Source organism: Rutidosis leptorrhynchoides, chromosome 4, assembly GCF_046630445.1.
Source record: "Rutidosis leptorrhynchoides isolate AG116_Rl617_1_P2 chromosome 4, CSIRO_AGI_Rlap_v1, whole genome shotgun sequence".
Classification (NCBI taxonomy): domain Eukaryota; kingdom Viridiplantae; phylum Streptophyta; class Magnoliopsida; order Asterales; family Asteraceae; genus Rutidosis; species Rutidosis leptorrhynchoides.
This window is the reverse complement of record NC_092336.1, coordinates 207,698,034-207,770,122: the sequence shown is the minus strand read 5'-3', so window position 1 is coordinate 207,770,122 and position 72,089 is coordinate 207,698,034. Positions and strand designations below refer to the sequence as shown.

The window sequence follows — 72,089 nt, the reverse complement described above, 5'->3', positions numbered from 1 at the left end:
ATAAGTAATACCTTCACATGTGAATTGTTGTGCATGTTTGAATATCACTATGATACCTTTTTTTTTTATCTAATATTGTATTTAGGTGCATCGAAAATCATGTTGGGGCTACTATCTCACCACTAACTATAAAATGTTGATGCTTTTATAACATCTTTGTTTTATTGTTCGAGTATTTTTAGCCGCTTATTTATTTCTCTAGATTCATAACTTTATTTTTGTTTTTGTTTCTAAATTTCATATTTAATGTGAATATATGAGAGTGTAGTTTCATTTTGATGATATTTAATGACCGCAAAACACATATTTGAAGTCCCTACATTACCCACAAACTCGGGCACATTTTTTTGGAGAATTCTCTGAATGATTTTCTAATGCAGATTAGACCCATTTTCGCAAGATAACTAGAAAACGTCGCTACGAGCAAGACTTCCTTAAGGCTTTCCCCCATTCGAAGCAGTTTCAATTCTGAAAATGATATTTTACTATTTTTTAAAGTTTAATTTTGCACTTTTAGATCTTACGATAAGTAATACCTTCACATGTGAATTATTGTGCCTGTTTAAATACCACTATGATACATTTTATTATTTAATATTGTATTTAGGTACATCGAAATTCATGTTGGGACTACTATCTCACCACAAGCTACAAAACGTTGCTGCTTTTATAACGTCTTTGTTTTATTGTTCGAGTATTTTTAGCCGCTTTTTTATTACTCTTGATTCATAACCTTATTTTTGATTTTATTTCTAAATTTCATATTGAATGTGAATATATGAGAGTGTAGTTTCGTTTTGATGATAATTAATGTCCACAAAGCACATATTTGAAATCACTACATTACCCACAAAATCGGGCAAAATTTTGTGGAGAATTTTTCGAAAAATTTTCAATTATAGATTAAGCCCCTTTTCGCAAGACAACTAGAAAAAGATGCTACGAGCAAGACTTCCTTAAGGCTTTTCCTTGTTTGAAGTAGTTCAGATTCCGAAAAAGATATTTTACTATTTTTAAAGGTGAATTTTTAACTTTTAGATCTTAATATAAGTAATATATTCACTTGTGAATTGTTGTGCCAGTTTAAATACGACTGTTATACTTGTTATTATTTAATATTGTATTTAGGTACATCGATAATCATGTTAGGGCTACTATCTCAACACTAGCTACAAAATGTTGTTGCTTTTATAACGTCTTTGTTTTATTGTTCGAGTATTTTTAGCCGCTTTTTTATTTCTCTAGAAATCAAAACCTTATTTTTGTTTTTGTTTCTAAATTTTATATTGTATGCGAATATATGAGAGTGTAGTTTCATTTTGATGATAATTAATGGTCGCAAAACACATATTTGAAGTACCTACATTCCCCAAAAAATCGGGAAAATTTTTTGGAGAACTTTCTGAAAACCTTTCAATTGCAGATTAGGCCCATTTTAGCGTGATAATTACAAAACGGTGCTACAAGCAAGACTTCCTTATGGCTTTCCCCCGTTCGAAGCACTTTAGATTCTGAAAAAGACATTTTACGATTTTTAAAGGTAAATTTTACACTTTTAGATCTTAGGATAAGTAATACATTTACATTTGAATTGTTGTGCATGTTTAAATACCCCATGATACTTGTTTTTATCTAATATTGTATTTAGGTACATCGAGAATCATGTTGGGGCTACTATCTCACCACTAGCTACAAAACGTTGTTGCTTTTATAACGTCTTTGTTTTATTGTTCGAGTATTTTTAGCTGCTTTTTTATTTCTCTAGTTTCATAACCTTATTTTTGATTTTGTTTTTAAATTTCATACTTAATGTGAATATATGAGAGTGTAATTTCGATTTGATGATAATTAATGGCCGCAAAATACATATTTGAAGTCACTACATTCCTCACAAAATCGGGCAAATTTTTATGGAAATTTTTAGAAAACTTTTCAATTGCAGATTAAGCCCATTTTCGCTAGATAACTAGAAAATGGAGCTACGAACAAGAGTTCCTTAAGGCTTTCCCCAGTTCTAAGCAGTTTAGTTTCTGAAAATGACATTTTACTATTCTTAAAGGTGATTTTTGCACTTTTGGATCTTATGATAAGTAATACCTTCACATGGAAATTCTTGTACTTGTTTAAATACCACTATGATACTTGTCTTTATTTAATATTTTATTTAGGTACATCGAGAATCATGTTGGAGTTACTATCTTACCACTAGTTACAAAACGTTGCTGCTTTTATAACCTCTTTGTTTTATTTTTCGAGTATTTTTAGCCGCTTTTTATTTTTCTAGTTTCATAACCTTATTTTTTTTTTGTTTCTAAATTTCATATTGAATACGAATATATGAGAGTGTAGTTTCATTTTGATGATAATTAATGGCCGCAAAACACATATTTGAAGTACCTACATTCCCCACAAAATCGGGCAAAATTTTTTAGAAAATTTTCTAAAAACTTTTCAATAGCAGATTAGACCTATTTTCGCAAGATAACTAGCAAACGGCGCTACGAGCAAGAATTCCTTATGGCTTTCCCCCGTTCGAAGCACTTTAGATTATGAAAATGACATTTTACGAGTTTTAAAGGTAAATTTTATACTTTTAGATCTTAGGATAAGTAATACATTCACATCTGAATTGTTGTGCTTGTTTAAATACCGCCATGATACTTTTGTTTTTATTTATTATTGTATTTAGGTACATCGAGAATCATGTTAGGGCTACTATCACACCACTAGGTACAAAACGTTATTGCTATTATTACGTATTGGTTTATTGTTCGAGTATTTTTAGACACTTTTTTATTTCTCTAGATTTGTAACCTTATTTTTTTGTTTCTAAATTTCATAGTGAATGCGAATATATGAGAGTGTTATTTCGTTTTTATGATAATTAATGGCCGCAAAACACATATTTGAAGTCACTACATTCCCCACAAAATCCGGCAAAATTTTGTGGAGAATTTTACGAAATTTTAATTGCCTATTAGGCCCATTTTCGCAAGATAACTAGAAAACGGAGCTACGAGTAAGACTTCCTTAAGGCTTTTCCCCGTTCGAAGCTGTTTAGATTCCTAAAATAACATTTTACTTTGCACTATTCGATAAGTAATACCTTCACATGTGAATTATTGTGCCTGTTTAAATACTACTATAATACTTTTTTTAATATTTTATTTTCGTACATCGAGAATCATGTTGGGGCTAGTATCTCACCATTAGGTACAAAACGTTGCTGGTTTTATAACGTCTTGGATTTATTGTTCGAGTATTTTTAGCCGCTTTTTATATCTCTAGATTCATAACCTTATTTTTGTTTTTGTTTCTAAATTTTATATTGAATGCGAATATATGAGAGTGTAGTTTCATTTTGATGATAATTAATGGCCGCAAAACACATATTTGACGTCACTACATTTTCCACAAAATCGGGCAAAATTTTGTGGAGAATTTTTCGATAAATTTTTATTGAATATTAGGCCCATTTTCGCAAGATAACTAGAAAACGGCACTACGATCAAGACTTCCTTAAGGCTTTCCTCCGTTTGAAAGAGTTAAGATGCTGAAAATGACATTTTTTTATTTTTAAAGGTGAATTTTGCACTTTTAGATCTTAGGATAAATAATATTTTCACATCTGAATTATTGTGCATTTTAAAATATCACTATAATACTAGTTTTTATTTAATATTTTATTTAGGTACATCAAGAATCATGTTGGGGCTACTGTCTTACAAAAATAAGACAGTAGCCCCAACATGATTCTTGATGTAACTTCCTTAAGGCTTTCCCCCGTTCGAAGCAGTTTAGATTCTGAAAATGACAGATTACTATTTTTAAAGGTGAATTTTGCACTTTTAGATCTTACGATAAGTAGTATACCACTATGATTCTTGTTTTTATTTAATATTGTATTTTGGTACATCGAGAATCATGTTAGGGCTACTATCTCACAACTAGCCACAAAATCTTGCTGCTTTTATAACGTCTTGGTTTTATTGTTCGAGTATTTTTAGCAGCTTTTTTATTTCTCTATATTCATAACCTATTTTTTTTGTTTCTGAATTTCATATTGAATGTGAATATATGAGATTGTAGTTTCGTTTTGGTGATAATCAATAGCCTCCAAACACATATTTGAAGTCAATACATTCTCCACAAAAATGGGGCAAAATTTGGTGGAGAATTTTCCCAAAAATTTTCAATTGTAGAAAGATTACTAGAAAACGGGGCAAAATTAGAGATTAGGCCCGATTTTGCAAGATTACTAGAAAATGGCGCTACGAGCAAGACTTCCTTGAGGGTTTCCCCCGTTCGAAGCAGGGTAGATTCCGAAAATGACATTTTACTATTTTTAAAGGTGCATTTTGCACTTTTAGATCTTAGGATAAGTAATACCTTCACATGTGAATTGTTGTGCATGTTTAAATACCACTATTATACTTGTTTTCATTTAATATTGTATTTAGGTACATCGAGAATCAAGCTGGGACTACTAGCTACAAAACGTCGCTGGTTTTCGAATGTCTTGGTTTTATGGTTCGAGTATTTTAGCAACTTTTTTATTTCTCTATATTCATAACATTATTTTAGTTTTTGTTTCTAAATTTCATATTGAATGCGAATATATGAGAGTGTAGTTTCGTTTTGATGATAATTAATGGCCGTAAAACACATATTTGAAGTCACTACATTCCCCACAAAAATCCGGCAAAATTTTGTGGAGAATTTTACGAAAAATTTTCAATTGCAGATTAGGCCCGTTTTCGCAAGATAACTAGTAAACGGCGCTACGAGCAAGTTTTCCTTAAGGCTTTCCCCCGTTCGAAGCAGTTTAGATTCCGAAAATAATATTTTATTATTTTTAAAGGTGAAATTTGCACTTTAGATCTTAGGATATGTAATACCTTCACATGTGAATTGTTGTGCATGTTTAAATACCACTATTATACTTGTTTTTATTTAATATTGTATTTAGGTACATCGAGAATCATGTTTGGTCTACTATCTCACCACTACCTACAAAACGTTGCTGCTTTTATACCGTCTTGGTTTTATTGTTCAAGTATTTTTGGCAGCTTTTTTATTTCTCTAGATTCATAACCTTATTTTTGTTTTTGTTTTTAAATTTCATATTGAATGCGAATATATGAGAGTGTAGTTTCCTTTTGATGATAGTTAATATCCGCAATATACATATTTGAAGTCAATACATTCTCCACAAAAATGGGGCAAAATTTTGTGGAGAATTTTCCGAAAAATTTTCAATTGTAGATTATGCTCGTTTTCGCAAGATAACTAGAAAACGGCGCTATGAGCAAGACTTCCTTAAGGCTTTCCCCAATTCTAATCAGTTTAGACTCACAAAAAATATTGTATTTAAGTACATCGAGAATCATGTTGGGGTTACTATCTCACTACTACCTACAAAACGTTGCTACTTTTATAACGTCTTGGTTTTATTGTTCGAGTATTTTTAGCAGCTTTTTTATTTCACTAGATTCATAACCTTATTTTTGTTTTTTTTTTTCTAAATTCCATATTGAATGTGAATATATGAGAGTTTAGTTTTGTTTTGATGATAATTAATGGCTGTAAAACACATATTTGAAGTCAATACATTCCCCACAAAAATTGGACAAAATTTTGTAGAGATTTTTTCGAAAAATTTTCATTAACAGATTAGGCCCGTTTTCGCAAGATAACTAGAAAACAATGCTACGAGCAAGACTTACTTAATGCTTTCCCCCATTCGAAGCAGTTTAGATTCTGAAAATAACATTTTACTATTTTTAAAGGTGAATTGTTGCACTTTTAGATCTTTGGATAAGTAATACCTTCACATATGAAATGTTGTGCATGTTTAAATACCACTATTATACTGGTTTTTTATTTAATATTGTGTTTAGCTACATCGAGAATCATGTTGGGGCTACTTTCTCACCACTAGCTACAAAATGTTGCTGCTTTTATAACGTCTTGGTTTTATTGTTCGAGTATTTTTAGCATCTTTTTTATTTCTCTAGATTCATAATCTTATTTTTGTTTTTGTTTATAAATTTCATATTGAGTGGAATATATGAGAGTGTAGATTCGTTTTGATGATACTTAGTGGCCGCGAAACAAATATATGAAGTCACTACATTCCCGAAAAAATCGTGCAAAATTTTGTGGAGAATTTTCCGAAATATTTTCAATTGCAGTTAGGCTCACTTTCGCAAGATAACTAGAAAGGGGTGCTACGAGTAAGGCTTCCTTAAGACTTTCCCCCGTTTGAAGCAGTTTAGATGCCAAAAATGGCATTTTACATTTTTTTAAGGTGAATTTTGAACTTTTAGATCTTATGATAAGTAGTATACCACTATGATACTTGTTTTTATTTAATATTGTATTTAGGTATATCGAGAATCATGTTGGGGCTACTATCTCACAACTAGCCACAAAACTTTGTTGTTTTTATAACGTCTTGGTTTTATTGTTCAAGTATTTTTAGCAGCTTTTTTATTTCTCTAGATTCATAACCTTATTCTTGTTTTTGTTTCTAAATTTCATATTGAATGCAAATATATGAGAGTTTAGTTACGTTCTGATGATAATTCATGGTCGCGAAACACATATTTGAAGTCACTACATTCCCCACAAAATCGGGCAAAATTTTGTGGAGAATTTTTCGAAAAATTTTCAATTATAGTTAGGCTCATTTTTCGCAAGATAACTAGAAAACAGCGCTATGAGCAAGACTTCCTTAAGGCTTTCCCCCGTTCAAAGCAGGTTAGATGCCAAAAATGATATTTTACTATTTTTAAAGGTGAATTTTGCACTTTTAGATCTTACGATAAGTAGTATACCACTATGATACTTGTTTTATTTAATATTGTATTTAGGTATATCGAGAATCATGTTGGGGCTACTATCTCACAACTAGCCACAAAACCTTGTAGCTTTTATAACGTCTTTGTTTTATTGTTCGAGTATTTTTAGCCGCTTTTTTATTTCTCTAGATTCATAACCTTATTTTTGTTTTTCTTTCTAAATTTCATATTGAATGTGAATATATGAGAGTGTAGTTTCATTTTGATGATAATTAATCGCTGCAAAATACATAATTGAAGTGACTACCTACATTCCCCACAAAATCGGGCAAAATTTTGTGAAGAGTTTTCCGAAAAAGTTTCAGTTGCAGATTAGGCCCATTTTTGCAAGATAACTAGAAAACAGTGCTACGAGCAGGACTTTCTTAAGGCTTTCCCCCATTCGAAGCAATTTAGATGTCGAAAATAACATTTTACAATTTTTAAAAGTGAATTTTTCACTTTTAAATCTTACGATAAGTAATACCTTCACATGTGAATTGTTGTGCATGTTTAAATACCACTATGATACTTATTTTTATTTATTATTGTATTTAGGTACATCGAGAATCATGTCGGGACTACTATCTTACCACTAGCTACAAAACGTTGCTGCTTTAATATATAATTTGTTTTATTGTTCGAGTTTTTTTAGCTGGTTTTTTACTTGTCTAGATTCATAACCTTATTTTTGTTTTTTTTCTAAATTTCATATTGAATGTGAAAATATGAGAGTGTATTTTCGTTTTGATGATGATTTATGGCCGCAAAACACATATTTGAAGTCAATACATTCCCCACAAAAATGGGACAAAATTTTGTGGAGAATTTTGCGAAAAATTATCAATTGCAAATTAGGCATGTTTTCGTAAGATAACTAGAAAACGGCGCTATGAGCAAGACTTCCTTAAGGCTTCCCCCATTCGAAGCAGTTTAGATTCCGAAAATAACATTTTACTATTTTTAAAGGTGAATTTTTGTACTTTTAGATCTTTGGATAAGTAATACCTTCACATATGAATTGTTGTGCATGTTTAAATACCACTATTATACTTGTTTTTATTTAATATTGTGTTTAGCTACATCGAGAATCATGTTGGGGCTACTTTCTCACCACTAGATACAAAACGTTGCTGCTTTTATGACGTCTTGATTTTATTGTTCGAGTATTTTTAGCATCTTTTTTATTTCTCTAGATTCATAACCTTATTTTTATTTTTTGTTTAAAATTTCATATTGAATGCGAATATATGAGAGTGTAGATTCGTTTTGATGATAATTAATTGCCGCGAAACACATATTTGAAGTCACTACATTCCCGAAAAAATCGTGCAAAATTTTGTGGAGAATTTTTCGAAATATTTTCAATTGCAGTTAGGCTCATTTTCACTAGATAACTAGAAAAGGGCGCTACGAGTAAGGCTTCCTTAAGGCTTCCCCCGTTCGAAGGAGTTTAGATGCCAAAAATGGAATTTTACATTTTTTAAAGGTGAATTTTGAACTTTTAGATCTTACGATAAGTAGTATACCACTATGATACTTATTTTTATTTAATATTGTATTTAGGTATATCGAGAATCATGTTGGGGCTACTATCTCACAACTAGTGATAAAACCTTGTTGCTTTTATAACGTCTTGGTTTTATTGTTCAAGTATTTTTAGCAGCTTTTTTATTTCTCTAGATTCATAACCTTATTCTTGTTTTTGTTTATAAATTTAATATTGAATGAGAATATATGAGAGTTTAGTTTAGTTCTGATGATAATTCATGGCCGCGAAACACATATTTGAAGTCACTATATTCCCCACAAAATCAGGCAAAATTTTGTGGAGAATTTTTCGAAAAATTTTCAATTGCAGTTAGGCTAATTTTCGCAAGATAACTAGAAAACGGCGCTATGAGCAAGACTTTCTTAAGGCTGCAAAGACCCGTCCTAATCCATAAGAACGAATACAATAACATATGATTACATTGCGAGGTATCTGACCTCTATATGATACATTTTACAAACATTGCATTCGTTTTAAAAGACAAACTTTCATTACATCGAAAGTTGATAGGCATGCATACCATTTCATAATATCCAACTATAAATGATCTAATCTGTCATTTACTTAATCATAATCTTTACTGAACTCAACGACATGAATGCAACGTCTTTTGAAATATGCCATGAATGACTCCAAGTAATATCTTTAAATTCAGCAAATGCATAGCAGAAGATTTCTTTCAATCCTGAGAATAAACATGCTTTAAAGTGTCAACCAAAAGGTTGGTGAGTTCATTAGTTTATCATAATCGATCATTTCCATAATTTTAATAGACCACAAGATTTTCGTATTTATAAACAGAACCTCTCATCTGCATAAAGATAAAATCATTCATATGAATTGAACACCTGGTAATCGACATTAACTTTAATGCATAGAATATACCTAAACAGAACCTCTCGTCTATATAATAATAATCTCGAACTACTAAAGCCATCCATAACCTGAATGGGGGTTGTTAGGCCCAATAGATCTATCTTTAGGATTCGCGTCAATGAGGAACAGAACCTCTCGTCTGCCTAATTCTTAGGTTACCAAGTTAAAAGAGGTGATATTCGATTTAATAATTCAACCATAGAATGTAGTTTCGATTACTTGTGTCTATTTCGTAAAACATTTATAAAGCAGCGCATGTATTCTCAGGCCCAAAAATATATATTGCAAAAGCATTTAAAAAGGGAGCAAATGAAAACTCACAATACTGTATTGTGTAGTAAAAATGCATATGAAGGCATTGAACAATGCAAGGTTGACCTCGGATTCACGAACCTATATCAAGTATGTATATTAACACATATAATAATATTCAAATAAATATATATACTTTGATATTAGTAATTTACTTGTGATATTAAATTTAATATTAATGATTACTTAAATATTTTTATTTTATATATATTTTATTAAATTATCATAATAATATATTATATACCTTATTAATATATTTTGAATAAATACTTAGCATTAACATTTTTAAATACTCATAATTTTTAATATGATAGTATTTTTAATAAATTCAAGTTATATTAAAATGTAAATGAACAAAAAGTATTTTATTAGTAAAAGTAGTATACTTATTATATATATATATATATATATATACATATATATATATATATATATACATATATATATATATATATATATACATATATATATATATATATATATATATATATATATATATATATATATATATATATATATATATATATATATATACACACTATGTTTTTGAGCCCGTGCATTGCACGGGTGTATAAAAACTGTGTAAAAATGTAATTTATAGTTCATATTGATATAGTATAAGAATTATTTAAGAGCCCGTAGTGTTGACAACTTTAAAAATTTATTTTGAGTTTGAGAGCCCGTGGTGACAAATTATAAAATTTCTTTGGAGTTTAAGAGCCCGTGGTGTTGATGAATTTTAAAAGTTCTTTTAAGTTTAAGAGTCGTGTTGATAAATTTTAAAAGTGGTATTGGTTAGTGTTAGTGGAACCCGTGAGTTTAATTTTGAAAAAGTTGTTAGTCATTTCAGCAAAATAATGGTACTCGGCGGAGGTTTCATATATAATTAATATTATATTGTTATATTTGCGTGTTCATAAATATTTTAAAGACTTAAACTGTAAATTTAAAATCACTTTCATATTTATTGTTAAAAAGAAATCTTCCGTTGATTCGTACCATGAATATTTTTTTAATATCTATTAATTTAAATAAATAATAATAATGATAAAATTTAATAATTAAATGAATAATAATATTATTAATAAAACCCTATGATTTGAAATAGTAAAAAATATGAAAAAAGATTTTGAGTTGAAGGGATCATAAGCTTAGATTATTCTTTGAGGTATAAATACAATGGAAAGAAATTTTGTTAATAAATAAAACCTAAAATATAAGTCAAAAAGATATTCAGTACCAAAACGAATAGTAATGACTTCGTGCAGATGAAAATTTGTATGGCTATGTGTATAAAGGATAAATATACAGTCGCAAAATTTATTCGTTTAGATTTTTTTTATTTTATATTTATATAATAATAATAATTGTAATATATATATATATATATATATATATATATATATATATATATATCCTTAAATAACTTTCAACCACAATCAACAAAAATTTTTTGATTTATATATATGTATAGATATATAATGTTTGAATCTATCTTATGATATCTATCTTTTTAGTTTAAGATCATAAAAAAGAAAAGAAAAACTCCTGCACACATCAATATTTCATCATCATCTAAACATTTTCATCATCATAATCGACCTCATCATCATCGTGAAATCATCTTTTGTAAAGACCCGTCCTAATCCATCTGGACGAATACATTACATTTGGTTACATCGCGAGGTACTTGACCTCTATATGATACATTTTACAAACATTGCATTCATTTTTAAAAGACAAACTTTCATTACATCGAAAGTTGATGGCATGTATACTATTTCATAATATATCCAACTATAATTGACTTAATAATAATCTTGATGAACTCAACGACTCGAATGCAACGTCTTTTGAAATATGTCATTAATGACTCCAAGTAATATCTCTAAAATGAGCAAATACACAGCGGAAGATTTCTTTCATACCTGAGAATAAACATGCTTTCAAGTGTCAACCAAAAGGTTGGTGAGTTCATTAGTTTATCATAAATAATCATTTCATAATTTTAATAGATCACAAGATTTTCATTTCCATTTCTCATAAACATACATCCCATACATAGAGATAAAAATCATTCATATGGTGAACACCTGGTAATCGACTTTAACAAGATGCATATAGAATATCCGCATCATGCCGGGACTCCCTTCGGACATGATAAATTCGAAGTAGTAAAGCAGTTCAAATTCTCTGACTGGGGCATGTTAGTGCCCATAGATCTATCTTTAGGATTCGCGTCAATTAGGGTGTCTGTTCCCTAATTCTTAGATTACCAGACTAAAAGGGGCATATTCAATTTCGGTCATTCAACCATATAATGTAGTTTCGATTACTTGTGTCTATTTCGTAAAACAGTTATAAAAGCGCATGTATTCTCAGTCCCAAAACTATATATTGCAAAAGCATTTAAAAAGGGAGCAAATGAAACTCACAATACGATATTTTGTAGTAAAAATATGCATACGACGGAACTGAACAATGCAGGGTTGGCCTCGGATTCTCGAACCTATATCATTTTTATATATATTAATACATATAATATTAATCAACTAAGTTTATATATATATATATATCTATAATTATATGTAATATTATGATTCTTGTAATAAATACATTCTTATATAGATAATATTCATTTGTTATAATAATAATAATAATATTGTTAATATGAAAAGTAATAATATTAATGATGATAAATTTTAGAGTTATATTATTTTCATAATAATAGTAATGATGATAGTAATGATGATAGTAATAATAATAATATTATAAATGTTGATTTTATAAATGATAATTTTAATAAAGATAATAACTTTACTAATCAAGGTTAATTTTTAACAAAAATTATAGTTTTAATAAAAATGATAACTTTGATAATTGTAAATATAATGATACTTTTAATAGATATGATAATAATAATAATAATAATTCTAATAATAATAAAAATGATAATTTTTGTAAAAGTGATAATAATGATAATACTTTTTAATAATAACAATATTACTAATGATAATCATATTAATAATAGTAATGGTATTATCGATAATAATACTTATGTTAATCATAATAGCAATAGTGATAATAATAACTATAAATATGATAATAATGCTAATATTAATGATATTATTAATGTTAATACTAATACTAAAGTTAGTAATAATAATAATAAAAATAGAAATAGAATAACTACCTCAAAGAATAAGTTCCAAAAATAAGTGCTCTTGCCCGGGCTTGAACCCGCGACGTCCCGCTAACCCGAAAACAACCTTAACCATTCATTTATGTCTGTTTTTCCCTGATAAATATGATACTTATATTTATATAACCCCTTTTCTTCCTGTTTCCCTTTCTTCTTCTTTTTCTAAAAAAAATGCCACAACCGGGGTCGAACCCGCTACCCCTCAGTTATACCCAACACATCACCAACCATTCTTCTATTTTAGTATTTCTGTTTACTACGCCAGATAATAATAATAATACCTTAAATGGATCTTGAAATCCATTACTATAACACTAAAGCCCATGTAGTAATTCATTTAAATGAGACCCAATTGCAACTAGATCAAAAATAAACTAGCCTAATATCCTCATTCAACAAGTCTAAGCCTAATTAACCAATAGATCAAACATAACAGTCCACGTAGCAGTCTTCTATAGCAATCGAATATTATGGCATCAAATACAAGTTCAACTAAATAGGGTTTCGATTTATTATCTAGTTCCTCACCGTATCAAAGTCCAAGAGAGACAAATCCCAAAAGAATTTCGTGGGATATAGTTTGTTAACATGAAACTTCGAATGGCAATAGGAGCAAGAAAAAAATTTGCAGTCTCCTTATTTATACCTCATCTTCACGGTTCATCAAGTAAAGCTTTTACTTTTTAGTCAACAACAATAATCACCAAAAAGGGGTTGGACACCTTCCGCAACACAACAAATTGAGCTCTTTCTTCTTCGTGACTAATCACAGAATTCCCACAAGAGGGGGTCCCGTAGCAAAAGAAAAAAAATATGTGCACCTTTTGTTTCCATCGGTGACAGCATCATCATATCATTTATCTTTTTTTTTAACATTATTTTATTTGATCAACTTGGGCTTCTTCTTGGGACTAGTCTATATCACACTAACTTACTATCACTTTTCGCTGGGTACAGAATAGATGAAAGCAAATAGTAATAGTTGATCTTTGGTTTTTGATGAAACCGGTTGAAGTATAAACAGAAACATTTAGCTTAGCAACAGCAATAATCTTGTTCGATTAATTAGCGGTATGTTCAAAATTTTCTTGAGGGTTTGTGCGAGTTGAACATATAACATGTAACGAAATAGCAGCATTAAATATAATATGCGAATATATGAGAGTGTAGTTTTGTTTTGATGATATTTAATGGCCACAAAGCACATATTTGAAGTCACTACATTACCCACAAAATCGGGAAAAATTTTGTGGAGAATTTTTGTAAAAATATTCAATTGCAGATTAGGTCCATTCTGGAAAGACAACTAGAAAATGACGCTACGAGCAAGACATCCTCAAGGCTTTCCCCCATTCGAAGAAGTTTAGACTTTGAAAATGACATTTTACTATTTTTAAGGGTGAATTTTGCACTTTTAGATCTTAGAATAAGTAATAACTTCACTTGTGAATTGTTGTGCCTGTCTAAATACCACTATTATACATGTTTTTATTTAATATTGTACTTAGATACATCGAGAGTCATGTTGGGGTTACTATCTCACCATTAGCCACAAAACATTGCTTGTTTTATAACGTCTTGGTTAATTATTCGAGTATTTTTAGCCGCTTTTTTATTTCTCTAGATTCATAACTTTATTTTTGATTTTGTTTCTAAATTTCATATTGAATGCGAATATATGAGAGTGTAGTTTCATTTTGATGTTAATTAATGGCCGCAAAGTACATATTTGAAGTCAGTACATTCCCCACAAAATCGGGCAAAATTTTGTGGAGAATTTTTCAAAAAATTTTCCATTGCAGATTAGGACCATTTTTGCAAGAAAACTAGAAAACGGTGCTACGAGCAAGACTTCCTTAAGGCGTTTCCTTGTTCGAAGTAGTTTAGATTCCGAAAATGACATTTTACTATTTTTAAAGGTGAATTTTGAACTTTTAGATCTTAGGATAAGTAATACAATCACTTGTGAATTGTTGTGCCTGTTTAAATGCGACTATGATACTTGTTTTTATTTAATATTGTATTTAGGTACATCGAGAATCATGTTGGGGCTACTGATATCGGCTAAAAAGTCACGTTTTTACCCCCGATATTGAGTTCCAAAAGCATAAAGTTCAAAAATTTGTCAGCAAAATAATCGATTTTGCGGTTAAATTTGTAGATAAAGTAATTACGAAGACGATGCAAAAAGAATCAAGAGAATCGGAGCTAAAACGGAGATTCTAGAGCGAAAACGGTGAAAAACAAGAAATCAAGTCACGCTATTCTGGTCGTGCAGCTTAGCTGGAGTGATTGATATGATCGAGGGTGTTTTGTTGATGAAATGGAATGTAATTCCATATTTGTGTTATTTGTGACTCAAGTTATATCTATTTATACATGTGAGCTTTTCTCCCTTAGTGCCACGTAAGGAGACAAAAGGAAATGCTGGTGCCACGTTGTATTTCTTTGTCCTTTTATTCTAAAAACTGTAAAAGTACTGCAATTTTTTTAATGTTATCGCCTTTATACCCTGATGTCCTTTTCTGGCCGTTATGCCATGTCAGGATTGTACCGTCCTGCCACAGGTATTCTTTCTGCTTTAGTGTCACCATAATACATTTCTAGCCTTGTTCATGCCATTTAGATGGCGCATGTTTAAACTATGCGACCAACGTTGTGGGCATATTGTCAAGGCATAATCAGATTGCACGTAAGCAAGCGCATAAATATAGTTTTATGGGAATGCAAAAGGCGATGCACGCCATTTTAATATTGCACAATAGATGTGCAGCTGTGCGCATCATTAACTTCTACATTGCGCGTGATGTAGAACTTTAATTATGACACATAGTGCGCTAAAGGAGTGCATTTAATGCTAGGGTAGTTTTTACGGCTTGTCAGTCTGTCATGCGTGGGAAAGTGTCAACTCAACCGTCACCCTTACATGATTACTATAGCCTATTAGTTTTTCCTCAGTTAGATTTGCGACATGTGCATTCAAATTTTTCCCCTATAAATACCTCATTAACTTCTTCATGAAATCTTTTACCACCTATACACCTTCTTCTTCTTCCTTCCTTTGTGCAATTGATTTGATGCTTTTCAACTTTCTTCGCTTTCTTCTTTATCGATCATCAGGTTAGAGCTTTCTTTGCCACCATTCTTTCTTAAAAAAGTCATGTCTTCTTCTTCCTCTGTTACTGAAAATAAGAACGTCGAGGAGATGTCTTCTGTGATCACTCGCCAAGATTTAGAGAAGATCGTGGAGGATTATCCTCATCTTCGTTCTTTGAACCCTGTTCCCCCAGTAATAGGCAACGTATCAATGATCTTCCTACCAATAACGTAGTCATATACTTGAAGGAGATGCAAAACGTCAACCTTCGCTATCCACCTACCCCCTTCTTCTTATCTGTTCTTCACCATTTTTTCATTGGCACTAGGCAGCTCCACCCATATAGTGCATGTAAACTATCTCTGTTTGAGATGTGGTGCGGGGCGCGAAACTTTGTCCCTACTGTGTACCTGTTTAGGAACGTCTATTCTTACCAGCCATATGAGAATGGCTGATTCACATTTCGAGAGCACGTGAAGTTTGCTCAGCGGACGAAGGCGGGCATGCATGAAAAGTGGAAGAATTCATTCATCTATGTTGACAATTCTTTTATCCCCAATTCTTGTGCAAATGTGCGTGCATGGCACTCAGGTGTCAACAAGGACTTGAAAGATAAGCCCGCCCTGACACCTGATGAGGAGCGCATATTTAATGTGTGCAAAGGCAAAAAACTCCTCGTGCGCACATACGAGACCGAAATCTTGCGTGTTGGTCAAGTGTGCACTCATCCTGCCATCGCGCCAGTGCTGATATACAAAGGGCAGGGTAAGAGGGATAAAACGTGCTATTTATAATTTATAGTTTACCTTTTCATTTACTGTGCATGCTAACTTTATTTTGTGTCTGTTTTGCAGTGATGCTGATCCTTACTGTGCTCGAGGATGAGAACCTCGACGAGATTACTGCCTTCCATTGAAGGAGAGGAGGTGGAGGGTCCCCAAACTGAGGGAGATGTTATCCCTGCCACCGACGTGAAGGGAAATGTTCCTCCTTCTGGCACCGAGTCTCATGCACCTGTGGCTGGCGCACATTCTGAGGAGGAGGGGGTTCCACACACAGTTGTGGAGTCCAGCGACCGAAATACTAGGGTTCCCGTTCCTCCTGTTGTTGGCCAAGGGGATACGGCCGACCAGGGCGCTTCTTCCCATAAGAAGAAGAAGAAGCGCAAACATGCAGATAAGAGTGGGGAGAAGTCCCACAACAAAAAGAAGAAGTCTGGTACGCGCACCTCTTTGTATGATTTCCATTATCTTTTAGTTTTTTGTATTGCCAACTCTAACGCGCAGTCGCTTATCTTTTTTGTGCAGATGGTGGCGAGGGCGCGCATCTCCCTTCCTAGGATGTGTTTTTGCAGTTTAATAAGCTGGTGGAGTTTCTGGAGGTCCCATCTGGAGCTGCAATGACCCAGCTGAAGTTTTTGATGGATTACACCCCTACGAGTGTGTTGAAACTGTTCAAAAATGAGAATCCAGAGGCAGATCTGTACATGGATGTGCAGACGCCGCTCACCACATTTTATCGAGACCTCTGCAGGATCCAAGACAAGTACGCTAAAGGGGGAGTCTAGCTCGGGGCAGGAGGCCTTAAGGGTGCAGGAGGCGCATGAATGCCTCAACGCGCTTCACGATGAGGTTAAGGCGGCGCAGGATGCACGGGTTAGCGTTGAGGATGCGGCTGCGCAAACGTCTTTTGAAAAGGAGGCGCTTACCAAGGAACTTGATTTGGTCAAGGAGGAGAGGGACCAGCAGAAAATCAACAAAAATGACCTCTTGACCACCAATGCTGACCTCTGTAAAGCTGCAGAGTAGCATTCTGCGCAGCTCAATGAACTGGAGGGGATGCACAACTACGCTTAGGATCACTTTATTACTTTGAAGCTCGGGCTTACCGGGCTAATTACGTGTGATTGCAATTCTCCTGCCATGAATGATGCATACAACAGAGTTGCGCGCGCTATGAAGGCAGATGAGAGGTGCAGGTTCTGGGAGTTTTTGAAGAAACATGTTTAACTCCCCACTGCCCCGCCACCTGCTTTAGCCAAGAAAATGCCTTCAGGTGCTGCTGAGGAGGAAAGCGCCGCTATGCTCGCGCTAGAGCACGTGGAGGTGCCCAATCTCATCGCTATGACACAGAGCGCCCAGGCTACCGCTGAACAGTTGTTGAATGCTCCCTTGTAGTTTTTATGTTTATGTATTGTATGCGTATTGCACTTTTTGTAACAAATACTTTGTGAAATAACACATCTTGTTCTTTTAAGTAATGTCTTTTGCTGCTCGCATTATTACTTTTATTATTTGTATTTAATTATTGTGCATGCATGATACCGGGTATAGACTTGTACTTGTAAATTATGGTGACACCAATTGCGTGTATAGTGACTTTAATGTTTCAAACATGTTATGTGCGTGGCTTAAACAAGTTAAATTTGTTAATTGTATATCATACCCAAGGCATGTCAACGTGTAGTTTATCATATATGTTGTCGTGCACACAACATAGACTTAAACCACGCACCCTAATAGTTGCGCATCGAGAGTCTTCTAAGTGCGCCAACACTTATGATTGAGGTCAAGGGCGACCAACCCTATCGCTTATATTCATGACTTGCATATCTCGTATTCTGCGCGGGTGTGGCTAGGACAAACCAATGTCCGTCACCTTCTGATAATAAAATCTAGCTCGTCGCCAGACAAGCTTGTGTCGCTGATGTGTTGAAAGTGTGTGCAGTAGTGCTTAACTTATTCTTCAACTTTTAAATTTATAAAACCATTTATTAATACACTTTAACACCCTAACGAGCAACAAAACCCGATCAGATGTAGTAATTTAGGTTATCGTCCCAAGAGAGCGTAGATGCGGATAAGAGTTGTTTTATTATTTAATTCTTATTAAAGAATTAAAGATATATTTTTATGTCTTTTTATACGATAGATTCTTATCTCTTAGGAAAGAGATACTTTAAAGATAAACAAAACAATAAAGTAAAGCAAGAAATTGAAGATTCAAAATAAACAAATAAAACTAAAAGTAGTTACATGAACAACCAACTCATACGGGAATCATATTAGGCAAGTTTCATAACTTATATTAACACAAAGCAGAATAACAATCATAGACCAACTATTATTCCTTAATAGGTTAAGCTAAGTTTTGCATATCATTCAATAGGTAGGACTTAAAGCATATGCTAGATATGTGATGTGCATAACTAACATCTTAATTCTTCATGTTCAATTCAATTACATGATACACATTAATCTTGTGATTTAGATCAATATGCAAATAGACTGACAAATCATATAAGCTATTAAACCCCAAGTAGATCAACTCAAGTTACTAGCTGAAAGTCAATTACTACTAAGTTCTCATGCAATCATTAACTAAACAAATCCAAACAAAGGTACTTCGATTAAGCCTAACAATATCAAATTCTTTTATATAAGCGTAATTCCTTTTAAACAAGTTTATCACTATTAAGCTTTTTAACTTAGTTGCATGCAATCCAAATTAACAAGTTTGATGGACTAGATCTAAACAAGTATAATGAATCAAATAATAGATCATCGGATCAAGTACTAATCAATCCTAAAATCATGTTATTTAATCATTAAGCATGGCAAACAAGTGTATTTAAGAAAAACAGATTCGAAACAATTCAAATATTATTACAGAAACTCGACCATACAGATCTGGAAAAGAACCAGGAACTGTACGGATAAAGCACACGAAGCCGGCGGCTTCCTTCCAACCAAGCCGGCGGCTTGGAAGGTGAGGCCGGCGACTTCATCTGATTCCCCGATGAAGTTCAGTTTTCATCCACGTAACTACTATGAACTTTAGTTCATAGCAGAAGATGAACAGAAACAATTATAGTAAATAAAATAGATAAAATAATAAAGTAAGGATAGAATCATATCTTAAAAAGGTAGATGTAAGAAACTTGAATTAAAATCTTGGATGAATCTTGATTATAATGAATAAATCTAACCTAAGGGTTTAGAGAAAACCCTAAAAAGAAAAACAAACTAAATCGAATTATTGAATTCTGAAAACTACATATGAAAACTGAGACCACAGGACTTTATTTATAATGTTCAGGGACGGTGGCCAAGCCGGCGGCTTCAGTGGGAAGCCAGCGGCTTGCCTTAGGTCGGTGACTCCTTCAGCAAGTTTAACTTAATCCGCAAGCTCAAATCTTAGTCGGCGGCTTCAGGGAAGGCCGGCAGCTTCAAAGATCCGCCAAATCTTCTTGATTTTGTTTCCATTTTTACTTGAACTTAGTCGACAAGTTAAGAAACCATGTTCATTAGACCAGCGGCTTCAGGATGAAGCCGGCGGCTTCCTTTGCCTTTTACTTGATCAACAAGTTCTTTCAATTTTACAGAGATTCTTGAGACGACCCGTCCTAATCCATAAGGACGAATACAATAACATATGGTTACATTGCGAGGTATTTGACCTCTATATGATACATTTACAAATATTGCATTCGTTTTTAAAAGACAAACTTTCATTTCATCGGAATTTGACAAGCATGCATACCATTTCATAATATCCAAACTATAAATGACCTAATCTGTCATTTATTTATTAATAATCTTTATTGAACTCAACGACTTGAATGCAACGTCTTTTAAAATATGCCATGAATGACTCCAAGTAATATCTTTAAAATGAGCAAATACACAGCGAAAGATTTCTTTAATACCTGAAAATAAACATGCTTACAAGTGTCAACCAAAAGGTTGGTGAGTTCATTAGTTTATCATAAACAATCATTTCCATTATTTTAATAGACTACAAGATTTTCATGTCCATAATCATACATCTCATATCAGGTATTTCACAAACTGCATAGAGATAAAAATCATTCATATGGTGAACACCTGGTAACCGACATTAACAAGATACATATAGAATATCCCCATCATTCCGGGACTCCCATCGGACATGATAAAATCGAAGTACTAAAGCAGTTCAAATTCTTTGACTAGGGCTTGTTAGTACCCATAGATCTATCTTTAGGATTCACGTCAATTAGGGGCCAATTCCCTAATTTTTAGGCTACCAAGCTAAAAAGGGGCATATTCGATTCGATAATCCAACCATAGAATGTAGTTTCGATTACTTGTGGCTATTTTGTAAAACATTTATAAAATAAGCGCATGTATTCTAAGTCCCAAAAATATATATTGCAAAAGCATTTAAAAAGGGAGCAAATGAAACTCACAATACTGTATTTCGTAGCAATAATGGAAATGACGGCACTGAACAAGTGCAGGGTTGGCCTCGGATTCACGAACCTATATTAAGTATATATATTTATATATTGGTCAATATCTGTCTAACAATTTAGGTCAAGTCATAGTGTATCACAATCCTAATGCTCGAGATTATCATGCAAAAGTCATCTAATCCAGAAATGATTTTCAAAATCTATACATGTTTAATATATAACTTAAATATAGTCATTTTATATATTTTAATATGTTCATTAGATTTTATTAGAATAAATAATGCAAGTCATTTATTAATAAATAGAAATTTATATTAAAATTTATGAAATAAATATACTTTTATATATCTCAAGTAATAAAATTTATAAAGTTCACTTATTATCATAAAATTAATGTAATTTTATTACGTGTGGTAAAAATATCTTTGTATTACATATTTATTTGCTAAAATAATATTGATAATAATAATAATAATAAGTAAAAGTTGTATTATTTTGTAATAATAATAATAATAATAATAATTATTCTACTAATAATAATTACAATGTTTATATTTACTAATGATGATATTAATTATGATAAAATAATAATTCTAATCTTGATAATAATAACGATACTTTTTAATATTAACTATAATAATAATAATAATATTTTATAAGAATAATGGTTCTATTCAAATGATAAGAATAATAATACTAAAATGATAATAATAATGATACTTTATAATAACAATGATATTTCTATTAAAAATTATAATTTTAATAAAATGATAGTTTTAATATTAATGATATTTTTAATAATAATAATAATAATGAAACGAATATTTTTATCTAAATAAATATCTTAGAATATTTTAATTTCATCATGATACTTATACTCATTATTTTCTAATCGATTTGTTTAATAGCTTTTAGTACTCTTTTATATCGCATTTATAATAATGATAATAATAGTAATCATAATAATTAGATGATACTAATATTAGTTTTAATGATAATGATACTAATAATAATATTTATAATAATACTAATGATAATACTAATAATAATAATAATAATAATAATAATAATAATAATAATAATAATAATAATAATAATAATAATAATAATATTGGTAATATTAATAATAATCTTAACTATAATAACGATAGTAATAATAATAACAATAACAATTTTAATGATAATACTTATATTATTAACGATAATGATAATGATAATGATAATAATAATAATAATAATAATAATAATAATAATAATAATAATAATAATAATAATAATAATAATAATAATAATAATAATAATAATAATTATTATTATTATTATTATTATTATTATTATTATTATTATTATTATTATTATTATTATTATTATTATTATTATTATTATTAGATAATAATAATAACGACGATAATAACGACGATAGTAGTAATAATAATCATTTTAATAATAATACTAAAATTAAAGATAATTCAGTTGACTATATCTTCTAATCTGTACATAGAAACCATACGCTTTCTAAATGAAATGTTATTAATTTTTCGCCAGCTTTTCAATGACATGCATATCATATACCTTATCTCAGCAGCATACGTATTAAATTAGTGATTTATCATACACTATTTAACGACGAAACTAAACATACAAGCATGCATAATCATATATACTCGAGCACTAGTCAGAGATATACTATTAATATATAAAAGATAGGGTAGGAATGCTCACGTATCAATATTGTGATTCAATATTGCAGGAAAGTACGTAGACGCAATGGAGATGATAAACACTAGGTTGACCTCATGAGTTATACCCCCGAATCATACCCATAACCTCCATAGCTATAACCCATAATTTTCTTAGCTCTATTCCTCTCGAAAAACCTATTTTGAAAACATGCGAGCAGAACCTCGTCGTAGTATTTTTTGTATAAATAATAATAATACTAATACTACTAATAATAAGATTAATAATAATATTAATCCTAATAATAATAATCTAAATAGTAATATAAATAATAATACAGTGGGTGTAATATATGTGGAGTAATATGTGTGTATGTGTGTGTGTCGAAGTAAAAAATGCTCGAGCTTTATAGAACCTGACCTCCTCCCTCCTGCCATACGATTGCATGGTTTTAAGGGCATTTGTCCATGCGATCGCATGGCCTAGCTGTCCAGCACTCCATCGTATGTTTGCACTCTGCCGACGATTTTTATTATAATTTATATATAATATATTTAATTTATATAATTATTTATATATTATATAATCTTTACATGCATAGTTAATTTGTAATTTTTGTTCCGATGACTCGTACGTTGTAACTCGACTTATGTCCCGGTTCCGGTTTCTCGATCGCATTTTCGTACTCTTAGAAAACTAGTAGTTTACCTTTCGTGACTTGTACCTTTATTAATAATTAGACTTGATTCACCAATAACTATATCACTCGAAGTGTAACTTAATCATTTAAGTGTTTTGGTCATTTGCTTTTATAAATCGTCTTCTCGGTATTTATGGCATATCACCCACAAACTGATGGTCAAAGGGAGAGAACCATCCAAACACTAGAAGACATGTTGAGGGCATGTGTTATCGATTTCGAAAATAGATCGGATAGACATTTACCGTTAGCAGAATTCTCCTATAACAATAGCTATCACGCTAGTATAAAGGCAGCGCCTTTTGAAGCACTTTATGGCAGAAAGTGTAGATCACCCATATGTTAGACTGAGTTTGGAGATAGTCAATTGACTGGTCCTGAGATCATACACGAAACAACTGAGAAGATCGTGCAGATATGTAACAACCCAACCCGTATTAAAACCGGTCCATAAAAAATTTTCCTTTTAATACGCTTTAAATAACACTTTAGGTCCCAATTGTGTTTCCATAAACATCTTTAATACAATAGAAGGTTTAATAAACCTTAAAACATTTAATACATTGATTAATTGTCCAAACGGACATACACGACCCGACTAGTTTAGTTTCCAACAAAACCGAGCATGGTGATTTGGGACTACGCTACACAAATCCTAATCGAGTACAAAAGCAAGATCTTCTAAGCAACCTAGCCAAGATCTCTAATTCCCAAGCTTACCCGAGCCGCCAAGCATGCGAACCTATAAAGATATCAACAACGAGAGGGTAAGCTAACGCTTAGTGAGTGAGAATATACTACATACATATATATGCATAAAATGGACACGCCACACAAATAACCAAATACCGCATACCGGAGCATCCAAGCATAAAGGCAAGCTAGTCTAAGCATACCGTAAGATCACTAAGCAACGAGCTAAAGATACATCAACAAAATATAAGTTCACCAACGACGATGTGAACAATGCCAATAAGCTACACCCAGAGGGTTAGCTACATCACGACAATACAACATTATACGTATACAATATATATATATATATATATATATATATATATATATATATATATATATATATATATATATATATATATATATATATCTATATCTCGAATAACATAAATTTGCTTACGCTTACAACACAATAACCATGGTTAACCAATAGTACAAGGAATGGTACTTCGAATTTCCCATTGGTGTTCCCAACAACCGTTAGTGCACAACAAATTATAACACTAACCCCGGAGTGGTATCGATCACCCGAATTTTAAACCCACCCGTTACGTGTAATGTGGTATCGAACGCCCGAACTTTAAACCCACACTACATGCCCACACACATATATGACATGGCATCGAACGCCCGAACTTAAACCCATATCATATATTGACCCGATGTGGTATCGACTGCCTGAACTTAAACCCACATCGAATCTCGTACAAGTAAATACATTATATACACATATGCATAATCATTCCACTCACAATATTAACCCTTCGCCATTGGGGTTATATAATCCACATCACACACCCATGTGATAACGTACACACAAAGTGTGCACCTCGCCAAGGTAGTCAACCAAAATGCACAAGCGTGCCAATTGGACCTATAAACAAGTCCAACAATTCCACCTATATGAGAAGTGAGCTCTATAACCGAGAACCCCTTCACCCGACCCGCACCCATCCTACACATATATATGCATATAGGATATTAACACTCACCTTGTCGCCTCGATGAATGCTTCCAAGTAATCCGCAACTCGTCAATGGAAAGTACCTATTCCATCATCACAAATTTAACAACACACTTAGATTGGATTTACAAACCAACCCAATTTGACACTTAGTGCAATTTCGATCCAAATGCACTTCCAAGTACAAACCGCGCCCAAACTATCCAATAATTACTAACACAAGTGAGAATGGTCCTAATATGCCCATTAAACCCAATCACAAGTGTTAAACACTTATCGTTCTCAAAATCGCCCATAAACCCTAATTTTCCAACACCTCAATAATCACTAAATACTAGTGATTACACCCATTTGCAAGTCTTACAAGCATAAACTTGCACACCAAACCCAAAACCCTCCAATAACAACAACAAACCCGAATATTGGTGTTAATCTTCAATTAACAACTAAATGGGTTTCAACTATGAATCATACAATCAAAAGCCCTAAATTTGAATGATGAACACGAAAATGAAATTCGGAGTTAGAGCTTACCACTAGTATCACCGTGTAGCCAAGAATGAGGAGAACAAACTTGTCAACTATGCCACAGATCAAAACCCGCTTCTTCCTTTCCAAAATCTCACTTGAATCACTTGGGGTATTAGAGTTTCTTGGGAGAAAATGAAAGAAAAAGGAAAAAAAAAATAAGAAATGAAATGAATGGATGAGGTTAAATCCTCAAATCTGGCTCAAACGCGAAAAGACCAAATTGCCCTTGAACTTCATTTAAAATTACAAGAATCTGGTGCCAGTTCGTGCAGTATGCCGCGCCGCGACCATAAATGTCGCGCCGCGACATTTGCCTAGTTCTGGGATCATTTTTAATCAAGCTTCTGATCTGGATTCCAGTTAAATGCCGCGCCGCGGCCTCCTTTGTCGCGCCGCGATGTTCAACGTGGTCTGACTCATTTCCTTGCATACAAGACCTTAACACCCGAACATGTCCCGAACCCTTCATACGCCTATCGTACATACCCAATACACCTATAAATCATATATGGGGAAAACGGGGTGTTACAACTCTCCCCCACTTAGACTCGATCACGTCCTCGTGATCCTCGTCACTTAACCAAACGGACCACACTTCACGGTCCTCAAACATAAGTCCCAACCGACTTTCCTAAGCAATTCTTCCCAATGAATTGCCTTTACCAACTAAATCGTCACCCGCGATTTATCAATTCCACAATTCGAGCACTAAAACTTGCTCAATCCCTCACATCGGGAAACTTTCAACCAATCTCGAACCGAGATTCCAACCCTCTAGCGTACCATTACCAAGTACAATGCTAAAAGCAACCAAGTCTCAACCTAAGGTCAACAACCCGAAACGATGAAGGCCGAACCAAACGAATCCTTATGGATAACACCAATCACTAAACATCCCTTGTGGTGCGCAATACGACCAATACGCAACTACCGTAACATCATAACAACGATTAAGACCGATAACGCCCAAAACGACTATGGTAACGTTAATCCCAAGGTGTACAAAATCGACTATCGTCACACCCATAGCAACAGGTGAGCGAAACACGGCTATCGCATCACTAATCATACAACATGGTCCTCACGACCCCACCATTGGCGTATAAAACACCCAATAGATCACACATCAACAACAATACGCAATGTCGACATTCGACTCGATGTTGGTCGACGAAGAGCGGTAGGTCAAATACGTTAACCACTCACCAACCATCGCAACGCGCACGTGACCGACGAGGCCGACGAAAAGTGCCACCGAGACGTTAACACTTACCTCAATCACACATGTGGCCAACGAAGAGCGATAGGTCAAGCGTTAATCACTCGCCACATAACCAACTACCTACATGTGACCGACGAAGAGCGATAAGTCAAACATTAATCACTCGTCACATGCCTCATACATGGCCAAACCAAAGCGATTCCTAACGGAAAACGCATTCCACATACCAACAAGTAGCCAACGAAAAGCGAATCCTAACGGATAACACTTACTACTTATCACATTCCAACCGTGGTCAACGAAAAGTGAATCCTCGCCATTGGATAAACTTGCCACAATACAACAAGCAAACTAAGTATATACGCATACATAGAATCATTCCACTCAACTTGGAATCTCCCGCACACGAACCATACGTAGGCATAAAACATTGCTAACAAGATCGAGCAAGAACCACCTATCACGTCCATATGCACAGAACAATATTTCTATTAGAAGAGAACCCGACACACACATCCCTTAACCGAGGGATTTCACCTTGCTCGTCAAATACGCCCATTATCTCCCAACGAGATTCACCACATTACCACCCCCGGTGATATTTCAAATCCAAATTCATAAGTACAATTTAACCAAAATTGTACTCTACTACAAATCGACCAAAACTAGGTCCCGAAAACATTTCCCGGATCTACCAAAAGCATCATCCGAAATCTCACACTAAAACTTCCTCGTGCGGGAGTGTAACTCCCCCACTTGGAACTACTTCCCATATCCACAACTCATACAACCGTACAATGCTACCAAAGGTAGACTTTACAAACAATTGGGCTCACACGACCCATCACCATATCTTGCTCCAGCCTTGAGCACACGAAGGATTTCAATCAATCCTTAAACACTTCGAACAAAAAGTGTACCACGATTACACAAACCACACCCTCGCAATCATCCAATTGATCTAGTTTGTCAATTTCCACCTAGTCACTCATGTACCTAAGGGTTTCACTCCGGTACCCTAAGTACAATGTAACCACAACACAATCGGAGTCGAACACCACGCTAGTAGGTATAAAAGAGGCACCTAATATCGCGTCCCGTAGACTCCTTTACCAACATACATCGAGATCAAATACTCGATCTTTTTCGGGTTCCAATCCACTCGACGAACCTCATGGTTCATCAACTTCCACACTATAGCGAACACGCGCTTAATAATCGAACACCAAAACCCATTTCCATGGCTTGGTAGAAACATTTCCAAATACTATGGAATGCTTGGTGGGACCAAGTCTTACGCCCTTCGCCATACAATCAACGTCACCATAGGGTACTTCCATTAGGAACGTCGCCCATAACAACAATATGCACAACACAAGGCATTTTACAACTCAAACAGAAAAGGCACTTAATAAATAATCGACGGACATATTTATTAAAACGAAACGTACCTTAACGTCTCCTTGCCGCACCCGTCCCCGCTAACTTGGGACATTCCGACTTACGATGTCCTTCTTCTTGGCAATTGAAGCACGCCATGCCATCACTCTTTGGTACCGAACATTCCCAAGACTTGTGACCCCTCATGCCACAATTGTAACATCTAGATGCACTAGAATCCGGTATACCCATCCGCGTACCACCCGTGCTCACACTCGGACCCTTAGTCCTCTTACTCGGAGCACCATACGAAACAACCCTTCTCACACTTGAAGGTTCACCAATCTTGGATCGCGTATACGACTCGAAACCTCTAGCCACGGCGAATAATTTCGCAAACGATTTGGCGTGACCCCGACTAATCTTATTCTTCAAGTCATCATTCAAGGTTCGATAGAAATCTTGCATCAACAAATTATCATTCCCCAAATACTCTGGGCAAAAAGGAGCCTTCGCCATAAAGGTCGTCTTGAGAGTATTCAAATCCATAGAACCCTGTTGCAAATTTCGCAACTCATTACGCATTTCTGACAAATCGGCTGAAGTCCGGAACTCCTCGAAGAATTCCTTCTTAAACCCGTCCCACGATAACGCCATAAACGGTTCACCACCGACAAGATCAATCTTACCATCCAACCAATCCTTTGCCCTACCCCGCAACAAACTAGTAGCGAGTCTCGTCTTCTTCTCAGGAGGGCATTCAATAGTACGAAAACACCCTTCGACATCCGAGATCCAAGTTGTGCTTACCAAAGGATCCGGTTTCCCGTCATACATCGGGGGTTTAGTCCTCATGAAGCTTTTAAAACAACGTTCCATATCACTACCACCCCAAAATTTGAAATACTTCCTATCCATTTCTTCTCGAAACGCACTCATTTGTTCCGCAATGGCGGCCGCAACTCTAGAGTTAAACTCCTCGTCATTCGCCTCGATCTCGTTTCGCGTCGTCATTCTAAAGAATGCAAAACGATTAGTCCACGAACGTATAAAACAACACGCATAACACCACCCCATCTTGCTCAACACTCGTCGTACATCACTTGTTAGACACGATTTGCACCCGTAATAAGGTTTGCATGTCCTTATTACGCACACACGTCATCTCAACTCGTTAGTACAACGACCGCCTCACTCGGTGATATAACCAACACAACGACGATTCCACGAGATATAAACACACGCAAGGGAATAGCATCACAACACAAGCCAAAAATCCTAGTTAGTCCACCTACAAACAAGGCACTAACTATAACCCGTTCCGACCCGTTCACCTATAAGTCCCGCAACAAATAAGCATACACAAAAGTCTAAGTCTAGGCACCTATCTCAAGTCGCCTAAATCCCTTAGACCATGCTCTGATACCACTTGTAACAACCCAACCCGTATTAAAACCGGCCCATAAAATTTTTTCCTTTTGATACGCTTTAAATAACACTTTAGGTCCCAATTGTGTTTCCATAAACATCTTTAATACAATAGAAGTTTTAATAAACCTTAAAACATTTAATACATTGATTAATTGTCCAAACGGACATACACGACCCGACTAGTTTAGTTTCCAACAAAACCGAGCATGGTGATTTGGGACTACGCTACCCAAATCCTAATCGAGTACAAAAGGAAGATCTTCTAAGCAACCTAGCCAAGATCTCTAATTCCCAAGCTTACCCGAGCCGCCAAGCATGCGAACCTATAAAGATATCAACAACGAGAGGGTAAGCTAACGCTTAGTGAGTGAGAATATACTACATACATATATATGCATAAAATGGACAAGCCACACAAATAACCAAATACCACATACCGGAGCATCCAAGCATAAAGGCAAGCTAGTCTAAGCATACCGTAAGATCACTAAGCAACGAGCTAAAGATACATCAACAAAATATAAGTTCACCAACGACGATGTGAACAATGCCAATAAGCTACACCCAGAGGGTTAGCTACATCACGACAATACAACATTATACGTATATAATATATATATATATATCTATATCTCGAATAACATAAATTTGCTTACGCTTACAACACAATAACCATGGTTAAACAATAGTACAAGGAATGGTACTTCGAATTTCCCATTGGTATTCCCAACAACCGTTAGTGCACAACAGATTATAACACTAACCCCGGAGTGGTATCGATAGCCCGAATTTTAAACCCACCTGTCACGTGTAATGTGGTATCGAACGCCCGAACTTTAAACCCACACTACATGCCCACACACATATATGACATGGCATCGAACGCCCGAACTTAAACCCATATCATATATTGACCCGATGTGGTATCGACCGCTCGAACTTAAACCCACATCGAATCTCGTACAAGTAAATACATTATATACACATATGTATAATCATTCCACTCACAATATTAACCCTTCGCCATTGGGGTTATATAATCCACATCACACACCCATGTGATAACGTACACACAAAGTGTGCACCTCGCCAAGGTAGTCAACCAAAACGCACAACCGTGCCAATTGGACCTATACACAAGTCCAACAATTCCACCTATATGAGAAGTGAGCTCTATAACCGAGAACCCCTTCACCCGACCCGCACCCATCCTACACATACATATGCATATAGGATATTAACACTTACCTTGTCGCCTCGATGAATGCTTCCAAGTAATCTGTAACTCGTCATTGGAAAGTACCTATTCCATCATCACAAATTTAACAACACACTTAGATTGGATTTACAAACCAACCCAATTTGACACTTAGTGCAATTTTGACCCATATGCACTTCCAAGTACAAACCGCACCCAAACTATCCAATAATTACTAACACAAGTGAGAATGGTCCTAATATGCCCATTAAACCCAATCACAAGTGTTAAACACTTATCGTTCTCAAAATCGCCCAAAAACCCTAATTTTCCAACACCTCAATAATCACTAAATACTAGTGATTACACCCATTTGCAAGTCTTACAAGCATAAACTTGCACACCAAACCCAAAACCCGCCAATAACAACAATAAACCCGAATATTGGTGTTAATCTCAAATTAACAACTAAATGGCTTTCACCTATGAATCATACAATCAAAAGCCCTAAATTTGAATGATGAACACGAAAACGAAATTCGGAGTTAGAGCTTACCACTAGTATCACCGTGTAGCTAAGAACGAGGAGAACAAACTTGTCAACTACGCCAAAGATCCAAACCCGCTTCTTCCTTTCCAAAATCCCACTTGAATCACTTAGGGTATTTGAGTTTCTTGGGAGAAAATGAAAGAAAAAGGAAAAAAAATAAGAAATGAAATGAATGGATGAGGTTAAATCCTCAAATCTTGCTCAAATGCGAAAAGACCAAATTGCCCTTGAACTTCATTTAAAATTACAAGAATCTGGTGCCAGTTCGTGCAGTATGCCGCGCCGTAGCCTTAAATGTCACGCCGCGACATTTGCCTAGTTCTGGGATCATTTTTAATCAAGCTTCTGATCTGGATTCCAGTTAAATGCCGCGCCACGACCTCCTTTATCGCGCCGCGACGTTCAACGTGGTCTGACTCATTTCCTTGCATACAAGACCTTAACACCCGAACATGTCCCGAACCCTTCATACGCCTATCGTACATACCCAATACACCTATAAATCATATATGGGGAAAACAGGGTGTTACACAAGAGAGACTGAAAATGGCGCGAAGTCGTCAAAAGAGTTACGCCGATGTTAGAATGCGAGATTTAGAATTTCAGGTTGGAGATAAAGTTATGCTCAAAGTATCACCTTGGAAGGGTGTAGTGCGTTTTGGTAAAAGAGGCAAGCTAAGTCCGAGATATATTGGACTGTTTGAGATTACCGAGAGAATTGGACCGGTAGCATACAAACTGAAACTACCGCAAGAACTCAGCGAAATTCATGACACTTTCCATGTTTCTAACTTGAAGAAATGCTTATCGGACGAAAGTTTAGTAATTCCTCTAGAAGAGATACAAGTTGATCCTAAGCTTCATTTTGTTGAAGAACCTGTTGAGATCATAGATCGTGAGGTCAAGCGGTTAAAGCAAAGCAGAATCCCGATAGTTAAAGTTCGATGGAAGGCCCGTAGAGGACCAGAATTCACGTGGGAGCGTGAAGATCAGATGAGACAAAAGTATCCGCAACTGTTTCTAGAGGAGACTACTACAGCGGACGTGTACTAAAATTTTGAGACAAAATTTTTCATAACAGGTGGGTAATGTAACAACCCGACTTTTTCCGTTACTATCGTTACTTGTCCGTTAAATATTTAACGGTGATTACTTAGAACGTTATGTGTTTAACATATTTAAATGCATACTTGATCATATTAGATTAATTGAATTGATATGTTATATTAATTTATGAATTTGTTTTGGATAACGAAATAACAAGAAAACGACACGATTAAGTTAATCGCCTAGCAAGCTTTTCAGTTTATGGAACTCGGAAAAACGAAAAAATAATTATTTTTAATAATTATTGACATTAATAAAAACATATTTAATTTATTATTTATTTAGTAAATTAAACCCGGTGATTTGGTTTCAACGACTAGTTAACGTTCCGTAGACCCGGTACGGTTAACGGCACTCGAAACGGATCACGCGCGTACAAGATATTAGTCAAAACGAGCCTAATTACCCCCCTAGAAGGGCCATCAGCCGAACCCCCCATGGACACCCCCTTGTTGGACCTTAAATTGCTAATTGGGTCATTAGTTGTGAGTTTAGGGCCTAAATGGACTATAAAAGGAAAAATAGAATTAGAAACCCTCATTCCCAATCCCTGCTAGTCAAATTTTTTGCTCCCTTCTTCTTCCTTAAGGCCGTCGGCCATCACCACCACCACACCACCTTCAAAACTTGAAATTAGAAGAAAGCTTAAGCATAAACGTTGTTCCTATCGTCGTTCTCTACGCGTACGTATTAGCAATTCGTGTTTTTAAGGTATAATCAAAAAACCTAATTTTTCTAAATCAGTTTATTATCAATTTCATATTGTAATCAAGTCTAGTGCTCAATTGATGGCTTATAGAGTTGTCGTTTGTCGTTATATTGCTCGATTGTTGTTGTTTGCATGTATCACGAATTTGTATGCCATGGATCTGATCAAATTGGTTTATATATTGATCTTGTATGTTATCTAGATGGATAGGTGTCAATAAATTAATAAGTTTGGACTTTGATTTCGCTTGATTTCGTTATCGTATGCTCAAATTATGATTAATCGAAGTTTCGTTAGGGTTTCACATGATATACGAATTTTTTGAGTTATGTACTTTGTGATTTAGCTATTGAAATGTGTACCATTGTATTCTTTGTGAAAAATCATACATGTTGGACTTAATATTTGCGTCAAAATCTTTTGTAATGCTCTCGGTGTGTCAAAACGAAGATTCGTGTTTCCTAGTGAGCTGAATCTGTTTTCAATGTTACACAAAATGACCTAGAGTGAACTAGAAATTGATTATGGCTTTGATCTTCTGGAATATATTAGTTTATATGTTCCTTAGTGTATTTCATTTGTATGCTAAATTCTGAAAATGTGAATTGCCATGAGTTATAAGCTTGATCAAATGATATGTCTGTTTGTTGACTAAAACTGAAGGGTCTGTAAAGATAGGCAAATCTGTATAAATTGGTTAAATTAATGTCTTTCATTATTTTACCACTGAAACTTTGGATTGTTTTAAGTCATCTTCAATTGGCCGTTCGTGAAAATCTATTTTCAATATTAAATGAGAATATTTCTAAAACTGATGCGCATGCTGAAACTGATTAGATAAACTGTAACTAGACCTTTTCTAAAACCTGACTTTTAGACATCTTATGAGGCTCGGGTTAGACTTTTTTGAATCGATATTGAGTCTAGTTGTGATCTGGAGTTTGTCATTTTTTCATGAATTATGTGCTAAGAGTTGTACTCGTTGCTTTCGGTGAAGCGCGTATTTTAAGGTCATGCGATGAACTATGAATGTGCAAATTGTTGAACTATGAGCTGTAACATGTAATTTGACTTAGGCTTGACATGTTGACCATGATTGCATGACCTACTGAGATTTTTGACGTTAGTTGACCACTTTGATCGAGCTGACTTTTGATTTGACTTTTGTTGACTTGCTTGGACTAGTTGACTTTTACATGCATATTGAGTCAGTCTGAGCACTAGGACTTTGCGTACACTATGGGTTGACATAGTGTGACCTATATGTATACTTAAGATGACCTATTTGACTAGGTTGTATTGTTCAGTCGATATTGTTCGACTACTGTACGGTTTTACTAAGAGATTTCGGTGCTTTTGCTAAGGTGAGTCTACAGTCCCTACAACTTTTACAGGGTGGAGATAACATGCTTTCTACAAATGTTTTACATATTAGGCACAAGTAACTTAAACGATATATATATGAGTTCAGATCAAAAATCCCTTAGCTTGATTATATTAATTACTTTATGTAAGCTCGACGTATAGGGATGGTACCGTTAGGTTTGACGAACCTCGCCTCAACCTACGAGGTGCTTATTCTGTTGTAACTTGTACACTTGATCGGTGTATGCTCAGAAACAGTAAAGGGAAGACGTGTAGCACTTTAGCTATCAGCAGGGTTAAAAGTTTATAATCAAGTGCTCATGCTTATGTATAACTTTTACGATGCTTTGCAGAAATCTTGTGGCCTAACTTACGAAATGCTTTACTAAACCTCTAGATTTACTCAACGTTTTTCGTTGACGTTTTGCATGTTTTTATCTCAGGTCCATAGAGGTATTGCTTCCGCTTTGCAGAGTTGTCATGATTGCTTGTTAGCTGCTAGTTCTGGATGTTGTCCAGCATACTTTGTCACTTTTATTTCAAGAACATATATTCGCATTGAAAACTGTCATTTCAAATAATGTTTTGGGTTTACTTAAGTTGGTTATTATTGTTAACTGATTTTTGGAACGATTTCTTTAATAAATGACTTTGTTTAGATATTTAATGCGAATACTTTTTCGAAAACATCACATATAGAAGGTGTGACCGTTAAACTGTGGGACCGGAATTAATACACTGTTAGTGGATTCTGACGGGGTATTACACTTTCCCTCGTTTGAAATAGTTTAGATTTCGAAAATGACATTTTACTATTTTTAAAGGAGAACATTGCACTTTTAGATCTTAGGATAAGTATTACATTCACATGTGAACTGTTGTGCCTGTTTAAATACAACTATGATACTTGTTTTTATTTAATATTGTATTTAGGTATACCGAGAATCATGTTGGGGCTACTATCTCACCATTAGCTACAAAACGTTGCTGCTTTTATAACGTCTTGGTTTTATTATTCGAGTATTTTTAGCCGCTTTTTTTATTTCCCTATATTCATAACCTTATTTTTGTTTTTGTTTCTAAATTTCATATTGAATGTGAATATATGAGAGTTTAGTTTCGTTTTGATGATAATTAATGGCCACAAAACACATATTTAAATCACTACATTCCCCACAAAATCGGACCACATTTTGTGGAAAATTTTCCGAAATTTTTTAATTGTAGATTAGGCCAATTTCGTAAGATAACTAGAAAACGGGGCTATGAGCAAGACTTCCTTAAGGCTTTCCCCCGTTCAAAGCAGTATAGATTCCGAAAATGATATTTTACTATTTTTAAAGGTGAATTTTGCACTTTTAGATATTAGGATAACTAATACCTTCACATGTGAATTGTTGTGTCTGTTTAAATACAACTATAATACTTGTTTTTATTTAATGTTGTATTTAGGTACTTCGAGAATCATGTTGAGGCTACTATCTCACCACTAGCTACAAAACGTTGCTGGTTTTATAACGTCTAGGCTTTATTGTTCGAGTATTTTTAGTTGCTTTTTTATTTCATTAAATTCATAACCTTATTTTTATTTTTATTTTCTAAATTTCATAATGAATGCGAATATATGAGAGTGTATTTTTTTATGATAATTAATGGCCGCAAAACACATATCTAAAGTCACTACATTCCCCACAACATCGGACAAAATTTTGTGGAGAATTTTCTGAAAAATTTTCAATAGTAGATTACGTCTATTTTCGCAAGATAACTAGTAAACAGTGCTACGAGCAAGACTTCCTTAAGGCTTTCCCCCGTTCGAAACATTTTAGATTCCGAAAATGATATTTTACTATTTTTAAAGGTGAATTTTGCACCTTTAGATCTTAGGATAAGTAATACTTTCACATGTGAATTGTTGTTCCAGATTAAATACCACTCTGATCCTTGTATTTTAATAATATTGTATTTAAGTACATCGAGAATCATGTTGGGCTACTATCTCACCACTAGCTATAAAACGTTGCTGCTTCTAAAATGTCTTTGTTTTATTGTTCTATTATTTTTAGCCGCTTTTTTATTTCACTAGTTTCATAACCTTATTTTTGTTTTTTTTCTAAATTTCATATTGAATGCGAAAATATGAGAGTGTAGTTTCATTTTGATAATAATTAATGGCCGTAAAGCACATATTTGAAGTCATTACATTCCCCACAAAATCGGACAAAATTTTGTGGAGAATTTTTCGAAAAAATTTCAATTGCAGATTAGACCCATTTTTGCAAAAACTAGAAAACGGCGCTACGAGCAAGAGTTCCTTAAAGCTTTCTACCGTTCGAAGCAGTTTAGATTCTGAAAATGACATTTTACTATCTTTAAAGGTGAATTTTGCACTTTTAAATCTTAAGATAAGTAATACCTTCACATGTGAATTGTTATGCCAGTTTAAATACCACTATGATACTTGTTTTTATTTATTATTGTATTTAGTTACATCGAGAATCATGTTGGGGCTACTATCTCACCACTAGCTACAAAACGTTGTTACTTTTATAACGTTTTTGTTTTATTGTTCGAGTATTGCTTTTGTATTTCTCTGCATTCATAACCTTATTTTAGTTTTTGTTTCTAAATTTCATATTGAATGCAAATATATGAGAGTGTAGTTTCATTTTAATGATAATTAATGGCCGCAAAACACATATTTGAAGTCACTACATTCCCCATAAAATCGGGCAAAATTTTGTGGAGAATTTTCCAAAAAAATTGCAGATTAGGGCCATTTTCGCCAGATAACTATTAAACGGCGCAACGAGCAAGACTTCCTTAAGGCTTTCCCTCGTTCAAAGCAGTTTAGATTACAAAAATGACATTTTAATATTTAATATTGTATTTAGGTAAATAGAGAATCATGTTGGGGCTATTATCTCACAACTTGCTACAAAACGTTGCAGCTTTTATAACGTCTTTGTTTTATTGTTCGAGTATTTTTAACCGCTTTTTATTTCACTAGATTCATAATCTTATTTTTGTATTTATTTCTAAATTTCATATTAAATGCGAATACATGGGAGTTTAATTTCGTTTTGATGATAATTAATGGCCACAAAACACATATTTGTAGTTACTACATTCCCCACAAAATCGGACAACATTTTTTGGGGAATTTTCAGAAAAATTTTAAATTGCAGATTAGGTCCAATTTTCCAAGATATCTAGAAAATTGGGCTACGAGCAAGACTTCCTTAAGGTTTTCCCCCGTTCGAAGCAGTTTAGATTCCGAAAATAACATTTTACTATTTTTAAAGGTGAATTTTGCACTTTTAGATCTTAGGATAACTAATACCTTCAAATGTGAATTGTTGTGTCAATTTAAATACCACTATAATACTTCTATTTATTATATGTTGTATTTAGGTACATGGAGAATCATGTTGGGGCTACTATCTAACCACTAGCTACAAAACGTTGCTGGTTTTATAACGTCTAGGTTTTATTGTTTGAGTGTTTTTAGTTGGTTTTTTATTTCATTAGATTCATAACCTTATTTTTATTTTTTGTTTTTAAATTTCATATTGAATACGAATATATGAGAGTGTAGTTTTTTTATGATAATTAATGGCCGCAAAACACATATTTGAAGTCACTACATTCCCCACAAAATCGGGGAAAATTTTGTGGAGAATTTTCTTAAAAATTTTCAACAGCAGATTATGACCATTTTCGCAAGATAACTAGAAAAAAGTGCTTCGAGCAAGACTTCCTTAAGGCTTTCCCACGTTCGAAGCAAGTTAGATTCTGAAAATGACATTTTACTATTTTTAAAGGTGAATTATGCACTTTTAGATCTTAGAATAAGTAATACCTTCACATGTGAATTGTTGTTCCAGTTTAAATACCACTCCGATACTTGTTTTTATTTAATATTGTATTTAGGTACATCGAGAATCATGTTGGGGCGACTATCTCACCACTAGCTACAAAATGTTGCTGCTTCTATAACGTCTTTATTTTATTGTTCGAGTATTTTTAGCCGCTTTTCTATTTCACTATATTCATAACCTTATTTTTGTTTTTGTTTCTAAATTTCATATTGAATGCGAATATATGAAAGTTTAGTTTCATTTTGATGATAATTAATGACCGCAAAACACATATTTGAATTCACTACATTCCCCACAAAATCGGACAAAATTTTGTGGAGAATTTCTGAAAAAATTTCAATTACAGATTAGAATCATTTTCACAAGATAACTAGAAAACGGCGCTATGAGCAAGACTTCCTTAAGGTTTTCCACCGTTCAAAGCAGTTTAGATTCCGAAGATGGCATTTTACTAATTTTAAAGGTGAATTTTGCACTTTTAGAACTTAAGATAAGTAATACCTTTACATGTGAATTGCTGTGCCAGTTTAAATACCACTATGATACTTGTTTTTATTTAATATTGTATTTAGTTACATCGAGAATCATGTTGGGGCTACTATCTCACCACTAGCTACAAAACGTTGTTGCTTTTATAAAGTCTTTGTTTTATTGTTCGAGTATTTTTAGCCACTTTTTTATTTCGCTACATTCATAACCTTATTTTATTTTTTGTTTCTAAATTTCATATTGAATACGAATATATGAGAGTGTAGTTTCATTTTGATGATAATTAATGGCCGCAAAACACATATTTGAAGTCACTACATTTCCCACAAAATCGGGCATTATTTTGTGGAAAATTTAAAAAAAAAAATTAATTGCAGATTAGGCGCATTGCGCAAGATAACTATTAAACGGCGCTACAAGCAAGACTTCCTTCAGACTTTCCCCCGTTTGAAGCAGTTTAGATTATGAAAATGACATTTTACTATTTTTATGGTGAATTTTGCATTTTTAGATCTTAGGATAAGTAATACTTTCATATGTGAACTGTTGTTCCTGTTTAACTACCACTATGATACTTGTTTTTATTTAATATTGTATTTAGGTACATCGAGAATTATGTTGGGGCTAGTATCTCACCACTTGCCACAAAACGTTGCTGCTTTTATAACGTCTTTGATTTATTGTTCGAGTATTTTTAACTTCTTTTTATTTCACTAGATTCATAATCTTATTTTTGTTTTTGTTTCTAAATTTCATATTGACTGCGAATATATGAGAGTTTAGTTTCATTTTGGTGATAATTAATGGCCATAAAACACATATTTGAAGTCACTACATTCCCCACAAATTCGGACAACATTTTTTGGAGAATTTTTCGAAAAATTTTAAATTTACAGATTAGGCCCAATTTTGCTAGATATCTTGAAAAGGGTGCTACGAGCAAGACTTCCTTAAGGCATTCCCCCGTTCGAAGCAGTTTAGATTACAAAAATGACATTTTACAATTTTTAAAGGTGAATTTTGCACTTTTAGATCTTAGGATAACTAATACCTTCACATGTGAATTGTTGTGTCAATTTAAATACCACTATAATATTTGTTTTTATTATATTTTGTATTTAGGTACATCGAGAATCATGTTGGAGCTATTATCTAACCACTAGCTTCAAAACGTTGCTGGTTTTAAAACGTCTAGGTTTTATTGTTCGAGTATTTTTAGTTACTTTTTTATTTCATTAGATTCATAAATTTATTTTTATTTTTTATTTCTGAATTTCATATTGAATGCGAATATATGAGAGTGTAGTTTTTTTATGATAATTAATGGCCGCAAACACATATTTGAAGTCACTACATTCCCCACAAAATCAGGCAAAATTTTGTGGAGAATTTTCTAAAACATTTTCAATAGCAGATTACGTCTATTTTCGCAAGAAAACTAGAAAACGGCGCTACGAGCAAGACTTCCTTAAGGCTTTCCCCCGTTCGAAGCAATTTAGTTTTCGAAAATGACATTTTACTATTTTTAAAGGTAAATTTTGCACTTTTAGATCTTAGGATAAGTAATACCTTCACATGTGAATTGTTGTTACAGTTTAAGTACCATTCTGATACTTGTTTTTATTTAATATTTTATTTAGTTACATCGAGAATCATGTTGGGGCTACTATCTCAACACTAGCTACAAAACGTTGCTGCTTCTATAACGTCTTTGTTTTATTGTTCGACTTTTTTAGCCATTTTTTTATTTCACTAGATTCATAACCTTATTTTTATTTTTGTTTCTAAATTTCATATTGAATGCGAATATATGAGAGTGTAGTTTCGTTTTGATGATAATTACAACAACAACAACAACAACAACAACAACAACAACAACAACAACAACAACAACAACAACAATACCCAATCCCACGAATGTAGGGTATGGGGGAGGTGGAGTGTAGACAATCATTCTTTGTACTCTACATTAGAAGGAAGTCACTACTCCACCCGCAGGTATAGAACCCGCGACTAGATAAGGTCGTCCCTCCCTCTACTCGAGAGCTAAGAGATTGCTTCCCAAAGGACCTCCGGTTAAAAATGCTCATCCAAACGAAATAGTGCTGGCATACGTACCTGTGAGAGTTATGTGCGCCTAGGAAGATGCAACCATACAAAGTATCCATAAAAGAAGACACATATAGCAATGATACACAATGATATGACATATAGTATAAATAATATAATGCGCTAAGATCTGTAATATCAAGTAGACATACAAACAAGCAAGAAACACAACCACACATACATACACACACATACACACACATATATAAATGTATATATGGGTCTATATATATCCCTCACCCCCCACACCCACCCACCCACCCATCCACCCACCCCCACACCCACACCCACACACACCACACACACAAGCATGTATAAATACATATACCTAAACATGTATACATATAGATATATAGGTATATATACCTAGGTACAGATACATACATACGTATATACATGCACCTAGATACATAGATACATATACAGCTACAAACAAATACATGAGTACCTATATATAACCTAAAAACATACACCTAAATACCGAGGCCTATACACATATACATATAAACATACATACAAAAACCTATACGTAGATACATAAGCAGACCATCGAAAAACCTGTAAAAACAACGGGGAAATGAAAACAATAATACAATATATAACTATACAGGCAAACTCGTATATAAATATAAATAAATAAATATATATATATATATATATATATATATATATATATATATATATATATATATATATATATATATATATATATATATATATATATATATATATGGTTGTAAAAGAAATATCACTGGACTTTAAAAAAATAAAAAATAAATAAATAAATAAAAATAAAAAATTTACTCAATTATTCTAATTCTACTCCTCCATAGGTTCCTATCAGAAGTCATGTCCTCCGTCAGTAGAAGCTCTTTCATGTCAAGCTTCAATCTATCCTCCAACCTACATTTGGGTCTACCGCTTCTCCTTACGCCCCCAACAACGAGGGTCTCGACTCTCCTAACCGGGGCTAAAAGTGGGCGCCTCATAACATGCGCAAACCATCTAAGACGTCCTTCCCTCAGCTTGTTGGTTATGTTCCCAACTTCCAAGTTCTCCCTAAAAACTCCATTTGGTATCATATCTAGCATGGTCTTACTACACGTCCACCTAAGCATTCTCATTTCTGCCAGCTCCATCCTCCTCTCCTGGTCTTTCATCATAGGCCAACACTCTGATTCGTACAACATGGCAGGTCTGATTGTCACCTTGAAGACTTTCCCTATCAGTTTAAGAGGTACCTTCTTGTCGCACAACACCCCTTTCGCTGCCCTCCACTTCAACCATCCTATTTGTTTACGATGCGTCACATCCTCATCTATCCTTCCTGATTTGTGAAGCATCGAGCCTAAATATCTAATAGACTCTTGTGGAGGTAAAATATGATCCCCGATTCGGACATCCACTATATCCTCTTGATCTTCGCTCATCTTGAAATCACATCTAAGGTACTCCGATTTAAGTCTGCTAATCTGTAGGCCATTTGATTCTAGGGCAATCCTCCATTGCTCTAACCTTCTGTTTAGCTCATCCTGGGAATTCGAAACTAATACAATATCGTCGGTGAATATTAGGCACCATGGGATGTTATCTTGTATCCTTTTAGTCAGTTCGTCTAGGATCAAAGCGAAAAGATATGGGCTAAGGGTCGATCCCTGATGTAAACCTACCTCTACAGGGAAAAACTCAGTGTTTCCTACTGTCGTACATACACGAGTCTTCGCTCCCTCGTACATATATCTAATAGTTCTTATATATCTACTTGGGACACCCCTAGCATTAAGAGTCTTCCAAATCAGCTCACGCGGGACACAGTCCTGAGCCTTTTTCAAGTCTAAGAACGCCATGTGTAGGTTCTTTTTTTCCTATACTTCTCTATAAGGCTTATAACGATGTGAATCGCCTCCATTGACGAGCTTCCTGGCATGAAACCGAAATGGTTCTCTGAAACCTTTGTCTTGCGTCGGAGCCTCGTCTCATTCACACTCTCCCAAAGCTTCATAGTATGACTAAGTAACTTTATGCCTCTGTAATTACTACATATTTGCGCATCTCCCTTGTTCTTGTAAATGGGAATAACCTCACTGAGTCTCCATTCTAAAGGCATCTTTATGCTTCTAAATGTCGTGTTGAAAAGGTTTGTCAACCATCTAACCCCATCTCCTTCTAGGCACCTCCACGCCTCAATCGGAATTTGGTCTGGTCCTACTGCTTTGTTTCTCCCCATCTTTCGTAGGGCCGATCTAACCTCCTCTTGGTTAATCCTCATGCAAAAATAGTTGTTTTGATACTCACGAACCTCGTGGAGTTCCCCGTTCTGTTCGGGTCTTTCCCTACCGAAAAGGGATGCAAAATACTCTTCCCATCTTTTCCTAATAAGGTCTTCTCTCACTATAGTTTTGACCCGCATCATCCTTGATAAAATTGACGTTAACTAAGTCCCTACTTCTTCGCTCCTAGATTTAGCTATCCTATATATGTCATTAGCTCCCTCTTTAGAGTCTAGTTTCCTATATAAATCTTCATATGCTTTGTCTTTTGCAATTGCTACAGTCTACTTTGCCTCTCTTTTAGCTTCTTTATATCTTTCTTCTAGCCTAGTTCTCTCAGCAGGTGTCCCTTCTCCAAAAGTAATGAGCTCCCTAAACCTCGTCTACTTTAACGCGGCTTTCGTTTGTACATCGTCGCTAAGACACCACGATTCTCTACTACTCTTATGGGCTCTCGATGTCCCTATTGCCACCCCCAAGGCCTCTTTTGCCACATCTCTGATGGTGGAGGCCAAGCGGTTCCATATCTGGTCTACAACAGTAGGGAGTACGTTATCCCCTTCTATACTCAATCTATCAACAACAGTAGTTCTAAACGTCTCTGTGTTCGCTCCATGTAGATTCTTCCAAAGGATTCTAGGTTGCACAACTCTGACCCTCCTGCCAACTCTTCCCCGAGTGACTAGGTCAATGACCAACAATCTATGATGGGAGGAGCACGTTAAGGCGGGAAGGACCTTACAGTCCCTACATGTCCTAAGATCTCCTTTATGAATGGACAGAAAGTCAATCTGGGTGCTACGACCCCCGCTATGAAAAGTGGCTAACTGAGCATCCCTCTTCTTGAAGAAAGAGTTTGCTACAACCAACTCGTGGGCAATGGCAAACTTAAGAATTGAGCGCCCTTCTTCATTTCTAGGACCAAACCCAAAGCCCCCATGGGCTCCCTCGTAACCTTCAGCCTCCGCTCCTATGTGTCCGTTCAGATCGCCCCCTATAATCAGACGATGGTTAGCTGGGCACCCCTGTAGTGACCCGAACTTTTCCATGTTTATATATATATATATATATATATATATATATATATATATATATATATATATATATATATATATATATATATATATATATATATATATATATATATTAAATGAAACTATATTTACATGATTAAATATTTCCAACATGTTAAGCAATCAAACTTGTTAAGACTTGGTTAATTGAAACGGAAATTTTGTAAACGTCTGATTACCCAGTTTGACCAATGATTCACGAACGCTATAAGTTGTATATGACATGATGATACATAAATGAATAAATATATATGTTTAACATGATATAATGATCATCAAGTATCTCATTAAAAATAGTAACAATAAGTTATATACTTAAAAAGGAGACTATTGACGTATGAAACTCGAAACGATACATATAACGATTATCTTTATAACCACGTCTTACTAAATATATATGAAGCATATTAATACATTGTTCTATTATATATAACATTATAATATGATAATTAAATATATCATTAGGTGTATTAACAATGAACTACATAAGTAAAAATAAGACTACTAACTTAAGGATTTCGAAACGAGACATATATGTAACGATTATCGTTGTAACGACATTTAAATGTATATATCATATTAAGATATATTAATATATCATAATATCATGATAATATAATAATTTAAAATCTCATTTGATATTATAAACATTGGGTTAACAACAATTAACAAGATCGTTAACCTAAAGGTTTCAAAACAACACTTACATGTAACGACTAACGATGACTTAACGACTCAGTTAAAATGTATATACATGTAGTGTTTTAATATGTATTCATACACTTTTGAAAGACTTCAAGACACTTATAAAAATACTTCTAATTAACAAAAATGCTTACAATTACATCCTCGTTCAGTTTCATCAACAATTCTACTCGTATGCACCCGTATTCGTACTCGTACAATACAAAGCTTTTAGATGTATGTACTAATGGTATATACACTCCAATGATCAGCTCTTAGCAGCCCATGTGAGTCACCTAATACATGTGGGAACCATCATTTGGCAACTAGCATGAAATATCTTATAAGATTACAAAAATATGAGTAATCATTCATGACTTATTTACATGAAAACAAAATTACATATCCTTTATATCTAATCCATACACCAACGACCAAAAACACCTACAAACACTTTCATTCTTCAATTTTCTTCATCTAATTAATATCTCTCAAGTTCTATCTTCAAGTTATAAGTGTTCTTCATAAATTCCAAAAGTTCTAGTTTCATAAAATCAAGAATACTTTCAAGTTTGCTAGCTCACTTCCAATCTTGTAAGGTGATCATCCAACCTCAAGAAATCTTTGTTTCTTATAGTAGGTTATCATTCTAATACAAGGTAATAATCATATTCAAACTTTGGTTCAATTTCTATAACTATAACAATCTTATTTCAAGTGATGATCTTACTTGAACTTGTTTTCGTGTCATGATTCTGCTTCAAGAACTTCGAGCCATCCAAGGATCCGTTGAAGCTAGATCCATTTTTCTCTTTTCCAGTAGGTTTATCCAAGGAATTTAAGGTAGTAATTATGTTCATAACATCATTCGATTCATACATAAAAAGCTATCATATTCGAAGTGGTAAACTAGTAATCACTAGAACATAGTTTAGTTAATTCTAAACTTGTTAGCAAATAAAGTTAATTCTTCTAACTACACTTTTAAAATCAACTATACACATGATCTATATATATATGATATGCTAACTTAATGATTTAAAACCCGGAAACACGATAAACACCATAAAACCGGATTTACGCCGTCGTAGTTACAACCGGGGGCTGTTTTGGTTTGGATAATTAAAATTATGAAAAACTTTGATTTAAAAGCTATACTTCTTGGAAAATGATTTTTCTTATGAACATGAAACCATATCCAAAAATCATGGTTAAACTCAAAGTGAAAGTATGTTTTTCAAAACAGTCATCAAGATGTCGTTCTTTCGACGGAAATGACTACCTCTTTCAAAAACGACTTGTAACTTGTATTTCCGACTATATACCTATACCTTTTCTGTTTAGTTTCATAAAGTCAAGTTCAATACGAAACCGTGGCCGCTTAAATCACTCAAAACAGATTAGAAACGAAGAAATGGCGAGCAAAACAAAATTGGTAAAAACTACTCATTTTAGCTACGTGAAAATTGGTAACAAATCTATTCCAACCATAACTTAATCAACTTGTATTGTATATTATGTAATCTTGAGATACCATAGACACATATACAATGTTTCGACCTATCATGTCGACACATCTATATATATTTCGGAACAACCATAGACACTCTATATGTGAATGTTGGAGTTAGCTATACACGGTTGAGGTTGATTCCAAAATATATATAGTTTGAGTTGTGATCAATACTGAGATACGTATACACTGGGTCGTGGATTGATTCAAGATAATATTTATCGATTTATTTCAGTACATCTAACTGTGGACAACTAGTTGTAGGTTACTAACGAGGACAGCTGACTTAATAAACTTAAAACATCAAAATGTATTAAAAGTATTGTAAATATATTTTGAACATACTTTGATATATATGTATATATTGTTATAGGTTCGTGAATCAACCAGTGGCCAAGTCTTACTTCCCGACGAAGTAAAAAATCTTTGAAAGTGAGTTATAGTCCCACTTTTAAAATCTAATATTTTTAGGATGAGAATACATGCAGGTTTTATAAATGATTTACAAAATAGACACAAGTACGTGAAACTACATTCTATGGTTGAATTATCGAAATCGAATATGCCCCTTTTTATTAAGTCTGGTAATCTAAGAATTAGGGAACAGACACCCTAATTGACGCGAATCCTAAAGATAGATCTATTGGGCATAACAAACCCCATCCAAAGTACCGGATGCTTTAGTACTTCGAAATTTATATCATATCCGAAGGGTGTCCCGGAATGATGGGGATATTCTTATATATGCATCTTGTTAATGTCGTTTACCAGGTGTTCACCATATGAATGATTTTTTATCTCTATGTATGGGATGTATATTGAAATATGAAATCTTGTGGTCTATTGTTACGATTTGATATATATAGGTTAAACCTATAACTCACCAACATTTTTGTTGACGTTTTAAGCATGTTTATTCTCAGGTGATTATTAAGAGCTTCCGCTATTGCATACTATAATAAGGACAAGATTTGGAGTCTATGTTTGTATGATATTGTGTAAAAACTACATTCAAGAAACTGATTTCGATGTAACATATTTGTATTGTAAACCATTATGTAATGGTCGTGTGTAAACAGGATATTTTAGATTATCATTATTTGATAATCTACGTAAAGCTTTTTAAACCTTTATTTATGAAATAAAGGTTATGGTTTGTTTTAAAAATGAATGCAGTCTTTGAAAAATGTCTCATATAGAGGTCAAAACCTCGCAACAAAATCAATTAATATGGAACGTTTTTAATCAATAAGAACGGGACATTTCAGTTGGTATCCGAGCGTTGGTCTTAGAGAACCAATAAATTTGCATTAGTGTGTCTTATCGAGTTTGTTAGGATGCATTAGTGAGTCTGGACTTCGACCGTATTTTTTTTAAAATGATTGCTTAACATTTTTGTTGGAAACTATATATTATTAACATGTATATATTATGTGATATATTAATCTCTTAACATGTTTGATATTGTGTGATAGATGTCTACCTCTAGCACAAATCCCATTGACTCACCTAATAATAATGAAGAGTCGAATATATATTGGACTGATTCACAAGTTCCCGAAGAAGAACCGGAAGAAGAATCAGAACCGGAAGAAGAATCAGAACCGGAAGAGGAGGAACCGGAGGAGGAAATAGAACCGGTGGGGGAAATAATAAAACGGTTAAGTAAAAGAAAAACCTCAACCAACCGACCAAGGTTAATTATGGTCAATGGTGTTTTCGCCAAGGAAGCAAAATATTGGGAGGATTACCAATTCTCCGATGAATCGGATTCCGACGAGAATTCCGATGATGTTATAGAAATTACCCCAACTGAATTTAAAAAGGCAAAAGAAAATAATAAGGGAAAGGGCATAAAAATAGAGAAATCTAATTCCAACCCCGATGAACTTTATATGTATCGTCAACCCCCGAAGCCCTTAAGTTGTAACAATGACCCGGGAACCTCTAAACCACCAGGTTTTTCTAAACCGTTGTGGAAAACGACAGCTCGTATTAGGGGAACATCATATATCCCTAGAAACTTGGCAAAACGAACCAAAACCGAAGAAGAAGAAGAAACGAGCGAGTCAGAATAAGATAGTTGTATTCGTGTGGTGTAATATATGTAATATAGTGTGCTTATGCTTTATGATATATGTAAAAATTGCTTGTATTAATAAGTATTTTTTTTTTATGAATCTAACTCTTGTCTATTTTACAGTATAAAAACACAAAATGGATAGACAACCCAATATTTTAAGAGACCTACCCGGAGACATGATTGATGAAATCTTGTCTAGAGTCGGTCAGAATTCTTCGTTACAACTATTTACGGCGAAATCAGTGTGTAAGACATTCTAAGAACGTTCCAAGAATGTCTTGGTTTATAAGAGACTTTTGTTTGAAAGATGGGGGATATCACATTGGGAAACCCATAAGTTACGATGTGTTTACTTTGACGCATATATTGCGGGGAACCCAAATGCTATTTTACGCAACGGGTTAAGAAATTATTTTGACTCAATGTATCCGAATATAGGACTTCATGATTTAGAAAAAGCGGCTAACATGCAACATAAAGAAGCATGCTATGCTTACGGGTTAGTAATGTTCGCTTCTCATCAAAGTGAGAAAAAGAACATCGGGCTACAACTATATAACAAAACGTTCCCACAAGTGACGGAGTCGGTAATTGGGGTAAGAAATGAGGTTTTTAGGTTATTACGAGACTGTTGGTCATTACGTAACCCTCGTCCCTTTGACGACGTTACAACACGCTGTCTTATCAACGGCCATAACGGTTATGTTCCACAAGACCAAGGATGGGAAGTAGTCCTAGTAAAACCAGAATGCATGACTTGTTTCTGGACGTATGAATTACGTGTCTTTATTGCCTTTGCTGAACGACTTGTGTACTAGCTAGAATTATCATCACAACTATCTTGTATCAAAGTTATTATGTGCTATATTTCATGCTATATGTAAAATAATCGATATTGTAAGTTTGTAAAATATTGTGTAAAAGTTTGAACGCGAAATATTATTATAATCAGTTTTTCATATAGAATTGTAGTAGTTGAATTATATATTAGCTACTAAGTATGAACTTAACGGGTAGGTACTACCCGAATTCAAACTTATAAAACGCTAATATGAAGAAAAAGCTTTTATAAATGAGTTCATATTATGCTACGAAATACTATTAACTACTCTTAATATTCTGTATGATTAACTTGTTTCATTTGACTATTTTGAAGGAAATGGCACCGACTACTTGACACACCGTGAATATGAATGAAGAGGAATTTCGTACTTTTCTAGCTTCAAACATAGCCGCAGTACAGGCTGCGCTACATACCAACAATAACCTTGGATCTGGCAGTACAGGAAATCGTGTAGGATGCACCTATAAAGAATTCACTGCCTGCAAACCTTTGGAATTTGATGGAACCGAAGGACCGGTCGGATTGAAACGGTGGACCGAGAAGGTCGAATCGGTGTTTGCCATAAGTAAGTGTACTGAAGAGGACAAAGTAAAGTAAGCTACGCATACCTTCACAGGTTCTGAGTTAACATGGTGGAATACCTATCTAGAGCAAGTGGGACAAGATGATGCGTACGTGCTACCGTGGTCAGCATTCAAGCACTTGATGAACGAGAAGTACCGTCCCAGAACCGAGGTCAATAAGCTCAAGACAGAACTTAGAGGGTTACAAACCCAAGGATTTGATATTACCACGTACGAAAGACGATTCACAGAATTGTGCCTATTGTGTCCGGGAGTGTTCGAAGATGAGGAAGAGAAGATCAACGCGTTTGTGAAAGGATTACCGGAAAGAATCCAAGAAGATATAAGGTCACACGAGCCCGCCTCCATACAACAGGCATGTAGAATGGCTCACAAACTAGTGAACCAGATTGAAGAAAGAATTAAATAACAGACTGCTGAAGATGCCAATGTGAAGCAAGTCAAAAGAAAGTGGGAGGAAAACGGTGATAAGAATCACCAATACAACAACAATAGCAATTACAACAATAATCGCAACAACTATCCCAAGAATCGCAACATCAATCGCAATTACAACAAACGGCCCAACAACAACAACAACAACAACAACAGCAACTACAACAATCATCCTAACAATAATAATAACCCCAACAACAACAACAATCAGAAGCAGCTATGCCAAAGGTGTGAAAAGTATCACTCGGGGTTCTGCACCAAATTTTGCAACAAGTGTAAAAGAAATGGTCATAGCGCGGCGAAGTGTAAGGTCTACGGACCAGGGGTTAATAGAACGAAAGGAACAAATGGTGTCGGAACGAGTAATGGCAGAGCAAGTAGTGTCGGAGCAAGTTATGCCAATGTAGTTTGTTATAAATGTGGAAAACCGGGCCACATTATTAGAAATTTCCCGAACCGGGAGAACACGAATGGAAAAGGCCGCGGAAGAGTTTTCAATATTAATGCGGTAGAGGCACAGGAAGACCCGGAGCTTGTTACGGGTACGTTTCTTATTGACAATAAATCTGCTTACGTTTTATTTGATTCGGGTGCGGATAGAAGCTATATGAGTAGAGATTTTTGTGCTAAATTAAGTTGTCCGTTGATGCCGTTGGATAGTAAATTTTTACTCGAATTAGCAAACGGTAAATTAATTTCAGCAGATAATATATGCCGGAATCGAGAAATTAAACTGGGTAGTGAAATATTTAAGATTGATTTGATACCAGTAGAGTTAGGGAGTTTTGATGTAATAGTTGGCATGGACTGGCTGAAGAAGGTGAAAGCAGAGATCGTATGTTATAAAAATGCAATTCGCATTGTACGAGAAGAAGGAGAACCCTTAATGGTGTACAGAGAAAAGGGCAACACGAAGCTACATCTTATTAGTAATTTGAAGGCACAAAAACTAATAAGAAAAGGTTGCTATGCTGTTCTAGCACACGTCGAGAAAGTACAAACTGAAGAAAAGAGCATCAATGATGTTCCCGTCGCAAAAGAATTTCCCGATGTATTTCCAAAAGAATTACCGGGATTACCCCCACATCGATCCGTTGAATTTCAAATAGATCTTGTACCAGGAGCTGCACCAATAGCTCGTGCTCCTTATAGACTTGCACCCAGCGAGATGAAAGAACTGCAAAGCCAATTACAAGAACTTTTAGAGCGTGGTTTTATTCGACCAAGCACATCACAGAGGGGAGCTCCTATTTTGTTTGTCAAGAAGAAAGATGGTACATTCAGGTTGTGTATCGACTACCGAGAGTTGAACAAACTCACCATCAAGAACCGCTACCCACTACCGAGAATCAATGACTTATTTGATCAACTACAAGGCTCGTCTGTTTATTCAAAGATTGACTTACGTTCCGGGTATTATCAAATACGGGTGAAAGAAGATGATATTCCAAAGACTGCTTTCAGAACACGTTACGGTCATTACGAGTTTATGGTCATGCCGTTTAGTTTAACTAATGCACCAGCTGTGTTCATAGACCTTATGAACCGAGTGTGTGGACCATACCTTGACAAGTTTGTCATTGTTTTCATTGATGACATACTTATTTACTCAAAGAATGACCAAGAACACGGTGAACATTTGAGAAAGGTGTTAGAAGTATTGAGGAAGGAAGAATTGTACGCTAAGTTTTCAAAGTGTGCATTTTGGTTGGAAGAAGTTCAATTCCTCGGTCACATAGTGAACAAAGAAGGTATTAAGGTGGATCCGGCAAAGATAGAAACTGTTGAAAAGTGGGAAACCCCGAAAACTCCGAAACACATACGCCAGTTTTTAAGACAAGCTGGTTACTACAGAAGGTTCATCCAAGACTTTTCCAGAATAGCAAAACCCTTGACTGCATTAACGCATAAAGGGAAGAAATTTGAATGGAAGGATGAACAAGAGAAAGCGTTCCAGTTATTGAAGAAAAAGCTAACTACGGCACCTATATTGTCATTGCCTGAAGGGAATGATGATTTTGTGATTTATTGTGACGCATGAAAGCAATGTCTCGGTTGTGTATTAATGCAGCGAACGAAGGTGATTGCTTATGCGTCTAGACAATTGAAGATTCACGAACAAAATTATACGACGCATGATTTGGAATTAGTCGCGGTTGTTTTTGCATTAAAGACTTGGAGGCACTACTTATATGGGGTCAAAAGTATTATATATACCGACCACAAAAGTCTTCAACACATATTTAATCAGAAACAACTGAATATGAGGCAGCGTAGGTGGATTGAATTGTTGAATGGTTACGACTTTGAGATTCGTTACCACACGGGGAAGGCAAATGTGGTAGCCGACGCCTTGAGCAGGAAGGACAGAGAACCCATTCGAGTAAAATCTATGAATATAATGATTCACACTAACCTTACTACTCAAATAAAGGAGGCGCAACAAGGAGTTTTAAAAGAGGGAAATTTAAAGGATGAAATACCCAAAGGATCGAAAAAGCATCTTAATATTCGGGAAGACGGAACCCGGTATAGGGCTGAAAGAATTTGGGTACCAAAATTTGGAGATATGAGAGAAATGGTACTTAGAGAAGCTCATAAAACCATATACTCAATACATCCTGGAACGGGGAAGATGTACAAGGATCTTAAGAAACATTTTTGGTGGCCAGGTATGAAAGCTGATATTGCTAAATATGTAGGAGAATGTTTGACGTGTTCTAAGATCAAAGCTGAACATCAGAAACCATCAGGTCTACTACAACAACCTGAAATCCCAGAATGGAAATGGGAAAACATTACCATGGATTTCATTACTAAATTGTCAAGGACTGTAAATGGTTATGATACTATTTGGGTAATAGTTGATCGTCTCACCAAGTCAGCATACTTCCTGCCAATAAGAGAAGATGACAAGATGGAGAAGTTAGCACGACTGTATTTGAAGGAAGTCGTCTCCAGACATGGAATACCAATCTCTATTATCTCTGATAGGGATGGCAGATTTATTTCAAGATTCTGGCAGACATTACAGCAAGCATTGGGAACTCGTCTAGACATGAGTACTGCCTATCATAAACAAACTAATGGGCACAGCGAAAGGATGATACAAACGCTTGAAGACATGCTACGAGCATGTGTTATTGATTTCGGAAACAGTTGGGATCGACATCTACCGTTAGCAGAATTTTCCTACAACAACAGCTACCATTCAAGCATTGAGATGGCGCCATTTGAAGCACTTTATGGTAGAAAGTGCAGGTCTCCAATTTTTTGAAGTGAAGTGGGGGATAGACAGATTGCGGGTCCGGAGATAATACAAGAAACTACTGAGAAGATCATCTAAATTCAACAACGGTTGAAAACCGCCCAAAGTCGACAAAAGAGCTACGCCGACATTAAAAGAAAAGATATAGAATTTGAAATTGGAGAGATGGTCATGCTTAAGGTTGCACCTTGGAAAGGTGTTGTTCGATTTGGTAAACAAGGGAAATTAAATTCAAGGTATATTGGACCATTCAAGATTATAGATCGTGTCGGACCAGTAGCTTACCGACTTGAGTTACCTCAACAACTCGCGGCTGTACATAACACTTTCCACGTCTCGAATTTGAAGAAATGTTTTGCTAAAGAAGATCTAAATATTCCGTTAGACGAAATCCAAATCAATGAAAAACTTCAATTCATCGAAGAACCCGTCGAAATAATGGATCGTGAGATTAAAAGACTTAAACAAAACAAGATACCAATTGTTAAGGTTCGATGGAATGCTCGTAGAGGATCCGAGTTCACCTGGGAACGAGAAGATCAGATGAAGAAGTAATACCCGCACTTATTTCCAGAAGATACGTCAACACCTCCAACTGCTTAAAATTTCGGGACGAAATTTATTTAACGGGTAAGTACTGTAGTGACCCGAACTTTTCCATGTTTATATATATATTAAATGAAACTATATTTACATGATTAAATGTTTCCAACATGTTAAGCAATCAAACTTGTTAAGACTTGGTTAATTCAAACGGAAATTTTGTAAACGTCTGATTACCCAGTTTGACCAATGATTCACGAACGCTATAAGTTGTATATGACATGATGATACATAAATGAATAAATATATATGTTTAACATGATATAATGATCATCAAGTATCTCATTAAAAATAGTAACAATAAGTTATATACTTAAAAAGGAGACTATTGACGTATGAAACTCGAAACGATACATATAACGATTATCGTTATAATCACGTCTTATTAAATATATATGAAGCATATTAATACATTGTTATATTATATATAACATTATAATATGATAATTAAATATATCATTAAGTGTATTAACAATGAACTACATAAGTAAAAACAAGACTACTAACTTAAGGATTTCGAAACGAGACATATATGTAACGATTATCGTTGTAACGACATTTAAATGTATATATCATATTAAGATATATTAATATATCATAATATCATGATAATATAATAATTTAAAATCTCATTTGAAATTATAAACATTGGGTTAACAATATTTAACAAGATCGTTAACCTAAAGGTTTCAAAACAACACTTACATGTAACGACTAACGATGACTTAACGACTCAGTTAAAATGTATATACATGTAGTGTTTTAATATGTATTCATACACTTTTGAAAGACTTCAAGACACTTATCAAAATACTTTTACTTAACAAAAATGCTTACAATTACATCCTTGTTCAGTTTCATCAACAATTCTACTCGTATGCACCCGTATTCGTACTCGTACAATACACAGCTTTTAGATGTATGTACTATTGTATATACACTCCAATGATCAGCTCTTAGCAGCCCATGTGAGTCACCTAACACATGTGGGAACCATCATTTGGAAACTAGCATGAAATATCTCATAAAATTACAAAAATATGAGTAATCATTCATGACTTATTTACATGAAAACAAAATTACATATCCTTTATATCTAATCCATACACCAACGACCAAAAACACCTACAAACACTTTCATTCTTCAATTTTCTTCATCTAATTAATCTCTCTCAAGTTCTATCTTCAAGTTATAAGTGTTCTTCATAAATTCCAAAAGTTCTAGTTTCATAAAATCAAGAATACTTTCAAGTTTGCTAGCTCACTTCCAATCTTGTAAGGTGATCATCCAACCTCAATAAATCTTTATTTCTTACAGTAGGTTATCATTCTAATACAAGGTAATAATCATATTCAAACTTTGGTTCAACTTCTATAACTATAACAATCTTATTTCAAGTGATGATCTTACTTGAACTTGTTTTCGTGTCATGATTCTGCTTCAAGAACTTCGAGCCATCCAAGGATCCGTTGAAGCTAGATCTATTTTTCCCTTTTCCAGTAGGTTTATCCAAGGAATTTAAGGTAGTAATTATGTTCATAACATCATTCGATTCATACATAAAAAGCTATCATATTCGAAGTGGTAAACTAGTAATCACTAGAACATAGTTTAGTTAATTCTAAACTTATTCGCAAATAAAGTTAATCCTTCTAACTACACTTTTAAAATCAACTATACACATGATCTATATCTATATGATATGCAAACTTAATGATTTAAAACCCGGAAACACGATAAGCACCATAAAACCGGATTTACGCCGTCGTAGTTACAACCGGGGGCTGTTTTGGTTTGGATAATTAAAACTATGAAAAACTTTGATTTAAAAGCTATACTTCTGGGAAAATGATTTTTCTTATGAACATGAAACCATATCCAAAAATCATGGTTAAACTCAAAGTGAAAGTATGTTTTTCAAAACAGTCATCAAGATGTCGTTCTTTCGACGGAAATGACTACCTCTTTCAAAAACGACTTGTAACTTGTATTTCAGACTATAAACCTATACCTTTTCTGTTTAGTTTCATAAAGTAAAGTTCAATACGAAACCGTGACCGCTTAAATCACTCAAAACAGATTAGAAACGAAGAAATGGCGAGCAAAACAAAATTGGTAAAAACTACTCATTTTAGCTACGTGAAAATTGGTAACAAATCTATTCCAACCATAACTTAATCAACTTGTATTGTATATTATGTAATCTTGAGATACCATAGACACGTATACAATGTTTCGACCTATCATGTTGACACATCTATATATATTTCGGAACAACCATAGACACTCTATATGTGAATGTTGGAGTTAGCTATACAGGGTTGAGGTTAATTCCAAAATATATATAGTTTGAGTTATGATCAATACTGAGATACGTATATACTGGGTCGTGGATTGATTCAAGATAATATTTATAGATTTATTTCTGTACATCTAACTGTGGACAACTAGTTGTAGGTTACTAACGAGGACAGCTGACTTAATAAACTTAAAATATCAAAATGTATTAAAAGTATTGTAAATATATTTTGAACATACTTTGATATATATGTATATATTGTTATAGGTTCGTGAATCAACCAGTGGCCAAGTCTTACTTCCCGACGAAGTAAAAAATCTGTGAAAGTGAGTTATAGTCCCACTTTTAAAATCTAATATTTTTGGGATGAGAATACATGGAGGTTTTATAAATGATTTACAAAATAGACACAAGTACGTGAAACTACATTCTATGGTTGAATTATTGAAATCGAATATGCCCCTTTTTATTAAGTCTGGTAATCTAAGAATTAGGGAACAGACACCCTAATTGACGCGAATCCTAAAGATAGATCTATTGGGCCTAACAAACCCCATCCAAAGTACTGGATGCTTTAGTACTTCGAAATTTATATCATATCCGAAGGGTGTCCCGGAATGATGGGGATATTCTTATATATGCATCTTGTTAATGTCGGTTACCAGGTGTTCACCATATGAATGATTTTTTATCTCTATGTATGGGATGTATATTGAAATATGAAATCTTGTGGGCTATTGTTACGATTTGATATATATAGGTTAAACCTATAACTCACCAACATTTTTGTTGACGTTTTAAGCATGTTTATTCTCAGGTGATTATTAAGAGCTTCCGCTGTTGCATACTAAAATAAGGACAAGATTTGGAGTCCATGTTTGTATGATATTGTGTAAAAACTGTATTCAAGAAACTGATTTCGATGTAACATATTTGTATTGTAAACCATTATGTAATGGTCGTGTGTAAACAGGATATTTTAGATTATCATTATTTGATAATCTACGTAAAGCTTTTTAAACCTTTATTTATGAAATAAAGGTTATGGTTTGTTTTAAAAATGAATGCAGTCTTTGAAAAACGTCTCATATAGAGGTCAAAACCTCGCAACGAAATCAATTAATATGGAACGTTTTTAATCAATAAGAACGGGACATTTCAACCCCCTCACTACCTCATCTAACAATTCCCAAAAACTCTTCTTTTCTGCATCACTTAAACCTGCATGAGGTGCGTATGCACTAATGACCGTGAAAGTCTCCTCCTTAACAATTAGACTAATCGACATAATCCTATCACTAAACCTACTCATGTCAACAACGTTATCCTTATATAGTTTTCCCAAAAAGATACCTACCCCGTTCTGTGCTATCCTAGAACCCGAGAACCACAACCTATAGTCCTTAATATCTACCGCCCCTTCACCCTTCCATCTAGTCTCTTGAACGCACCCTATGTCCACATTACTCTTAAGAAAGGTATCAACGAGCTCAATCCTCTTACCCGTCAAGGTTCCTAAATTCCAACTACCCACTCTAATCCTACCAAGGGTGGCTACCCTACTACCTCTTCTAACCCCTGTAGGCCTACCCACCCCTAAAGTAAGAGGACATGACCTCAAGTAACCATCAGTATGTGTAGAGTCTATATTAACCTATACACCAAAAAAATCTAAAAGTATGAGAAAGTTAAAATAGTAAATATTGTTAATTAATGACAGCAAAGCACATATTTGAAGTCACTACATTCCCCACAAAATCGGACAAAATTTTGTGGAGAATTTTTCGAAAAAATCTCAATTGCATATTAGCTCATTTTCGCAAGATAACTAGAAAATAGCGCTACGAGTAAGACTTCCTTAAGACTTTCCTCCGTTCAAAGCAGTTTAGATGATGAAAATGACATTTTACTATTTTTAAAGGTGAATTATGCACTTTTAGATCTTAAGATAAGTAATAACTTCACATGTGAATTGTTGTGCCAGTTTAAATACCACTCTGATACTTTTTTTATTTAATATTGTATTTAGGTACATCAAGAATCATGTTGGGGCAACTATCTCACGACTAGCTACAAAAGGTTGTTAATTTAATAATGTCTAGGTTTTATTGTTCGAGTATTTTTAGTTGCTTTTTTATTTTAGTAGATTCATAACCTTATTTTTGCTTTTGTTTCTAAATTTCATATTGAATGCGAATATATGAGAGTGTAGTTTCATTTTGATGATAATTAATGGCCACAAAACACATATTTGAAGTCACCACATTCCCCACAAAATAGGGCAAAATTTTGTGGAGAATTTTCTGAAAAATTTTCAATAGCAGATTACGTTCATTTTCGTAAGATAATTAGAAAATAGCGCTATGAGCATGACTTCCTTAAGGCTTTACCCCGTTCGAAGCAGTTTAGATTCCGAAAATGACATTTTACGATTTTTAATGGTGAATTTTGCACTTTTAGATCTTAGGATAAGTAATATCTTCACATGCGAATTGTTGTTCCAGTTTAAATATCACTCTGATACTTGTTTTTATTTAATATTGTATTTAGGTACATCGAGAATCATGTTGGGGCTACTATCTCACTACTAGCTACAAAATGTTGCTGCTTCTATAACGTCTTTGTTTTATTATTTGAGTATTTTTAGCCGCTTTTTTATTTCACTAGATTCATAACCTAATTTTTGTTTTTGTTTCTAAATTTCATATTGAATGCGAATATATAAGAGTGTAGTTTCATTTTGATGATAATTAATGGCCGCAAAACACATATTTGAATTCACTACATTCCCCACAAAATCCGACAAAATTTTATGGAGAATTTTCCGAAAAGATTTCAATTGCAGATTAGCCACATTTTCTCAAGATAACTAGAAAACGGCGCTTCGAGCAAGACTTCCTTCAGGCTTTCCACCGTTCGAAGCAGTGTAGATTCTGAAAATGACATTTTACTATTTTTAAAGGTGAATTTTGCACTTTTAGATCTTAGGATAAGTAATACATTCACATGTGAATTGTTGTGCCAGTTTAAATACCACTCTGATACTTGATTTATTTAATATTGTATTTAGGTACATCGAGAATCACCTTGGGGCTACTATCTCACCACTGGCTACAAAACGTTGCTGCTTTTATAACGTCTTTGTTTTATTGTTCGAGTATTTTTAGCCTCTTTTATATTTCACTAGATTCATAATCTTACTTTAGTTTTTTGTTTCTAAATTTCAAATTGAATGCGAATATATGAGAGTGTAGTTTCGTTTTGATGATAATTAATGACCGCAGAACACATATTTGAAGTCACTACATTCCCCACAAAATGGGGCAAAATTTTGTAGAGAATTTTCTAAAAAAATTTCAATTGCAGATTAGGCCCATTTTCGCAAGATAACTAGAAAATGGCACAACGAGCAAGACTTTCTTAAGGCTTTTCCCCTTTTGAATCAGTTTAGATTCTGAAAATGACATTTTACTATTTTTAAAGGTGAATTTTGCACTTTTAGATCTTAGGATAAGTAATACCTTCACATGTGAATTGTTGTTCAAGTTTAAATACCACTCTGATACTTGTTATTATTTAATATTGTATTTAGGCACATCGAGAATCATGTTGGGACTACTATCTCACCACTAGCTACAAAATGCTGCTGCTTCTATAACGTCTTTGTTTTATTGTTTGAGTATTTTTAGCCGCTTTTTTATTTCACTAGATTTAAAACCTTATTTTTGTTTTTGTTTCTAAATTTCATATTGAATGCGAATATATGAGAGTGTAGTTTTGTTTTGATTATAATTAATAGCCGCAAAACACATATTTGAAGTCACTACATTCCCCACAAAATCGGACAAAATTTTGTGAAGAATTTTTCGAATAAATTTCAATTGCAGATTAGCCTCTTTTTCTAAAGATAACTAGAAAACGGTGCTACGAGCAAGACTTCCTTAAGGCTTTCCACCGTTCGAAGCAGTTTAGATTCTGAAAATGACAATTTACTATTTTTAAAGGTGAATTTTGCACTTTTAGATCTTAAGATAAGTAATAATTCATATGTGAATTGTTGTGCCAGTTTAAATACCACTTTGATACTTGTTTTTATTTAATAATGTATTTAGGTACATCGAGAATCATGTTGGGACTACTATCTCACCACTAGCTACAAAACGTTGCTAATTTTATAACGTCTAGGTTTTATTGATCGTGTATTTTTAGTTGCTTTTTTATTTCATTAGATTTATAACCTTATTTTTATTTTTGTTTCTAAATTTCATATTGAATGCGAATAATTGAGAGTGTAGTTTTTTTATGATAATTAATGGCCGCAAAACACATATTTGAAGTCACTACATTCCCCACAAAATCGGGCAAAATTTTGTGAGAATTTTCTGAAAAATTTTCAATAGCAGATTATGTCCATTTTCACAAGATAACTAGAAAACGGCACTACGAGCATGACTTCCTTAAGGCTTTCCCCCATTCGAAGCAGTGTAGATTCCGAAAATGACATTTTACTATTTTTAAAGGTGAATTTTGCACTTTTAGATCTTAGGATAAGTAATACCTTCACATGTGAATTGTTGTTCCAGTTTAAATACCACTCTGATACTTTTTTTTATTTAATATTGTATTTAGGTACATCAAGAATCATGTTTAGGGCTGTGACGACCCGAAAATTTTCAACCAAAATTAAACTTAATCTTTATATGATTTCGACACGACAAGCAAAGTCTGTAAGGTTGAGTCTCAAAAATTTTGAACTGTTTTCACGAACTCAATTAACCTTTGACCATTCCCGATGATTCACGAATAATTGTTGTTAATAAGTATATATATATATATATATATATATATATATATATATATATATATATATAAGTATTACATAATTAATAGTATGTAAATTAAATTTTATTACAAGTTAAAATATAGTTGTTATACTAAAATTATTATTGTTACTTTCATTATTATTATTAATATTGATATTAATAATAAGATTAGTATCAGTATTATTAAAAATATAGACATGAAATTGATACACATAATTTGTTATAATAATATCATTATTACTATCAATATTAATATTATTAATATCATTATTATTATTTCTATATATTAGTATTTGATTTTTTTATTAACATATTTATATTTGTAATTATTAATATTAATATAATATATATAAAATCTAATAATTAAGGGTAAGCTGTTATAGGTATCTATCTACTTTAATTTTTTCCTGTTTGTGTTTTATTTTCTTTGATCTCACTTTTTACTACAAAACAACCATCATCATTTGATTATTAATATAAACGTACCATTTGATTACTAATTGAACGTACTATTTTCCTTTATTTGTTACCAGTCTCAATCTCTATCTAATCACTTCTCTTTATCTAATATTTTACCATTTCAACATGTGAGACTACAAGATTATGATGTCAGGATAGTGTGCAAATTCCTCCACACGTTCCTTTTTCAATTCATGAATCATACTTAAGTAATATATTAATTCACCTTGTTTTTGCTTTCTGTTACATATCTATATCTATCACTATCTATCTAAGATATATGTATACTTATGATATATATTAGGAGATCAACCATCAACCTTGCTCATTCTTCTTGAACTCAAACTCACCTTCACAAGCTTCATACCCGAGAACAAACACCACTTTCGGCTTTTATTCCGGGTTCATGTTATGAACAAACCCATCACGTCTGCCACCCTACAACCACCATGTTCGATCACCTCATCACCATCGACCTCTTAATACCACTCGATCATGTCTCTTACTCTTCTCCTTGTTATTACACGAGAACTAACAAATAACTACATCTACTTGTTTTGTGATCGACACCGACAACCACGTTCATCATCACCATCCTAAAACTAAAAACCATAGGCTTGGTTGTTTCTTTGATTCGACCAAAACATTTACCATATAAACATGATGTTGATTAACACTCCATTTCAACCCAACCATTTTATCACCTTTGATTGTTGCTACATGCTTTCTGTTTTCGGTTAAGCAAAGACCAAAAACACTTCATTACTTCAAACTAAATCACCAAAACCACTTGAGTTTACGGTTGTTGTTGTTTCGAACGCCACAAAACCACCATGACCAACCATTGAACCCATTTGTTTCCATTTTCTGTTTCTAATTCTATAACCTGAAAACCATCGTTATTATTGATATGATCACGTCTGATGTTGTTTTTCTGTTTCTCTTGCGATGACCAACACAAACATCATTATCATCTTCAATCTACAATCACCACCACCATCTCCATGAACACCAATCAACCAATCATGAATCACCTTCACACTATACATCTATCTCTTATTCTCTCTCACGTAACGTTTTCTATTCTATTCGATATGCAACGCTATTTTTGTTTATAAACGAACAACTACAGCTATTTCCTCATTCCTGTTTGCACCCACGAGCAGCTACATATATTTCTGTTTCTTTTAATATGTGATGGGGTCTTGAATTGGAATGGTAGTGACGAATGTGTTGTTGATTATGTCGACATAATAATAATAAAGTTGATAATGATATGATGACTTGATATAATGGATGATGACTAGATGATGAGGTACTAAATAATACCGTTCCATTTGTTAGCTGCTGCAACTGTAACTTTTGGTCCTATATAACGAATCCAATAAACAATTGAGGTGGGTTTGATATTGTTTTGGGCTACTAGTAAACCCATTTAATTCCTATTTTGATCGAAGCCCAAAACTAATGCTACTGCATGTTCATTTTTACTTTATGATATTTTGTTCAAACAAAACGATGATAAAGATAAAGATGATGATGGTTAGGATCATGATGATAACGATGAAGTTAGATGATCACAGTGACGATGATAATGATGTTATTATGATGATGGTGAGGTCATGATGATGATGATCGTGAGTTGATGATGATGCGTATGAAAATGATGATGCCATGAGATGTGGATACGTTTGTTATTGCTTCTGTGACCAGACAAACCCAAAACAAAAATTCACAATTAGGATTGTTATGGCTTAATCGAATTGAATGTTTGAAGAAGAAGGGGAACACAGAAACACGGGTTAAATAGAAATAAATCATGAATTAAAACCGAAAAGCATAAATAGAGGGACGGTTTGGAGTGTTTGCAAGGAACAAGAGGTCTTGGGTTCGAGCCCCAGCGATGACATTTTTTTTAAGGCTTATTCCTTTAAAAGGTAGTATTATTATTATTATTATTATTATTATTATTATTATTATTATTATTATTATTATTATTATTATTATTATTATTATTATTATTATATTTATTATTATTATTTTTAATATTATTATTATTATTATTATTATCATTAGTAGTAAAAATGAATATTATTATTAAGTATCATTATTATTGTTATTATTACTACTATTATTATCACCAAAACTATTATTATTATCATTATCATTATCAATATTAAAATCTAATCATTTTCATTATTAAAGATTACCATAAATATTATTAATATAAGTAATATTATTATTATTATTATTATTATTATTATTATTATTATTATTATTATTATTATTATTATTATTATTATTATTATTATTATTATTATTATTAATATTTTAAACATTATTATTATTACAACAAATATTATTCATGCAAAATATATTTATTACCTATATCATAAATATACTAATATCACACAAATATCATATTTTTAATATAATATCATTTATAATAAGATAACATTAATTAAATTATATATCATATAAATATTATAACATATTATAAGTATTAATATGAATATATATAGGGATATTAGTCTTAATACGATATAAACTTAGTTGATTAATATTATAATGTGTTAATATATATACTTGATATAGGTTCGTGAATTCGAGGCCAACTTTGCATTGTTCAGTTCCGTCATATGCATAATTGCTACGAAATATCGTATTATGAGTTTCATTTGCTCCCTTTTTCAATGTTTTTGCAATATATATTTTTGAGACTAAGAATACATGCGCTGTTTTTATAAATGTTTTACGAAATAGACACAAGTAATCTAAATTACATTCTATGGTTGGATTATCGAACCGAATATGCCCCTTTTGAGCTTGGTAGCCTAAGAATTGGTGTTTATGATAATTGCCACCAATTGACGCGAATCCTAAAGATAGATCTATGGGCACTAACAAGCCCCCGTTAGAGAATTTGAACTGCTTTAGTACTTCGATTTATCATGTCCGATGTGAGTCCAGGAATGATGGGGATATTCTATATGCATCATGTTAAGGTCGGTTACCAGGTGTTCACCATATGAATGAATTTTAATTCGCGGGTTATGTGTGTTGTTATGTACTCGGGTTACGTGTACAATTAAATATCTGAAATCTGGTGGTCTATTAAAATGATGAAAATGAATGATTATGATAAACTAATGAACTCACCAACCTTTTGGTTGACACTTGAAAGCATGTTTATTCTCAGGTATGAAAGAAATCTTCCGCTGTGCATTTGCTCATATTAGAGATATTACTTGAAGTCATTCATGACATATTTCAAAAGACGTTGCATTCGAGTCGTCGAGTTCATCAAGATTATTATTAAGTCAATTATAGCTGGATATATTATGAAATGGTGTGCATGCCGTCAACTTTCGATGTAATGAAAGTTTGTCTTTTAAAAACGAATGCAATGTTTGTAAAATGTATCATATTGAGGTCAAATACCTCGCGATATAATCAACTATTGTGAATCGTTTATAATGTATATGAACGAGTCCTTTCAGGGGCTACTATCTCACCACTAGCTACAAAACGTTGCTGCTTCTATAACGTCTTTGTTTTGTTGTTCGAGTATTTTTAGCCACTTTTTTATTTCACTAGATTCATAACCTTATTTTTTTTTTGTTTCCAAATTTCATATTGAATACGAATATATGAAAGTGTAGTTTCGTTTTGATGATAATTAATGGCCGCAAAATACATATTTGAATTCAATACATTAACCACAACATCGGACAAAATTTTATGGAGAATTTTATGAAAAAATTTCAATTGCAGATTAGCCCCATTTTCGCAAGATAACTAGAAAACGGCGCTTTGAGTAAGACTTCCTCAAGGCTTTCCACCGTTCGAAGCAGTTTAGATTCCGAAAATGACATTTTACTATTTTTAAAGGTGAATTATGCACTTTTATATCTTAAGATAAGTAATACCTTCACATGTGAATTATTGTGCCAGTTTAAATACTACTATGATACTTGTTTTATTTAATATTGTATTTAGGTACATCGAGAATCGTGTTAGGGCTACTATCTCACCACTAGCTATAAAACGTTACTGCTTTTATAACGTTTTTGTTTTATTGTTCAAGTATTTTTAGCCTCTTTTTTATTTCACTAGATTCATAACCTTATTTTAGTTTTTATTTCTAAATTTCATATTGAATGCGAATATATGAGAGTGTAGTTTCGTTTTGATGATAATTAATGGCCGCAAAACACATATTTGAAGTCACTACATTCCCCACAAAATCGGGCAAAATTTTGTGGAGAATTTTCCAAAAAAATTTCAATTGCAGATTAGGTCCATTTTCGCAAGATAACTAGAAAACGACGCTACGAGCAAGACTTCCTTAAGGCTTCCCCCGTTCGAAGCAGTTTAGATTCCGAAAATGATATTTTACTATTTTAAAGGTGATATTTGCACTTTTAGATCTTAGGATAAGTAATACCTTCACATGTGAACTGTTGTGCCTGTTTAACTACCACTATGATACTTATTTTTATTTAATATTGTATTTTGGTACATCGAGAATCATGTTGGGGCTATTTTTATTTCACTAGATTAATAACCTTATTTTTGTTTTGTTTCTAAATTTCATATTAAATGCGAATATATGAGAGTGTAGTTTCGTTTTGATGATAATTAATGGCTGCAAAACACATATTTGAAGTCACTACATTCTCCACAAAATCAGGTAAAATTTTGTAGAGAAGTTTCCGAAAAAAAATTCAATTGCAGATTAGGCCCATTCTAGCAAGAAACTAGAAAACGGCGCTACGAGAAAAACTTTCTTAAGGCTTTCCCCCCGTTCAAAGAAGTTTAGATTCCAAAAATGACATTTTATTATTTTTAAACATGAATTTTGCACTTTGAGAACTTAGGATAAGTAATACCTTCACCTGTGAACTTTTATGCCTGTTTAAATACCACTATGATACTTGTTTTTATTTAATATTGTATTTTGGTACGTCGAGACATGTTTGGGCTACTATCTCACCACTAGCTACAAAACGTTGCTCGTTTATTACATATTACTAGGTTATAGCCCGCAAATTTGCGGGGATTTTAATATGGTTTGCCAGATCACATAGTATTGTTTGTATTGTATATAATTGAATTGGGGATATATAGATTTACTTTTATATTAGGTTCAGATAAATAGGATTGTTGTGCCAAATATTGGGGGAATCAAGATACGTTGTAGCTGGTTTTGACCGACATTGTATCGTACATTCTACCCAGCTTCTTGTCACAAGTCACATCTCTACTCAAACTAATTATAAATGATAAAGGGTTTTCCTACTCACACTCTTGCTTCGAGTTTCCCTCTTGTTTATAATTGTAGTTTATAATTTTCCTTTCGTGTTTGTATTCTCAGGCTCTATGCCTCCCATTTGTAATATTCGCTTATTTAATAAAATTGTTGATCATTCAAAAAAAAAGTATAGGATACAAAATCTAAATACCGTAACACTTTACAATTTATTTTTCACTCAACGTATAACATATAAAAGTTGTATATAGTAAGTTGTTTGTTTACATCAAAGACATAATTTTCGAAAAATATGTTTACGACACAGAAGAGATTGTTGAACTTCGAGAAGATCCAGATAACAGATTACTTAATGTCATTAATCTATGAAAGGAGTCGTGGATTTTCAATAATGCCAATGTCGTTTGTCTAATTGTGAGTATTTCTTTGATCTTCTATAATGTTGTTGCACGTAATCGATTGGCCTCCAAAGAGTAGATGCATCATGTTGTATTGTAAATATATATTTTCTTTTTTTATGTAACAATATTTAATATAATTGAGTAGAGAGTATAACGATAAAATATTAAATATGAATTACCCCAGTCAAATGATTTTGCATGAGGCTTAACATTTCAACAGCGTTAGACATGTGAGCCAATGTAATTTGTCATAACACAGTTGTCTCCTTTATCAACGAATGTTTTTCCAATGAAGGTCTCTGCTAATCTGTTATCTAATCTGCGAAGTTCTTATGTAGTATGTAGCTCCTCTTTTATGATGGTATTATTAAACCCTTGAATTTTTTTGTTTGTTCTTGTTTGAGATCCAATTGGCTAATAATTATCTGAAATTATTATCAATATGAACATTATTAAGTTATTTTGTCGAACATTGTTAGCTATTAATATAATAGCTATAATTATAGCAATATAAATGTTTGTTGATTAAAATTTTGGAATGTAAATTTTACTTGCCTTTATCAAATCGGAGGATCGAAATCCACCAAACCGCATTACACAACGTTCCGCGGGTTGCATCCATGTTCCATAAATTATGTTAAACACATCAACTCTCGCAGCTGATTATTTAAGTTTCAATAAATGATGATAATGTGTCGACACTTGATCGACAATAGGCGAAAGATCCGCGTCTATATAGTTTTGAGTCATCGCTTCACTAATATGTTGTGTAACTTCATCATGTTTTTAAACCAATTGTAGTATACTTCACCGAATTTGAATGGATCTTCAAAATATTTGTTACGTTATTATATTTAATTATGTTTTCTAAAAAAAAGAAATTATCAAAAAAGAATTTGTTAAAATGTAAAGTTATAGTTACCACAAGTGTCTTCCTTTTTTTTAAGTACCTAAAATTATATCATAAAATAATATTAGTAATAATTCTTAATATAGTAAAAATAGCATTTAATAAATAAAAATATATTAACAACCTTTATGTCAATTTTATCTTTTGCATCTTTTTCTTGTGTAAGTTTTTTATTCATTGTTTTCAAATTATGTATATATTCTTAGTTAAAAAGATAAAGGATGTTAGTATAGGACATTTATATTTATATATATAAATACAAAGAACCAAGTAAACATTTAAATGTACTTTCAAATGGTATGTATTCAATTAACCTTTTTACGTAGTCTGGTTGTTTTACCCGCTTCCAAATTCTGAAATAGTCTTCGTTTTCTAAATTATTGAACTAAAATAATTATACAACTAAAATAAGCATAACATTTAAAAACTCATAGAGTAATTAAATTCATATTTGTAGATAACATATATTAGTAAATAGAAAATATATACATAGTTTCCTTAAAGTGATTATAACAAATTTTCTCACCAGTTCTCGAAGCTTCAGATTCTGAAGTATTATTCGTTTTCTCTGTATTAATGTTATCGTTGATAAATATAATTTTAGTAGTATATAACACAACTCGTTTTGGTATTTGCTATTTAATTTTAAATAATAAAATAGTTTATAGAATATAACTAACCTTTTCTTCGGATTCATCGTTTCCTTTATTATCAGTATCAAATTCCAATTGATCCTCATATGCGTCCACGAATTTCGACATTACAGATTCTGGTGCACAGTTAAAAAAGTTTAAAATAAGCATGTACCAATACATAAAGTAAACAATATATGATTTTATCTATAATTATTGAAGTAAAATAAGCATAAAATTTTAAAACTCATAAAGTAATTAAATCCATATTTGTAGATAACTTAAATTAGTAAATAGAAAATATATACATAGTTTCCTTAAAGTGATTATAACAAATTTTGTGATATCTCACCGGTTCTCGACGGTTGGAATTGAAAAATCTTATAGAAAGTTTGATTTAGTCGTATTGCTCCCTTTTTTTAAGTTGTGTTTTATAAAGACTCAATTAATTGGTCGTGTTTTTTATGTATTAGACTTTCAATCCAATACTTGCCACCTAAAAATATATGCCTTAAATATATGTTTTATTGAGATTGAATGGATAAATATTTTTGGGCTGGTGTCAATTTGAACAATTCATGATTTTTACCATATAAAACTATAAAAACATTACATAGTATCTTTAACAATTGAATAGTTATTAACGATTAAATAGTATACATCGTATATTTAATGGGTGGGTATTTACGAAGTAGTTGAGTTGGAATGAGTTTACAATTTGGTTAATGTTGGAATGCAATTAGGTTTACATACGGAGTAATTGTATAATACGGAGGATTTTATATTTTTATTTATTTATGAATTTTAAATATGGTACATGGGCATCGGATAATTGTTGACATATACTCCGTATAGATTTGGATTTAACGGATTTTTTAATTTAATGTACATCTTTGTGTCTTTCTTTCTATTTAGGATTAGGATAGGTTTAGCACTTATATATTGACAAATAATACTATCTTAATCTAATGGTTCTTATTGATTGTAACTTATACATTCAATGGTCAGTTTTTTGACATGTCATATTTTAAATAAGATGCTTTGATAATATTGCTTTTGTTATAATAGTAAAGAGAGAAAAGATTTTACTAGTATTTTTAGCCGCTTTTTTATTTCTCTAGATTCATAACCTTATTTTTATTTTTGTTTCTAATTTTCATATTGAACGCGAATATATGAGAGTGTATTTTCGTTTTGATGATAATTAATGGCTGCAAAACACATATTTGAAGTCACTACATTCCCCACAAAATCGGGCAACATTTTGTAGGGAATTTTTTGAAAAATTTTTAAATGCGGATTAGGCCACGAGAAAGACTTCCTCAAGGCTTTCCCCCGTTCAAAGCAGTTTAGATTTCGAAAATGATATTTTACTATTTTTAAAGGTGAATTTTGCACTTTTAAATCTTAACATACCTTCACATGTGAATTGTTATGTCTTTTTAAATACCACTATAATACTTGTTTTTATTTAATACTAGTTTTTGAGCCCGTGCGTTGCACGGCTACTCAAAATCTGTTTGAAGATTAGTTACATAAAAACATAATTTTTTTTCTTTAGCGATCTTGGTTCACAATAATGACATATAAATGAATAACGACACAATAATGAATATGTATTGTAAGTGGTCTACTAATTCACAAGTGGTAAATAATCTATATGACTTGCTATAGAGTAAGGGGCTTTTTTACTTTTTTTTCTTAAACAATTTATATTTTACTCGTGAGTTGTTTTAAGGATATATGTGTTCTACTATAATTAAACATATTTTTAATTATTAGTAAGTAACAACGATCTCTTAGAATTACCCGTACTAATTGCTCTCATTTTTTTTTATTAATTTCTTTATCCTCTAATATCATTATTAATCATTTATTTAATGAATTTTAATCACAATCATTGAGAATTTGACAAGTGTAAATTCCACTTGTCATTAGCTCCTTAAAAATGGTTTTGTTGACAAGTAAGCTAAATAAATCTCTTTTTTATATAAGTATATAGATTGTATTTAAGTACATCGAAAATCATGTTGGAGCTACTATCTCACCACTAGCTACAAAACATTGCTTCTTTTAAAAGGTTTAGGTTTTATTGTTAGTGTATTTTTAGTTGTTATTTTATTTCTCTAGATTCATAACCTTATTTTTGTTTTTGTATATGAGAGTGTAGTTTTGTTTTGATGATAATTAATGGCCGCAAAACACATATTTGAAGTCACTACATTCCCCACAAAATCGGGCAAAATTTTGTGGAGAATTTTCTGAAAAATTTTCAATTGCAGATTACGTCTATTTTCGCAAGATAACAAGAAAACGGCTCTACGAGCAAGAAGCAGTTTAGATTCCGAAATGACATTTTACTATTTTTAAAGGTGAATTTTCAGATCTTGGGATAAGTAATACCTTCACATGTGAATTGTTATGCCAGTTTAAATACTACTATGATACTTGTTTTTATTTAATATTGTATTTAGGTACATCGAGAATCATGTTGGGGCTACTATCTCACCACTAGCTACAAAAAGTTCTGCTTTTATGACGTCTTTGTTTTATTGTTCGAGTATTTTTAGCCGCGTTTTTATTTCACTAGATTCATAACCTTATTTTTGTTTTTGTTTCTAGATTTCATATTGAATGTGAATATATGAGAGTGTAATTTCGTTTTGATAATAATTAATGGCCGCAAAACACATATTTGAAGCCACTGCATTCCCCACAAAATCGGACAAAATTTTGTGGAGGATTTTCCAAAAATATTTTAATTGCA

At 33.2% G+C, this 72,089-nt stretch overlaps 2 protein-coding genes across 2 annotated transcripts; both read right to left on the bottom strand.

The window, feature by feature from the left end:
- Positions 1 to 43,002: 43,002 nt before the first annotated feature.
- On the bottom strand, positions 43,003 to 43,578 carry LOC139841380 (uncharacterized). The gene is made up of 2 exons (XM_071831600.1): positions 43,249 to 43,578; positions 43,003 to 43,164 (listed from the first exon to the last, which is right to left on the bottom strand). Exons 1-2 carry the CDS (start codon positions 43,576 to 43,578, stop codon positions 43,003 to 43,005), a joined length of 492 nt encoding a protein of 163 aa, XP_071687701.1.
- Positions 43,579 to 43,821: 243 nt separating this feature from the next.
- On the bottom strand, positions 43,822 to 69,451 carry LOC139841379 (uncharacterized). The gene is made up of 3 exons (XM_071831599.1): positions 69,371 to 69,451; positions 58,047 to 58,479; positions 43,822 to 44,432 (listed from the first exon to the last, which is right to left on the bottom strand). The coding sequence occupies exons 1-3, from the start codon at positions 69,449 to 69,451 to the stop codon at positions 43,822 to 43,824; spliced, it is 1,125 nt and encodes a 374-aa protein (XP_071687700.1).
- Between the last annotated feature and the right edge of the window lie 2,638 nt (positions 69,452 to 72,089).

Coding starts and splice junctions, on each gene's coding strand:
- LOC139841380 (XM_071831600.1), bottom strand. CDS start 43,578: ATGCGGGTCAAAACTATAGTGAGAGAAGACCTTATTAGGAAAAGATGG. Junction 43,165..43,248: donor TAGAATGGAGACTCAGTGAG/GTTATTCCCATT, acceptor CATACTATGAAG/CTTTGGGAGAGTGTGAATGA.
- LOC139841379 (XM_071831599.1), bottom strand. CDS start 69,451: ATGTCGAAATTCGTGGACGCATATGAGGATCAATTGGAATTTGATACT. Junction 58,480..69,370: donor ACGATGAATCCGAAGAAAAG/GTTAGTTATATT, acceptor TTTGGTGTATAG/GTTAATATAGACTCTACACA. Junction 44,433..58,046: donor TGCATACGCACCTCATGCAG/GTTTAAGTGATG, acceptor GTCTGATTATAG/GGGGCGATCTGAACGGACAC.